The following is a 60,363-nucleotide window of genomic DNA, read 5'->3' as shown; positions in this document are numbered from 1 at the left end:
CATATCCAAACAATAGTTCTCATTTCAAACTGCAAAATAGGTCCTTTGAAGATCAGCTGCTCCCAAGCTGTGTGAGCAGGGTGGGGTACAGCTGCCTGGCACAACTGTCGAGGTCAGACCTCGTTTCTTTGGTAAGATACATGCCGGGAACAACGCGAATGCAGAGCTGTACCAAAAGAGTCCGCTTAGAAGACTAATTATTACTCCACATCCCTTATTAGAGATTTGCATTTTAAAACAGTCATATACATTAAATAGCTCTCCGACTTCTAAATAGCCAGCATTTGAAGTAGCACATATTCCGCTACCCCCACCATTTTAAGAACAAGCAACACGTGGGAGAGAAGGGAAACATTAAAAACAGACTGTCTGTCTCACACAGTTTATTTAACAATAGGTAATAAGAAATCAATTTTTAACAGTCTATACAGTGATCGAAAGTTCTTATTTATAAGTAACCAACTTTAATTGCATGATTTACAACATTTGAGGGTTTTTTTGCTTTCTATTTTCAAGTTTTACAGAAAGTGGAAGAGGGTGGGAAAGGGGCATGGGAGAGAGAAAGCAAGCATAAAGAAGAAACCCCAGGGACTTTTTCTCAGGTTGAAATAATCCCGTTGGAATTGTTTCTTACCCTCTTTTTTATGTTTTTTTTTCCTTTGTTAGATGTAAAAATAACGAAAAAAATTCTTTCAAGAAAACAGAAACCACAATATATATACTACATCCATTTGGCAGCTGCCCCTGTGTATTTGCAAAAATGTTGTCTTCTCTCTACATGTACAAATTACTTTAATACTTGAAGTTTTTTTTAAGCTCAGACTCTTGTATAGAAAATTCTTGGAGGACAAAAGTAGACTTCAGGAGGGGACTGAGTTATTTAATATTTTTACATTTTTTCAAAGAATTGACATATTTCCAACCAAAGAGGAAAAGACTGGTATTTATTTTTATATATATATATTTATATATGTAATGTTTTTTTAAAGCAACATTAACCCCTTTTGTCCTCCGGTTTTAGGAAAAGGTTCTCCTGTGTTTTTTCTGTTGTTCTGTTTTTGTGGTGGTTTTTTTGCAGTGACATGAAGAAAAACCAGAATTGGGAAAATGTTTACCATCTGCCTCAGTAAATAATAACTATCAATATTACATATTTTCATTAATTTAAAAAAAAATAAAACCTATTGGAGGTATGAGCAGGGCATCCTTTGGTGAACAACCAAAAGATCATCCTCCTCCCCCAACCTCCCCAACGCACACGAGGAAAAAAAAAAACCAAGAAAAAGGACTGGTTATGATTCCAGCCATAACAAAAATATATTCTTTGTACTCTACTGTCCCTCAGGTTCGTTGTAGGTTTGCTTTTAAAACCACAAACTACTGCTGCAGAGTTCAGATGTGTTCCAGGGAAAAATGTTGTTTTAGCTAAGAAAGATTCAAAAAAATTTGTCTTCAGTACAAAAAGTCTTGAGAAAATAAGTTTTTTATTTTCTTTTTTTTAAATTTTTTTTTTTTGCTCCCAAAATGCTACAATGTGTCTAGTGTATGTCTAGTGTACTCTGTGAAAGGTTTGAATTCAAGTCTGAGTTCTCGGAGCTGAGCCCCAGTTCCGTGGCGCTTGTACCATGGAGGCCCGCCATGCCAGGATTGCTAGCAAGCTGGGAAAGCATTGCACTCTGGTCCGGGCTGGCAAAGTGCCCTTGATCCATGGGGTTAGCCTGGGCAGCTACCAGTCCTGGATGTGGGGAGCTGGTCTGCGGGGAGACGTGGTGTGGAGAAGGCTGAGGCTGCATCCGAGGGGATGGACTGGAATGGGGGGGCTGGGACTGGGGCCGTGGTGAGGGAACAGGCTGCGGAGAACGCACTTGATTGGTGAGCGATGAAGGGAGCTGCTGGCCCTGGAGGTGCGGGGACTGGGCCTGGTTGGGGAGCATGTGCTGTTGGGGGCTCATCGGATTGGGCTGAGCTGGGGACCCCATCTGCTGCTGAAGTAGCCTCTGCTGGAAAGCCTGCTGCAAACTGGCTCCTGTCTCTGCACTCATGGACTGTGGAAGTTGGCTTATTTGTCCCATGTTTCCTTGCTGCATCTGCTGCATGTGATGCTGCATTCGCTGCTGCTGCTGTTGGGGATACCCGACGCCCTGGGGCTGCTGAAACTGGCTGTGGTTGGCCATCCCTGGCCCCAGCCCTGGTCCTGCTCCCTGTTGCTGCTGCTGCTGCTGCTGGTGGCGCTGCTGCTCCATCATCTGGTGCCGTCTCATCAGGAGGTCTCGGAACTGGGGAGCCATTCCCGAGTGATTCATATTCATCTGCTGCGCCTGAGGATTCATCCCAGCCATGGCCTGCTGCGGCTGCTGCTGTGGCTGCTGCTGGGGCATGCTGGGCCTCTGCACTCCTGCTTGCATGGGGTTCATGTTCTGCATGGCTGGGTTGGGGTGCACCCCTCCCTGCTGCCCTTGCATGGCCTGCTGTGGCTGCAGGCCTGGCTGCCCCTGTGGGATGCCAGGCTGACCTGCCATGCCCTGCGGGTTCTGGGACCCCGCATACTTGGCAGCCCGCTGCTTGATGAAAGCAGCCAGCAGCTGAGGGTTGGAGTGAAGGATGTTAAGCACCTGCTGCTGCTGCATGGGTGAACTGGGAGACCTGAGAGTCCGCAGTAGGTTTTGTAAGGCCGCCTGGGGCAGAGGTGGTTGTTTGGGTTGAGCAGTGCCAGGTACTTGACCCATCCCTGGCTGAGGGGCCATATTCATTGGCTGACCCGGCTGGGCTACTGACATCATGGATGGCCTCTGCATTCCTGGCTGCAGCTGAGCTTGGGGCAAGGCCCCCTGCACCCATGGCGGCTGCTGCTGAATTCCCGCTGGCCCCATTCCTTGATCTATATGACCACTAGGACCTCTGCCTATCTGTGGAGGGTTCATTCCCATAGGTGGCATCTGGGGCATCTGGTGCTGAATTGGCCTTTGGAAGATCTGAACCTGTGCCATCTGGCGCTGGGTCTCTGCTGCCCGCTGGATCTGCATGGCCATTTCCACTGCTGCCGGAGGAGGACCCTGAACTGGTGGTTGCGGTGGCTGGGGTGGAGTTGGAGGCGTCACCTGGCCACCTGCCTTGCCCTGGGACACAGCGCTGGGGGGCTGAGTTCTTGGCATGGTGTAGGGTGGCATGCTGTTGGGAGGAGCAGGCTGAGGCTGCGACACAGGCTGAGGCGGAGGCTGGGGCTGTGGGGTTTGTGGCGTTGGGGGCTGCTGGCCCGTTGGAGTCGTTGGGGTGGCTGGTGTGGGCGAGGGCAATCCCTGCTGCTGGCCTGCCACACCGGTGCGCTGCATACTCGCCATCCTCCTTCGCAGCATCTGCGCCTGTTGCAGGCGGTGCTGAAGCTGTTGCTGACGGAGCTTGTGTTTGATGTTGAGGCAGAAGGGCACGGGGCACTTGTTCTCCTGGCAGTGCTTTGCGTGGTAGCAGCAGAGAGCAATGAGTTGCTTGCAGATGGGGCACCCTCCGTTGGTCTTGCGTTTGCAGCCTTTGGTGTGTTGGACGACCCGTTTCATCTTCTGACAGGATGGCAGTGAGCAGTTGGCATTCCGACACTGGCAGGCATGGACCAGAGACTGGATACAGCGCTGAATGCTCAGGCGGCGGGAATCACCAGGGCTCTGGGTGGTGGCAGTCTGCTGGTTGTTGCTCTCATCATCTAGACCAAGGCCTAATTTCTCCATCTTGTGGTCATGGTTTTTAGTGTTATAGCAGGTGATGCACAGGTCATAATCCTGGAAAGACAACAAAGGAAGAGTTATCAGTGTTCCTGAGACTCCATACAATAAAGGAATAAATGATGTCATGCTGCCTTAACAAATTACTCCCAGTCTGTTCCAGGCAAATTGTTGCTCTAGGGAAAAATTCAATCTTTTATGCCACACTGAGGTACTAGAGAAGGAATAAATCCAAATTATAGCCAGGGAAAGTGTGTGGGTGTACAGGCATCTGAAAGTTACACAAATACATATACCTTGAAAAACAAGTTTGCTCTGAGATAATAAGCCACACATTATTCAGTTGGGCCACAAAAACCCCTTTCTTTCCCAATAAGAAAGGAGAAGAAGGAGGCAAGGAACAAATAGCTGCTCATCTGCTCCTGCTTCAAAAGAAGAGGGCAAGAGTGGCAGAAGAGGTACCAGTTTTCAAAGGAGGAGAATGAAAGCTGCATTTTTAGTTTGCAGATGTGAGTTAAACAACAGTGTGTGCTGAGAGAGGAACGGAACAGCATTTACCTTCTGTGAAAGTGACAGCACATGAGTTTGGGCTCAGGAATTGATCTTTAAGGAAAAGACCCAAGTTCTCAGGAGTCATTAATTTAGAATTTATTTTTTGGTATGTAACAGAAAATAAAACCATATATTATTTTAACCAGAGCAAATGGCATCATCAGCTTTTAATCAGAGCTTTTCAGAACCAAATCTGAGACAGCTATTCCCTTCCAGCAGGCAAAAAAACTAAGTTTCAAGCCAGAGTCAATGACAGTCCAACTCCTAGAAGGCACAGCATTGAAGATTGAGTGCAGTGGTCTGGAGTAGTGGAGGAGTTGCCCAAGTACTGGGATCTGACTTGTAGCATAGCAAAACCCAGAAAACCAGCAGAGCGCCCTATTTACAGAAATAGTGCAGCCCAACACTTCTGACTCTTCATGAAGAAAGTATGCACTGCTCTTCAGAAAAATCAGCTCATCCTACCATTACAGCTCAAGCAACGGCTACAGTTCCCAACTGCTTAAGCAGCAGCACCTCAAATGAACTACAGGAAACACAATTCTACTTCAGCTCTCCACAGACTGAAAGTAGAAGACAGGAATCACTCCAAGCAGCAGATTAGTAGAACTGCTTGTTCTGGAAAATGTTTTCTCTCCTTTCTTTCTCTACTGCCAGTGGATGAACTGTACAGATCTTTTTCCATCAGTTAACAATGAGAAATCAGTTCAGGTAAAAAGCACTTTGGGCACAAAGATACAGGGACAGAAGCAGGGAAGACTTCACCAAACATACCTCACAGACAGTGCAGTGCCATCTGGTCTCCACATGATGCTTGCACTCATTGCAGGTGTAAACAAAGCGGTCTTGGCTTTGTGTATGCAGTTCCACCAGCATGCACATGGTTGACCACTGGGCCCTTCGTAGTGAGGAGAACTCCAGGTGCTTGTCTCTAGCAAGGGTTAGGAAAGCATCACGCCCATCCATCAGGTCACATGGGATGAGTGGGTCAGGTTCAATGATGGGGGGCAGGGAGTTGGCTGCAGGGCCAGCAATGAGACGGATGACAAAGAAGACCTAAAAAATAAAAAACCCCTCATTACACAGAGAGTCCAATTCCAAGACCAACTAACACTTGAATGACACATCACCAGGTGATGTGCTTGGTAAGGACCTGGAAATCTCAGACCTCTGGGAGCCCTGCAGGTTCACCTTCCTCTGAAGCATTAGGTAAGGGGGACTGGAATGAACCATAAAACTGTTGTGACAATCTAGACTGTTCGGAAGTTCTGCCCGAGCGCAATTGCATTTATCCCCACTGCCCTCGCAGCAAAGAGCACCCAGACTTACTGTCACTTATCTGTCTGGTGTGCCTCTCAACTCTCCAGCCAAACCTGCATAATTTACAGGGCATGATTGTTTGAAGTATCAAAGCTTTGTACACCTCTTTACTGAAGTAAAATACATATTTCTCATTCAATCAACTCTTACCTCCTTGTGCTTCTCCATAGTGGCGTACAGCTTTTGGGAGAGGTCATTGGACACGTTGGGCATGCCAGGCTTTTTCTTATTGCCACGACTCAAGCTGCTCTTGTTCTTACTTGTCTTCTTATTGTTCTTCTTTTTGGCATTTTTACTGTCTCCCTTGCTCACCTAGTAATTTTAAAGACATTTCATGTCAGGTATCCAAGTAACATTTAGCTTTTTATTACTTTCAAATATTCTGTAACTGCAGGACAAAACACTTCACAATAATTTACTCTGAAGACACTTATCAGGGTCCCCAGAAACATTAAATTAATTCCATTAGAATCACTCCAAAAGATATCAAGATCAGCAAGACACACATCTAAAAATACTGAAAGCATAAATGCTCAAGAGGTGCAAGGGAAACATTATTTAATAAAACTTGTTTGTCTGATACAGCTGCACACTGAAGAAACTCTTGGACAATCACAAAGGGGTTCAGCAGATGAATTCTCAGTGCAATTCAAAAATAAAAATAAATGAAAAGTACAACTGATACCACACTAACCAGAAGTAAGAAAGACTTAAACCACCTAAATTTAGTTTCCTACAGCTTTCCAAGAGATTTATTTTTAATAGACTGCACTAAACTGTTTTGATATGAAGCTGTTGTTCTGAGTCCAAAAGACATTAGCAGTGCTATTTCTAGCATTCACCTTCCTCCTGTCACATCTTGCAACAGTCAACAAAACAGGTCAGCTTAATTTTAACTATATTCAGTTAGCAATGAGCATTTATTCCTCACTGGGCTGGTGAAAGGGCCCCCCAAAACATGACAGCATATGATGACCAAGGATCAAAGCAATTCTTATCCAAATAAGCATTTTTCCTACGCTTAAAATAACTGCCAGAATGGAAATTTCCAGTGACCATGAATGATTATCACTTCATTTGACAGTACAATTTATTATTGCCTCATTTTCAAGAGGTAAAACATAGGGTCAATGAAGAGTTAAAAATATTTTTAATAATAAAGGTTAAATAGTAATGTTCTGCAAGCTTGCTCCACCTCAGGATTTTGGGGCCAAACTGCTGTGAAGGCTCAACTAAATGTTGACCAATCTCACACAGAGTGCTGAGCAATTCCTCGCGAGAGGTTTCTCGTGTATTAGAGAGATGGGAACTTGCAGCTATACCACGTGGAAAACAAACAATACCTTGCTAAGAAAGATGTTAATTAATGCAAATTTGATATCCAGTTGCCTAATTCCCATGTTACTCTTGCACTTAGATTGAACTAAGTCCTTGAAAGAAGGCATTGCAAAGAGCAGCACGGGAGAAGTACAATTTCTAATTGTAATGTTAAACCTAACTTTTTTGATCCAGAGGTCTTTTAGCAAAAAAAATTCTAAACCCCAACAAAAATCTAGTATCTGATAAGGTGACGAAGCAGCAGCATTTAAACAGAATTAACTAACAGGTACTACTGTGTGAGCAAAAGTACTAACCTTATCCTAGATTCACCACCTCTTCCATAAAAGCTTAGAAGATCCAAGGATAGGCAGATGCATAAAATCTGCATCTGTTCACTTTCAAATTTATTGCTGAATTAAGAGGCATGCCTTATTTTTGTGGAATGTGAAAACACAGTTGCACATTCTCAAAAAAACCCCTACACGAGACACCAGCAAGAAGTTTCTCTAGTTTAAAGTAACCCAACAACAGTTTAGCAGTAATTTGTGCTTCAGATCCTCAATACCTCAAAGCTAGTAAACAAACCTATTGAGAGTCAAGTACTAACTGACAGCACTCCGCTACCTTCTCAGACCATCTGCTAAGATTGGTGTTAGAACATGTAAGTTAGAAGAAAAGAGTTAGCCACTATTCAAAAGCTAAAGCTTAAGGAAAAACACTTCCAAGTCAGGCTGAAGTGGCAACATGAACATGGATAACAATTGGATTTCAGCAGAAAAATATTCAACTAGCATCTGTTTCAACCTTATTGCCTTTGGTAATTAGATAGGTTTATAGCCATATGAACAGCTGCTGCTCATCGAAATGTAGTTTAGTGGTATTTTAACAGCTCTAATTTATAAACTGTAAATTTGAAATTTATCTTACAGTGAAAGGTGAAAAGGCCAGTTAACCAAAGTGCCTTGGCCCCCTCCTTTTTTTATAATTAGCCACATATAATCACAACTTTACATTAGATCATGAAATAGCAGAAGCATTCTTACATCCGTGCTTTCATTACTAGTGTTTTCTTCTCTCTTCCGCTCTTCTTCCTCTTGCTCTAGTTCCTTAATGCTCTCCTCTAGAACATTAGGCCAGAAGTCCCCTTCGAAGTAAGGTAACTCCTTTGCACTTGTTAGACGATCTTCTGTTGCCTGCTTAAATATATCCTAAAAGAGAGCAAACCCACTATTGGTTACCACTATTACAAGTCACATAACCATAGGCAAAGTTCCCAATAAATGACAAAAATGGCATCAGCAGACCAAACAGAGGAGAGCTTAATATTTCAATACATTTCATGAGAGCACATTCTAAGTGCAGATTTAACACTGCATCAGTTATAGTTTGTCAAATACATTTCAAATATTCCCATTTGGAAGGAAAAAAATCATTACCATGTGCTAGATTTCAATATGCATACTTACCAAATGGGACAATATAATCACTATAATCTCGACAATAGCTGAAGTACTGATAATTCCAAAGATTTTACATACTTCTAACTGCATGAGCATCCTAACCCTCCATTTTTATCTAACACAAGAAGATTTAAGATCTCATGTATTTTCTTTTGCTCTCTTTTACAGTATTCCTCAAGAATTTAGTTTGTTCTAAGGAATCATTTCAAAAGTCTTGCTAGAACAATTTCAGAAGCTAAATGCTTTGAAGAGGATATGTTTTAACTCCAAACTTTTAGTGCTCAATTCACTTAAAACTAATGTAGTAAATGCCAAGAATCAGGCACAATAAGGCAAGGAAGAAAGGCAAGACAAGATCGGTCAACGTCCCCCAGCATACACTTAACACACCTTGTAATCGTGGACAATGCGCTCCGACACAGACTTGTCCAGCATCTTTTTGTACCACTCTTGCAGTCGTTTGGGTTTGGGTATCTTTTGGTCAGGAGGATGGCAGTGGAAGATGTAGTCATCTCCTTCGCTGGGTGGGCATGCCCAGATGTGTCCAGTAGTATACCTGGCATGGTTAGACAAAACCGGGACATGTGGGCTCTGACGACACTCGCGCGCTCTCCTCTCTGCCGCCAGGTGGCATCACCACCTAGTTGGCCGCAGTTCCCAGATGGACAATAATTACAGGGCTCTGTATTCTAATTCCAGTCTTGGTTCGTTTTAATTCCAGTGTTTAGGCAGTAATCTTTTCGTCTTTTCACACATTTTTTTAAATTCAGAGCTATATATATAGTAGTCTATATCTAAGGTGTGTTCATTTTCCAGCCTAGATAAAAACTGAAGCCTGATCTGGACCTGCAATTGCCATCTCCCAATTAACTAATGGGAGAAAGACAGAGATGAGGTATTTCACTATAAAAGCTTGAGACACTGCAGTAATTCATTATGTAGCAACATTTTAAGAACAGATTTACTTAAACACAGAATTTCCACTTTTCTATTGGAAATCCTCTGGTTTTTAACTTTGAGAATCAGTTTTACCAATTAGTTTCACCCTTTTATCTGGGAATAAACAGTCCCTGTCAACCCATGCTATTGGGTGCACAGTCTAGAATACTATCAAGATAGATGTCAGCCAAATAGTAGCAGCTGCAGAGAATATAACTCCAAAGATCACTTCTTCATCTTCAGTTCTTCTCTATTTTAGAAAAGAACTCCAGTAGGAGGAATAATCAGCTCTCAAGTTAGAGAAAAATAACCATCCTTGCCATGTTGAGAAACAGCTCTGCAGAACCCTACCCAAACCCTGGGAACTGCAGCCAGTTGTCATTCCTTCTGCCTGAGAACGGAGAGATGATACTGCGTGACCAATATTGTTTTCCCAAAATGAGATCCTGATGTTACCCATTAGCACAGAAAACAACATTAAGTAAAACTTGAGGCCTGAGCTCTGTACAGCAGTTGTACAGACTAGCAGGTTAGAAAATACATAACAAAAGAAGCAGAAAGATCCTAATGTATGCTTTTGAAGCACTAAAGAATTCTCACTGAAGACAGTACCACTCACCTCCATTTCAACTCCCCTAACTTTTCTCAAGGACCCGCTTTAAACACAGTCCCTAACAATTTCTTCACAAATAACTTTCTGCCAAGTTACACCAGATACCTTTGACAATAGGTTGATGTTTACTTCAGTGCCCTTTCTACTTCAGTAATCACAGTCATTTGATTTCCACCTTTCTCGTTACTTCAGTTGTTTTTTGTTCTTTTGTGCTGTCCCAAGTATATTCTCTTTCTCTCCTAACTCTTCAGTTTCTTAGAATTTCAACTACTCCTTCTGCAAGAGATTCCTTAGGGACCTTATACAACTATCACAGAGTTAATCAGTACAGACAGAATACACTTAACTTTCTCCTTATAAACATGGGTAAGAACTTACTTGCCAGCCCAAAGGAATGACCTAATTAAAGCAGTAGCATTACACAAGGACTACACTACAAACAACATGGGCAGCAAAATTTTATGGACTAGATAATAGCCCACTTTTTCTACTTAGATTTAAGAAAGTTTATGTGAGTTTGGAAACCTAAAAATATCTGAAGCACAAGCCTTTCCTGAAAAGCCTGCAACCCCTTTTTGTCTCTTCCCTTTTTCAACTATGTACAGTTGTTGCTATGATATGATACCTAGGCACCATATTCTGAACTATACAATGTAGTAATTTAATTTGCACTAAAAACTGCCTATCACAAATGCTGTACAGAAGAAAACGTTAAAAACATACTTACCCTAGTTTCTTAACATATTCTAGATATCCAATTAGTATTTCATGATAGACAGCAGTCCTCAAGCATTTAGGGCGGAAGAAATGAACACTGTCAAGGTAAGATATATACACTCGCCTAAAACAAGAAAAAACAAACCGAAGGTGTGAGGAGGAAGAGAGATTTCAAAGTGGTTCTACAAGTTTATTCATGTTATTTTATACATCTGAAGCATCCATTACAACAGCAGTCTCCAAAGTCTCTGATCCTAATTTACCTCTAGAAACTTGGCCTCCTTTTGATACGCTAGCCTCATCTCCCTAAAATTATACAATCCCTTCCTTGAGAATATCGATAAATGATCCTTAGGGTGACACTGCCAGCCAGCATTCCCAGTAAGAAGCAACTCTCACCTACTCCCTGCAGAAGCTACTTTGTTTCTAGAACTTAACAACACTAAGAGTCTCACAGGAGCCACAGGAAGCTCTATACAGAACTTCACAAAGTTCACCCAACTGAGAGAGTACCAAATTAAATCGACCTTCATGCAGTTCCTCACCTTTGATTGGGTGGAGGGCAGTCTGAGCCATACTCCTGCACATGCATCCCAAAGAAGCACAAGTCTACACCATCAATCTCCTCAAAGGCAAAAAGAGCTTTTGTTCGGTAAGGGAAAGACTCAGCCATCTCTCCACTGTCCACAAACCTGCAGTTTAGAGGGGAAAGAGGAATACCACGTATGTTCGCGTGTTAGAGAACGCATGTTACTAGTGAAGGCAACAGATGAGGACCACGCTACTAATTTTAGTGCAAATTTAAAGTTAAACACTTACAGACTACTCAAATACAGGGCATCCACTTTTTACCATGAAAAAGATGACCCACATCATAACAAATTAATATGCTGCTGGAACATCTGTTTGTCAAGAACTGGCTGGTGATGACGTTTTGAATACAAGAGTCTTTTTTAATTGGATTTTAGAAAAAATTTCTTCACAAAATGGGCTATCAAGCATTGGAACAGGCTGCCCAGAGACGTGGTTGAGTCACCATCCCTGGAGATATTTAGAAGACATGTAGATGTGGCACTTAGGGACATGGTTTAGCAGTGGCCTTGGCAGTGCTAGGGTAACAGTCAGACTCGATCTTAGAGGTATTTTCCAACCTAAACAATTTTATTTAATCAAAAGAGTATCATGTAAGTACAAATAACTTCCACATCCCCCAAAAGAAAGCAAAATTAGAAATGGAAAGAACATACCTTGCTTTCATTCCTGGTTTTACTTCAACAGTTTTGTCAGATGCGTGTACCACTCTAACTGTAACCTCTCCTGCCTCAGGGTGATTCTGTCGTCTTAGGAAATCATTGACTCTGTTCTCCAGGAAGGTACCAAGTCTTGTAGCTGGTAACCCTGCAGGAGAAAAATACAGCTCTGAACTGTTCATATGTGAATTCTCTACTCAGATGTTAAACAAAGAGTGACTGTTAACACGTGCAGTATCTTAATGTAAATTAAAGCTTTACCTTTAAACCCTAACACTTCTAGATGGGGTGAGCTGCTTTTCCCCTGCAGGCACATTTATGGCTTATACATTATTTAAATGAATGAAGAATCTGTATTACAAACCAATTTCTATCCGTCTTAAAAGTCAATCACAATTAAGGTTCCTCCTGAATAGAAGTTATTAGTTACTTAAACTGGATTACAAAACACTGCTCTCAGACATATCTTCAAAGGTAGACACTGCATTTGCAAGTATATTCTGTCTATAAAGCCATACTAGCCAAGTTAGTCTCTCCAATTACCAAAAGAATATATTTCAACAATGGAAGGAAAACTAAAGAAGCACAAAATCAGTTAACAAAAACCTAAAGCTGAAAGGGAACATAAGACTTCTGGTGTAACAGGGCCTGCCTCATGACTAGCCATTACTTCTGGCAGAGTTACACATCTGCCAATCAGCTTTTCATTTTCCCCATTTGACATCTTTTGTTAAAAAGTAGATCACTCTACTACATTAAGTATGCAATACTTTCAGGTTGCTAGACACCAAAACTGATAGAAATGGTAAAAGAACCCTTGTATTCCTCCTGAATCTAGGGAGTTTGATTTTGGAGATTTTGAAAAGACTCAGATGTTAAAACCATTCACTGAATGGTCTGTTGAATTTTGATGCTATTGGTTGGCTAGGGATTTTTTTTATTTCAGGAGAAACATAAATCCTCACTATTTATAAGAAGTACACAAACCTAAGAAGTTTCTGAAAGACTTATTTTGTCTACAGAACAAATGGACAATGACTGCACACATTTCCTCCTACACAGCCATCAAACCAGTTGCCTTGATCAAGAGGAAATGTCTATAGAGAGTTTTGTCACCAGGTGATGCAATCTTGATCTCCATCAAAGCTCTTAAGAGCAGTGGTAGTCACAGTGACTTAAACACGTTATCATAAACTTAAGTTAGACTGCAGTCATACAGCAACTATTTCACAACACTATCAATACTGTAACTGAGATAAAAAAATGTGTATCTTGCAGTAGAAGTGCTCTAAAACAGTGTATTAATCTTTTCTATGACAGAGTATCATTCTGAACATCACAGATCTGATGGTCAAAATTGACCAAAAGTATCCTATAACTCCAAAAAACTGAAATAAATGCAAAACAAGCATAGAAGTCACCTCTTCCCCATTAACATATTACTTAAATTTGTTGGTGCAAGTGTCAGAATCTTACTTTTAGCAGAGAATTTGTTCTCTTTCCTGGTTCTTCCTGTTTTCTTTAGGCATCCATCACAGACGAAGCTGAAGCAAAAAACAGGAGACAGTGAAGTCACCCCAAGTCAGATCATCAAGTCCTCTAGCACCTTACCATAGAAGCAAAATCCTTCACCAGAACTTATCTGATCTGGAAAATACACTAACTGAAATTTTAAATAAAAGACAGCATGAAGAACAGTGCCAGCAGAAACAGCTCAACTGTTTCAGAGCTGGAGAGGAGGATCTAAGCTCCAGGGACTGCATCTCCTGTCAGTCACCCATGTCACCACCTGCAAGCCCAGGAAACAGTCTCCACCGGCAGGTCTAACAATAGCAGCTCAAACTGCTGCCTATGATGAAGATGAGATACCACAACACTAAGCAAAAGGTTGATTTTTTTTAAATGCCCAAATACACCATAGACTGAAATGATTCTGATTATTCCTCAGTTACAGAGTGTCCACGCTCTTCCACAGCAATGTGGATGGGACAACAGAATGCTTTCTCATAGATTTCTTGTCAAGAAATGACATATTTAAGCTCTTCTAGAACTTTACCTACATATAATTTAAAATTTTTTATGAAAAGTTTTTAAATCAATCAGAAGAAAACCCAGTATGTTGATCAAGAACCATGAAGCATCTAAACAAGACTATATTGTTTTTTAAATTAAATATGATCACCGAGGTCAAAAATGTTAATTCACCTGTTAAATTCTTCAGTTGTTACAAAATTTTTTTGAAAATGACAAAGCAGTATAGTTTGTACAGAAAACTGATCACTCAAACTGTTACCAGAACTAAAAACATCTTTTCATGAAGGGCTAGCGTCTTTAAACATAAAAGGCTGAAACGCCCTCTTCCACACAAAGAAATGTTAGAAACATTAAAGATTAAAACCAACTTAACACACAACACAGTCAGATATGATGTCTAAATTTGATGTTATCCTATAGATTGTGTAAAATTTTCAGGGAATGCAACTTCTTCCATCAGACAATCTTTTAAACATAACCTATATAAGTAAGTTTATGCACTAGCTATAGTAAATACTAAATATGTTCTCTACTTAATAAGGAGAAATTTCTCACCCAGAAGGCCAGATTATCTCATTATGAAGAACGCAGATCTGGTGCATTTTTCTTCCACACTCTATACATTCAACAAATCTGCAGAAGGCAAAAAAAAGCACAAAGGGGAGCAAAGGTTAGTAGTATAATGACTTGCTTGTATATTTTGTAATATTTAATTAGAGGACTTCTAGCATTTAGGCTTTAGAGCCTATACAACATAGAAGGTACATCTATGCTGAGAACAGCCTCCAGAATGAATTAAGAACCTGTCAGCTCAAATCAGGCAGACTATGCAAGGACACATTATTATTACCATTGGCTTGTCTTACTGCCATCCACTCATTTCTCTAAAAGTGAAGACCTTCTAAGGATAAAATCTGTAAACTGCAAACCCTGGGGTACATTGCAGATATACTGCAGAAAGGTGGGAAGGAAGAAAACAGAAGCAATATCCAAGTCACTTTCAGAAGACTAGCAGAGATTTAAGGACAACTGAGGTAAGTGATATGGTCTACTTCCCAGATGTTGGTGAATATAATTCCCCAAAATACCTAAGGTTAATTCAGGTATCGGGACAATCTGACTCCTTTTGAACATGCCTGTCTATGAGTTTGAGACTTTGATTGAATAGTTGTAATCTGCATAGAGCATGTAGTATCATACTGTAAATTAGGTTTATATTCTAGTGTTAGACTCTATCTTCACTTTAACAAAGGGAAAGAAAAGTTATGAATCAAGTTACTATTTTCTCCTTCCCACGGTCTTTGTAAAACAGAAGAATTGGCTGACTCTTATGCCCTTAGAAGGATGGTGTGGGAATAATAAATATCCTTTATGCTGATTCATTTGAGAATGAAGATAATGTTCACAGAGTAGTCACATAGGTGTATAATGGAGGGACCACATAAAGTAGCTTCAAAAAACTCTCTCAGGAATATAAAGAAAAGCTGCTGAGTCACCATCATCTTAACATTACTGAATGACTACAGTTCTGATTCCAGAACAGTACAGACGAGAGCTGGCTGATTCAAAACTTAACAACTTTTCCTTCTAGTACAGGCCTGTAACATACAACTGCTAGAAAAAAACAGCACCAACAGCTACTGCCAATGACTCAAATCAGTTCTGAGACTTCAGCATTTACCACAAGGTTTCAAAGCAGAGCTATCTGCATTCATCCTTCTGTCGAATCTACATGCAAGACAACAAAATGGCGTAATTTCAGCACATACATCCAGTGCTATGGATTTCCAAAGTACAGCTGTGCTGTGGTTTGGGTTCTCAGCACACAATGCTGCTTACTGAGCAGCCCCTGCCAGCTAACAGAGATACATGAAATTGGAAAACATTGAAAGACAAAGCTGACTGCGAATGAATAACATATCTCTTACAAAATAATTATAATGAAATAAGCATCATTCAAAGTGCAACAGCAATACTTACAGTTCAGGATCCAGTGTATCATTTTTCCTTTTTGAAAACTGTTCTTTGTTTATCGTGCTATGGAGAAACAGGCAATAAAACTCAGTTTTAACGCAAGACAACAAACATTCATGCCATACCACACCTATCCACAAACCAAGACAAAACTTGCAAGGAGATTTTTTTAAACACTCACTGGCACTACAAGGAAAGGAGTTGTATTTTACACAGTGACAGACAACTAGAGTATATGATACTCAACGCTCTCTGTGGAAAACATTTTCTATGGGACAATGGCTTGTATAGAAAAATATTGCTCCCTTATTCAGTTTTGCTACAGGATGAATGTTAAAGCTTGATGACACTCAAGTTTTGGATGGGTCTGATCAGTATTTAATAGTGAAAAAGACTACTTGATACACTCTCATACTCTGCAGGCAGAGAATTCCAATTATCTTTAATTACTGAGGTAAGTTATCTTATTTCAGATTCCCCTAGCTCTCCTCCAACATTAACTTCAAAGGATGTATTTCAGCTTCCAAACCCTGCAACCCCAGCCCAGCCATTACTATATACACTATCTTTAACTTCCCTACAGCATTTTCCCAAAATTTTGTTTCAAGCTTTTTCTGGGGGGTAGGTGTGAAGAGTGTACAGCAAAATCAAAGACTCTCCCAACAGTTTGCCACCAACATGGTAAAAGGAAACTAAATCTATGCACAGACTTTTACTGTGTTCTCAACAACTGCACAACATTTCTCATAAGCAGATGGTACTGCAACAGTGAAAGATCTGTGGGGCAGAAGTAGGTTGCCTGCTTCTGATTTGGATGAAAAACAACCTGATGTTGAATACAAGTTTAATAGCATAGCCAGTGTATAAAGAAAATGGTACGTTTGACATTTCAAGCTATGTCTGTCACCTACTCGCCTGCAGGCACGGTTATTTTTCTGCAGCACAATACTTTCACTTTTTCTCAGGGAAAAAGCCATTTTCTTCTTTCCTCTCTATTGGCAGAGTTGCAATTTTAAGCACTAAGTGCTTATTTTTCACTAGTTTGGTCAGTCCAGATTTTAAAGACAAGCACGAGCCGAGGCTTTTAGGAAGAATATATTGTCCTCCTTCTAGTAGCCTAAAAACCTAAAGCTAAACTCCTTCCCTTTGAGAAAGCCCTGTAGGCCATGACACAGCTTATGAATGCACAGCCCAAGCAAACACAAATAACTCACGTTTGAGGTTGTGATGGGTCATCTCCCAGAGAAACGCTCTCCCCTTGGATTTCGTTGAAGCACTTCTCACAGAAATGATACCTGTCAGCAAGAAGGCCATATTTGGGTGAACTGCTCCGTCCACACAACACAGCCCAAGTCAAGCAACGGAGCCACCAATCACAGCAGGCCAAGGAAGGGACAGGAGCAGAGAGCAGGTCATCAACGGCGACAAGGATATTCAATGATGCAGATTTATGGGCCCCACATTGAGTTTGGTTGGTTTGGTTTTTTGGTTTGGATTTTTTTTTTGGTTTTTTGCGCAATCAAGCCAAGTGCAGACAATGACAAGCATGAAGGAGAAATTAAAAAAATAACACACACACACAAACAAAGAAATGGGGGTTTGCAGGACAAAAACAAAAACATAGAAGCAGGACAAGACAACACAAAGCAGAAAGCCAAGGCAAAGCACAGATTAGCATTAAATCTCAAATGGGTTCACAAGCAGCAAACAATTAAAACAAATTAAACAAGAGTATTCCATTTTAGCATACCCATACCCTCTTCATTTTAATAATCCATGCCACGTACAGCAAAGAATTAAAATGAGACAGGGGGAAAGAGCAGAAGGAAGGAGGAACTGCTACTCTGACTTGTACATCAGCACAGCAGTTCTGTTGGCAGGAGGATCTGCAGGAGATCAATGGAAGAGGGACAGTCTTCCATCTTAAATGTATAAATGCTGAAAGGTCACATGATTCTCTCCCAGTTGAAAGGGAAAGCTAAACATCAGAAACTTCAAGAACAATAAAGTCTGTCCTCAGAATTCTTACAGACCAATTAATAGAACTGCTAAACTCTATGTTAACATTAACTACACACATAATGCTCTACGTGGATATGATTCAGCCATAGCCCAGTTTGCTAGAACAGTCTAGCCATCACTACAGCAAGCATTAGAGAGAACTATTTCATTTGTACTTGAATAGAGATTAATTCAAGATTCTATCCTAGACCTCAAAAATGTTCTAAAACTGTAGCCTCTCTATCACTAAGGCATGTTAATTGAGTGCATAAGACAGCTAAAAATAAAAAGAAATAAAAGAAAATTCAAACAAGTTCATTATAAAGCCACACAAACCAATAATACAGCAGCTATTAGGCTAGAACAACAGGTCCCAACCCTCTCTCTCGGTTTTCATCTGAGATAACACAGAGAACAGTACTTCTGGAATTATACATTTCAGTCAATAGATATATATGTATGTGTATTTACAATGTAATCTACAAGACACATGTATGCACCTGTTACAGTGCAAACATTCCCTTCTGATGTCTGAAAACACATAAAACATCTCAGATTTCTGAGTAATTTGGTCCATCTAGAACTTGCCCACAGACAAACATAAGCAGAAGATACTGACATGATATGAAAAGCTCTACACAACATATAAGTCTAAAACTACAATAATTATTATGGGATACGATAGGAGTGAAAAAGTAGGAAATAAGCTTAAAAACCCCCAGTCACTGCTATAAACCTTTGTAAAGCCTTTAAAGGTTAAGATATAACTTGTGTAGCTCTTTGGTTGCTTTCATCTGACTGGTTGCTTGAAAAAACCTAAAATTCTTGCAAAATGTTCTTGGCTTTCAGGTAAAATCCTTAGTGTTTTTGTTGTTCTAGTTTGCTTTGGGGTTTTTGTTCATTTGTTTAATGTGTTGAAATGAATAGAGAGCAGGAATTAAATAAATTGATGGAGGTGACACAGTTTGGAGTTAACCAGTCCTCTGCTCTATCAGATGCACTCTCATGACAGGCCAGGAGATGCGGCAGTGCTAAAGCATGACTTTCCCTGCTTCTTCCTGCCTCACTTCCCCAACTGGTAGAGATGCCTAGCAAGAAACTTTCTTTCAGAAGTCAAATAGGTTTAAATCCTTTAATAAACTCAAAGTAAAAAAGATACTCAAAAGAGCGGTAGAAGTGACAGCATTTTACAGAGTTACTGACAGCTACTGCTGAGACAATTCCCGTTAGGAAACTTCGTGAGAAAAAACAAGCATCAATCTGCTGAAGATCTGAATACACGGATCTTCCAATTAAGATGTGCAATTCAAAAGTAAGTTTGCTCTTCAGTGTCAACACCATGAGAAAAACAGACTTGTCAAGAATAATATGTATTATGAGCTTTAATATACTTGCTGCATAGTTTACTCAGTGTTCTGCATGAAAAATACTGCTGCATAGTAGGAAGTAAAGGCAACAGACTTGTATGTATGATTTGTAGGTAACTGAAGATTTAATTAACTGCAGGATAAAAATGTAGTAAAACATCACATTTCTGTAAACAAAAGAAGAAGAGCAAAGGCTGCAGTGAACTTCACAGAAAGAAATCATTATTAACACACAAGGCAAACTATTCAAGAGCACTTCCAGCAGAAGTTTGTATCTTAAAACACAAAGGCATACACGTATAAAGAGGGTGTCTATGTAAATACATGCACACCTGTAACAGATTGATCACAGCATGCACAACACGGCACCAAGTGAGCTCTCCTTACCTGTTCTGGTAGCTGTAGTAAGTGGCATCTCGAGGGATCGTGCACAGCTGTTTGCCATAGCAACACAAAGTCTGTGGCGAGAACTCCAACTGCAAAGAGGAATGTCTTGTCTTAGCACTCATACGTGTTGTCACTTGCTCTCCGTGGGAAGCAAGTGTGACCCAGACAATGCACACTTCCACCTTACTCTGTGCACAGATCTCTCTGTACAGCTACGTCTATGAAATGCTAGCCATAAAAACCAGTCAGTGGGCTGTTACTCTCAAGTTAGCTCTTCTACAAAGAGAGTATCAAAACAAGACAATGGAAATACATAGTCTCAATATACAGTGAAATACAGCACTTCTGCAGTAATAAAAACATATCTGCTTAATTTGCAATAGCAAAAGGGTTCACTCTAATCAAAATAAGGCTTCAGTTACTGACTTTTCCCTCCCAAGGGCTTATATACAAATAGATGATTTAAGCACTAGATAGAAGATCCATTAACCTCCCAAAAGTCAGATAACTCAGGATTGCTAAATCCTGGTAAACTTTCAGAATTTTTGACACACTATAACTGCTAACAAGTGCAACTGCCATATTTTTCCCCTTCAATACAAGGAAGCAAGCAGCTGACTAAAGATATTTATTTTCTTACCTTTCTTCCACAGCAATAGCCCAGGCTCTGCATAACTGGGTCAATTTCTTGCTCAAACACCTCTGCCAGTTTGGAACAGTACTTGTACACCCGGGATGTTTTGCGGTTATACAACCAGGCATTATTGAACATGAGCCAGATGTCATCTACATATTGCCATGGCTCCTGATACTGTCCTGTGTCCAGCTTTCTCTTGATAGTAGAAAGGTCCATGGGGTTCTTCACTATGTCAAAATAATCCTGCAAGAATACGCAGCATATCAAAACACTACTACAGAACTCCATTGTGACATGACAGCATGTGCATTCTCAGCATATAAATCCTTCTCATCACGAAAAACAGGTTCTTCCATGACTTGATTGTCAAACTGCTTGTGACACACACAACACACACAATGCAATCTCTAAGTAATACATATCATTCCCCAGTGCTTTCTTTTCATTATTCCTTTATTTCTCAGCTGCTGTTTCTCATTCACTCCCGATGCAATAAAGCCACTCTAATTTTAATCAGCAAAACAAGTATTACAAAAAGTAGAAAATGGCAATGTTTTTGCAGCCATTGTGATCTGAAGATATACACAAAAGCATTAATGGAAAGCAATTGGTTTTAATAGACCAGATAACCTAACAAAACCAAATAACTTTATTCTGTGATAAAAGATATTATGACTTCTCCATGTCTTTGTCCAATCCACCATCAACTATAAGGCAATTTCTCCTACAAAAGTCTGCAGAATATGACAGATAGCTTGTTAAAACTTTAGCAAATATATAAATGCCTGCAATACAGTAGATCTTGAATTTTTGCAGTGTTTGTGAAAATTCAAACAAAAATAAAAAACCACTAAAATATAAAATATATAAAAAAACCCCACCACAAAACAAACCCCACAAACCAAACAAACAACCCCCCAAACAAAAGAAACAAACCAACCAACCAACCCAAACAAAATATCTTGCAGGCAAAAAATGTTGCCTGAAGCACCTAAGCAGGACTTCTACATATACGTTTGTTTATATATACTGAAGTTGTGTGGTCAATTTGGAGACTTTAAAACACAGATCCCTGAACAATAACTGTCTTCTCAAGACAGTTGTAAAGTAAGCAGAAAATTCAGCCTATAACTTGAAGAGTCTTTTCCCTTCCTATAACAGGTACCCCTGATGGATTTTTTGTTTTAAGTGGTCTTGATCAGCTTAATTTCCCATGTCTTCAGACAAGTTTTATACATGAGAGGCACCTATGAAATTCAGCAATAAAAGCAGTGCAACATGAAGCAACAATCATAAAAAGCCCACACAGCACTGGGGATCTCTTGGTCATCACTTCAATGTATGGCATATCTGCTTATTTATCAAAAGGAACACAAGACCAAACAAACTTTCCTAAGTCAAACATTTTGTGTTCCACTGCCTAAGCCAAAACTCTCCAAAGACATCAGTATAAGTTAACAAGACAGACTTAAGCTCTTCTCAAACAGGTGTGTCAAAATACAGTAGCTTTGAATTAAAGCCAGGAAAGTATCTTGCTAAGGCACTCACAGGAATTCCTAGTAGTTGGGGATCCACAGGTTGTCGAAATGGAAGAGACTCTGGATCCTGCCGGTAAAGTGCCTCCAGTGTTGGCATAAGTGCCTGCCGCAACTCTTCTGGCTTGAAAACTGTGAAAAACAATCAACATTAGAAAGACAGCAGAAACAGCTGTAAGGAAGAAATCTACTAGAAAATGTGAGGTCTGTGGGAAAAAGACTACAGACAAGGGGTTTAAGGTACTTAGCAAGGCTTGTTTATCCTCTGTAACACTGAGTTCTGAGGAGGATATTAAAACAATCACCTGAAGACACAGAGATAAGAGGAAGCCATTGCTAAAATGAGTAGAGATGATTTACATTCCAGATACAGCACCTCTCTGAGGCCCCAAGAAAAAACATGTCTAGAAAATCTGTAACTGAGTATTTCAAATCTCTACTGTATTGACAATTTTACTAAGGCTTACCGTCTAATTCTAAAGCCTTAAAGAACTTGCCCAAAGGCAATTATAAGCACATGTATTATTAGATATTTTTGTCCAAAAGCCACAAAGGACAATCCATATAAGCCTACTAAGTACCAAAAAAGAAAGCCCAGGTTTTCCCCCACCCCACAAGATTTCTCTAGGGAGATGCAGTGAATTTCAGTCAAAACAGTGTTCCTGCTTACTTTTTTTCTTAGACTGCCCAGCTGCCGGAGAAGACTGAGTAGCTGGAGTAGTAGGTCTTTCTTCCCCCTCTGGTACTTCAGTCTTCATTTCAGGTTTCTTCTCTTCTTGCTCCATTGGGTCTGGTTTACATTCCTCTACAACTGGTTCTACTTTAACCTGGAAAGTAGTTTGGAACCTGTCACTTAAGTCTCCTGGGAGGCCACTCATCCACGTTTCTGTCCCTTAAATCTATCTGTCATTCTGCTCATCACTTTTTCCTAAGATTAAAGGTATCTTCTCTGTACTCAAAACTTGCCTAAAACTTGAGCAAATGTGTTAGAAAGCATCTTTAAACACTGTAGTAGTAGCAAGTTTGAGCTCCAAGTAGACACATGGGTAACCTTCCAGCTCTTTAGGCAGTTCTAGCAGTGTTCGTACCAGGGCTGCCAGGATGACACTACTGGTAGCCACAATCCCAGCTGTCCTTCGTGACAAGCTGTCAAAGCCCAGTAAAGCAGCCCATCACGTACATATGGAATCATTTACGTTGGAAAAGACCTTTAAGGTTGAGTCCAATATTAACCTGGCACTGCACATCCACCACTATGCCATATCCCTAAGTGCCACATCTACACATCTTAACATCTCCAGCAGCCTGTTCCAACGCTTGATAACCCTTTCATTGAAGAAATTTTTCTTAATATCAAATCTAAACCTCCTTTGGCACAACTTGAAGCCAATTTCCTCTCATCCTACTATCTGCTATTTTAACAGCTGTAGGACTGACATGAGTGCATTTTCACATCGGCATTTACCGAAGCAAAGCCTCACAGCTGCAATCACATTACCACTGGTCCTTTCCTGTGGCCACTGGCTTCTACCACAATTTCACCAGAAAACACAGACCCTTCTTTAGGAATAAGATGAAGACAATCAAAACTGCAGCTCTCACTGAACTCTGGAAAGAATGACTTGCACGGAGACAAAGCATCTAGCAGCACTAGGAAGATATTCGATCCAACATCTGGTCAATCTCACCTCAGATTTCTCTTCCATTTGCAGCTCTGTTTGCTCTGGTTCCCCTTCATCTGTTTTAATCTCCATTTTCACTTCCTGCAAGGGTGGCTGCTGCTGCTCTGGAACAGTCTGCTGAGAGTTCACCTCCGTGCTGCTGGTAGAAGGGGGGTTGGATACCTGTCCATCAATGCTTACAGCGGGTTGTGAAAGCTGAGGGAACAAAACACACATTACAAATAGGCTTCTAATGAACTTATTTTTCTTCCTCTAATCTACATTTTACCCATATTACACTTCCACCGAGTTTAAATGCACTCTAGTCCTTATATTTGCTTCCCCTCAAGTTCAACTATAGAAAAACGTGCATCAGAAACATGCACTGGAAGGCCTAGTACACAGAAAGTGACATTGTGTCCCTGTTGCATACAAGCACTATGCACATGTAGACATAACAAAAAGCCTCATCCATGTTTACAGTGAAATTCAAAACATGCACTAGAATTCTGAAAAATACTCCCTCTCTGGAAACACCAGATGATCTACAGACTTGTCTTGATGGAAAAATACAAAAACATACCCTATTTTGAGATTAAACATGACAGGAGCACAAAAATGAAAAAAAAAAAAAAAAACAAACCACCCCACAATTGAAGATTAAACATTCCACTTAAACATTTGCAGGGAAAGCAAAACTAAAGTATTTCCTTACAGGTGTTGTGGGGTGCTGAGGCTGCAGTGGTGCTGTTGGTGTGGGAACAGATGCAGTCGTGCTCTGCTGTGACAAGGGTTGCTGCTGTTGCTCTGCAGAAGGGGTAACTGGAACCGGAGGCTGGACTTGTGGAGGCAGCTGTGCCTGTGGAGGAGTTGGAGTCTGTCTTTGAGGGGGGTGCATAGTTTGGGACTGTGGTCCAGGTGGCATTGCCTGAGAAACAGGTGTCGGGGCAGTAGTGGCAGCCACTGCTGCCTGCTGTTGCTGTGATCCCAAGCCTGGGGGGGTGTGGTGAGGTGTTGGGGTTCGGCTAGGTACTGGAGAAGGAGAATTTCGGTGCATGGGAGGCTGTGGAAGAGGTGGGCAGTGAATATGGCTCCCTTGAGAACCTGGAGCCATTGCAGGAGAATTCACAGGACAGGAAGCGCTGGTCATTTGTGCCTATGGAAAAACAGGTAAATATTTGCTATGACAAATGCACATTTGCTACAGAAAAGCAAGAGAAATTACTGTCAAATGGCTGCTTTCTCACAGCATACTTTAAAAAATGTGACTATCAGCTCCATTTTTAAAAACTCTTTCAAAAGCAGAAATGGTCTATTTGATTTATTTTGTCTACACAAACATAAGGCTGTTTTATAATTTAGTCATCTCTTTTAGAGAAGTTTCAATAGAATAACTTATAGTTATTGATATATTTAAAGAATGGCACACCAACATTCTCAGTTCGCAAAGCATTTCTTTCTAAAACTGCAGATTTTTACATCCTGAATATGGGACAATGCACCACAGTGAAAAAACTGCATTCAAGTACACTTAGTGTGCCCATGCCTCCACCCCCAAGACTAGAAACTGAATTTATCATCACAAATAAGTACAGCTGTAACTCTACCATTACAAAATTACAAAAAAAAAAATTGTATTGGTCAAGGAAATAAAACTGTAACTCCACAATAATCTTGCCTGCAAACTAGGAAGAAGCATCAGTGAGAAGCAAACTGACGTTCCCTACTTCTTCCTGGCCTGAAAGGTTCTTGCTGAAAAGGGAGAGGGAAAGGACAGAAAGGAAACTGCTAGACTGTAAGTTCAGATCTTTACTAGTGACAACCCTCCTAATCCCCCAAAGCCAGCAACACATATTGGTCCTGGATAGATGTGCCTTTTTATGACTTATTCTGCCACCTCTTAATTTCTCAGGCTCTGCTGCTTCGCTGTTCAGCAAGAGATTCTTACCTACAGCATGCTGAGTCACAATTTCTTCTTTACTCCATAAAAACAAACCTAGAACAATTCCTCTGTAACACTTAAAGTTAAGCCTGAGAACAAGTTAATGTTTCACCCTTGCCATTCCCAGTGCTACATCAGGAAAAGGTAGTCTCAATAAATGAATTCAGTTGACTATAATTCCAAATGGCTCTTGAGAAAACAAGTTGTTCTCCATTACTACAAACTGAACAAATGTAACCTGTATATGACAAAGCCCACTGACACCACTTCCAGAAATCAGAAACTTACTTGAGAGACTGGTGTCTGATTGCCAGGCTGAGTCATAGGCATGCTTGCTGTGTTCATTCCCGGGGAAGAAGAAGGGAACTGCGTCTGTTGTAGGAACTGATTCTGACCAGAAGGCTGGCCAACTCCTGGTTGCTGCATACGTGAAGAAAATCCCATCTGTTGAAAAAGAAAAGAACTCATTTTGCACAATGTGCATATACTGCCATAACATTTTACAGAAAGAGCCCAAAACAAACATTTATCCTGTTGCAGAAGCTGATGCTTGCCACTTATCTTTAGGATACAATATCCAAAGGTTGCTTACAGCTCCTCTCAAAAGACAGGAATTATGATAATTTATCTTATAAGCTAAGCAAAAGGTTATTGATTTCAAATTGGGACTGTGACTTAAGATTTTTATTCCTTGTTCTAAGGAGGCAGCAAAAAGCCACTTCAACTTAATTTTTAGGCAGTTTTTACTACAAGGATCTAAAGGTTTGCCATAGATCAGACAGATCTTTGAGAGGAGATGCAAAAGGCAGAAATCAAAGGGCCAAGAGAATGAAGTGATCCTTGATTTATTTTTAAATTTCTTTTGTTTTTTTAAGGAAGCCACAGCCTAGAGAAGCAAACCTGCAAGCTCAACACCCTGGAGGGAAGGCACACTGACCTGGTTCATGGCCCCAGCCTGACTTAGCTGTCCAGGGTGCTGAAGAGGAGGGGTTTGCCGGGGTCCCATCGGTGACAGCTGCATGTTCATCTGGCCAAACTGATTCATTCCTGCAAGTTTATGCAAAAAAACCACTTATAAACAAAGGCCTGAATTCTCCTTTGGCCACCATTCAACATTTTGAGAAGAAATGATCTTCATTTCTTCCTAATTCTGCTTTCTAGCAAGCAGTTTTCAAGCATATATTGCCTTCTATCAACTAATTACATGGAATAATTTTAAATATAGTGTCCAAGCTACCAGAACAGTTTTTTCCCCTTGAATGACTTGTTTCCAAAACTTGTAAGTTAGAGAACTACTGGAATACACAACAAATAATGAAAAATGTCACACCTGCTGTTGAAGGTCAACTTTCTACAGAAAGCTGCATTATCTTAAGTAGATATTAGAAATTCACTTATTGAATCTCAAACTGTATCTTCACTTCCTCACGTACTTTGCATGTTGGCTATAACACATCTTGAATGCGTAACAAAGGTTCTGCCCCGTTCTTATGAGCAACAATTCTCACCACATTCTCTTTGCCACCAACATGTCCTCACCTGAGGTGGCTGGGTTCACTGTGTTTGATTGACCCCACCACCCCATGTACACATGATCAGAAGTTCCAAAAGCTCTTTATTTAACAAAGCAAGCAGCTAATGTGCAGCTCAAATTCACAAAATCATGAAATGCTATTAGTGTTTTATATATATTATACAGTTATGTAAACATTATACAATATAGCTATTTTCTTAACCAAATGGAAAAACTGCACATGAAACAAGGTCTATGACACTTCAGCAAGAGCTGCCCAATTCCAAGATTACTTAAAAAATCACAGTTGCCAACTTCCTTCAAATATTTACCTGGCTGTGCCTGCATGCGATTCATCATTTGGTTTGGCACATTGGCACGTATCAGAGTCGGGTCAGGAAGAGGACCATCTGGAAAAAAGATACCAAAATAAGTTAATGTCATTCAAAAGAACACCAGGATTTATCCACCAAACATTTTAGTGAGAATTAAACATTAAAAACCACATGTAAAAAAATATACAAATATAAAAAAATAAATGTATGCAGGCCAGCTACTAAACACTCAAAGTGTTCTCCAAATGTGAGGTAAACTCCAAAACTTCCTTGGAAATGTAATTATGTCCCATTGATAGAAATATCCTCTGACTTAGTCAGTTTTCAGAAACTGAGGACAAATTTGAAGTATGTTTTCAAGGTACAACAATGAACAGTAGTCCACAAACATTCCAGACTGCAAGAACTTCTACAGACCACTGTACAAGCACTAACTAAACTTTCAAAGGCATAAATACGTAAGTACTCCAATCCTCATACTCTGTTTAGCAACAACAATAGTGATGATCATTCTGAACAGCGTACAGCTAAATATTTATGAACATATTTCTCTTATAGCAACTGAAGTTACCTTTAAATCAATTAATTCTAGAGGTGAATCTAATGAGACTGAAGTTCTACAACATTAATCTCCACTCTCTCTATCCTCAAAGTAAGTGTAAGAGTTTACAGTATTTCAATCTGTTTGAAACACTAAATGTTTTTAGATAATTTGTGGCCATTAATTAACACATAAGCAAAGCAAAGACTTTGCAAATACTTCTGAATAAAGAGGAGGAAGTTGTTTAACTTTGAGCAAGTACCCATTAATGGCTAAATGGTCACCAGCCCACCAAAATGACAATACAGGATTTCCCTGCACCAGGTAGTCAGTAAACCAACTCTTCTTACTTGCAGACATTCCTGGCTGTGGCTGTCCCATATTGGGCCCTTGATTCATGGGAGCCTGTGGCATGCCTGGAGCATTTGGGATCATGTTTTGCTTCTGCAACCTGGTTCTTCGTTTCTCCTCCAATTCCTTCTGAATCTTATAGATCTTCTCTGCTAGCAAATGATAGTACTCCGCCTGTTGGGGGGAAATACAAGTCAGGAAAGGAGATGACACATACATTAGGAAAAGGCAACAAACAGGTCCCAGTGATTCTAAACTGCAAAGCAGCCTTACACATGCACACATTTTCGCCTGGGGGAGGTCTCTCCCCTTGCAGGGGCTGTCAGACAGATAGGAGGGCAAAAGAGGCACTGCTCGGAGCACTGCTCTCAACTGTTTAGGCCAACACCAGACATTTCTCTTCTTGTGTCCAACACTTCTCTGGGATAATCACAGTGAAGAGCTAACACTGCCTTCAGGGGACCCTAAGAAGTCTCAGTCACAGCACACCCTAACTCCTGGCACACCCAGGCAGCAGCCTGCCGTTGGTTGGTTCCTAGACCCCATCCAGCAACACCTAAACACATGCTTCCTCAGCCTGGGAGTGTCATCTGTGCTTTCACTCCTCTTCCTCCTCAATCACCATGGGATCAAGGCAGAGATCCACACGACTAGATGACGGGATGGCACCTCACCCTGCTGTTTGCTGATTCATACATATCTCCTTCCACTTTCCGTGCATATGCCACCAGATTCTCCATACGCCGATCCTTCAGTGCTGCAGGGTCAGGAGTAGGAAATATGGCTTGGACTCTGGGGGGGGAAAAGAAAATATTAAAGAAATGCAAGGAAGTGATTAGGACATCCCCACATCAGCACTAACTCCAGTGGTTTGAATACAAAGTAGTAAATCTTCTGACAGACTGCAGCACTGCTACTGCTCCCAGGGCACACTGCCCCCATGTAGATGGCTTGAGTACAGAGTGGGAAACTTCCAATACAACAATTCCAAATCAGCAGATGTAAACTCTATCTTTTGGGCTTCCGCATTCTGTTCTCATACATCCTGACAAAATTCACTCCCTAGTCCTCTAGTTTTGCAATTCAGGTTTCCTTCTGCCCCCCAAATACACCTCAGGGGCAGCAACTCACGTAACAGGAGATTGTTTTCACATTAGCTACTCACAATTTATGAACAAGGTGGTTTCGGAGATCCTGAGTAATGTCTTCGTGCCACTGCTTTCGAATTCCAGTATTGGATGGTTGAGCTGTTGGCATAGCTCCCAAACTGGCAACATTGGCGCTTTCAGTCATCATGGGGCTTCAAAAACAGAGCAAGAATTGAGGGCAAAAGTCTAGCCCAAGCTTAGTCATCTTACAGTCACAGCCTCTTTTAGAATAATGTTAGGACAAAGTGCTAGTTCAGCCATTCCCTAATCAATGGACAAACTCTGCAGAAATAGCTGCACAGACACCAAAACAACGCCACGAAAGGGTACACGCTGTTCTACCCAAGGATTTGGAAAACTGCAACAAAAGCTACAAAATCCAAAGGGAGAGATAGCCATCAATGGCATTTACCCCATTGTTTATGCAAGAAGTGCCATGAGATCAAAATAAAATCACTGGGGTATAAAGAATTCAACTCACTTTTGAGAATTCATGGTTGAATGCAACATTGAGTCAGGCAGCAAATTAGGGGGTTGAACCCCTACTCCTCCATTCACTCCCATTGGATTAGCACCTAGAAAACAAAAAAATACAGAATAAATGAAGCACCCATTTACTGTGCAAAATCAGTAATTGCTCAGCAATAACAAGGGTCTAGACTTTCAAGTACTTGGACTTTTGTGAAGGAATTTACCTGTTGCTCTCTTTAACCTCTTGCTGCAAACATTATATCCCGGAGTCCTTTCTGTGAGTCTCTAACTAAAGATCTAGCATTATCAACCACTTCTGCATTTTTGTTGAGAAGCAGTTGGGGTTTTTTTTTGTCATTCAGGGGTTTAGGATATATATATTCACTAAGGCTTCAAGAATTTAAAACATCAGTTACCACCTACATGTGACAAGGTCCCCCTCTCACCCACTCCATACTTAATGATCCTACAACTAACTCCAATGTTTGTTAAGAACGAAAATCTGACAATCCTTTGCAGGAAAAACCTCTACAAATTTGTTATGTAACAAAATCTGATTTTCTGAATCACACCAGATCTTAATCACCATAAAAAATGCCTGTTTTCTTCACACACTACAGTTAAGTCTCAAACAGTCCAGAAAAACGCAGCATACTTCTCTCTGGAACTTCCTAACAGATCACTTTTTGAAGCTGCAAGTAGCATGAAAGCCATTACCAGGCTTCACATGTATTTAGGACATCTGAATCCTACAGAATCTTTATTTCAAGCCAAATTACACACTGCATATGTGAGAAATCCACTGAAATTAAGCATATCAAGCCTAATACATACCTCTAACATCACAACCAAGTACTTAACAGATTTTTCATATGGTTGCCTCCAAGTCTCCCTTCCCTTAGTCCCTTTCTTCTCCTTCCCAAACTCACTTTGCCATCTGAGAGCATGTTGGTATGCAAGACAACTGTCAACCCTTACCTTAAATCTCCCTTTTCAACTGCCAGCACCCACCATTTGTTTGAGCCACTTAAAACTGCATCTTTTCATACTGCAGTCCTCACCAAATCCTGTTGTTTCTCCTGAACTAGCCCTGTTGTTCTGTAGGCCGTGACCTGGTAATTCCTGTCTCACCTGTTGTAATTCCCTTTCCTGCTCCTTATAAGGAAATAACAGTCAAAGTCCTACACTCTCCATGTTTGTCCTTTCTACATTAAGCTGTAGTTCTTCCCTTTCCGAGAGCTTTTTTCAATCCCATTTCATTGGATTTTCTAAACAGTTCTACATGGAATACCTGCTAAGATTGCACAGAACTGTCTATAAATAATTACATGCATAAAAAAATTTGAACCATTTTGCTTCAGAAAAATGAATGACATTCCTTGCAACCTTTGAAGACCCTCACCATAACATTTTGGAGCTTCTAGAAATTCATCTATTTGTAAAACACTCTTAATGCACAGTAGAAAACTGTATTATTTTAATCCAACTCTTTTCAGACTAAGGTCTCAGGACCATTTCCCTCCCCTTCTTTTTTAAAAAAGGTTTTTACACATTGGAAGCCAAAGTTTTAGCAGTACACAAGTCACACACAACCTATGAGGGCAAGTTATCTCATTAACAAGTCTACTCTACCCGACAGCCTTTTCCTGAGTAACTCAGGAGTAGCATTCCCTTTGGTGCAGAAACACACATCAAAATGCAGCCTGCAACCAACTGCTTCTTTCCTCTGCAATCTCTCATTCCATACACAAGCTTGTCATGGGACACATAGGCAGGATCACTGCAAAGCTATAAAAGTTTGTGATAAATCACTGTGAGCTCATCTTTCATCTTTTCTGTTAAAAAAGTCACATCTACTTATGCAATTCAAGCAAATAGCGAGCAGTGAGGAAAAAATCCTGTGATGTAACCTCAAACTATCAAACTTAGATTTGACAGTTAAAGATGACTTTATTTGACACCAGTGATAGCCAGGTTCCAATTAAATGCACTTCGAATTAAAATTCTTATCCAGATTTTTATGATGCTGCAATAAGCTATCCAGACAATTTACAGTTACATGAAACCACATGACAGGATTCAGGGAGAGTGCCAGTTATCTCCTATTTTTCATTTTTAAAACAAATATTACATGTCTGAGATACAAATGTAAAAGCTGCATTCTGAGTGACAAGGAAGTACACTTGAATACTGGCATTCCAATGCATGCATATCCAATTAAAAACTCCCCAATAGCCCGAAACTTGCATTACTGCGCAATTATAAAGCTACACAAAATACAAAAAAAAAGTGCCTTGGAAAATTGATTCTGAAAAAAAATAGAATTTTTCCAAAGAAACTACTTTTCCCAGAGAGCTTGTTTTCCAGGTGAAGGCACCTGGCCCTCTGAATGTTCCTGTTCCACTGAGTAGCTTACTATCCCAAGTGTACAACATCGCAAAAGCCATACCTTTGGCAAATGAGCTAGCAGTACTAAGCTAGTAGGTTAAGGAAATTTGCATTAGATGTAGCATGGGAAAGTTGCCGGTAGTTTGCATTTTAACACTAACAGATAAACTTACTCATAGGATTCATAGGGCGCAGACCCTGGGGTGACTGTCCCTGTTGCTGATTCTTCACTTGAGCCTGGGGCTGTGTCTGCATCTGGTTCCCTTGATAGGTCAGTCCAAGGGCTGCGTAGGCTCTCTCGATGGAGCTGGGGTCTATCTGACTGGTAGTGTTTATGCTGGGCGTTGTCTGCTGCCCCACGCCCACAGAGCCTGTATTTGCAAGTCCGACTGCAGCTCCGCCCAGCAGCGCTGGAAGAGACACACCAAGTCAATAAGGACAGCAGAAGTCAGTCAAAGAGGTCTACGAGTACAGGGAAACACAGAGCACACTGGCTGTTCAAAACCAAAACATCTGCTTCTAGAAGCATGCAGTGAATGGTCTAGGTCTGGAAAACCTGGCCCATGAAACAGAGAGACAAGTTTTAACACAACCAGCCAATCCAACAACATGCTGTTTTCCCTTTGTGCTGCTCAGAGAAAATCCATCTCTTAAGTATTTAGGACACATCTCTTTGCTTCAAACTGAAAATGGAGGCACACCATGTCAGAGAGACATGGCAGAAGGGTACATACAGCTCCCCAGCAGTCACTGTAATGCCTCTTTTTTTTTTATTATTTTCTTTAACCAAGAAATATCTTGGTTCACATATAGTCATGAGAAGACCCCATAGGAACATTAAAGAAATGAGAAAGAAAAACCACACAGGTAACACTACGGCAAAAATCTTGCCAAACTTTTTGGCAGGGAACCCAAGGGGACATAAAGAGAAGGGGTAAGTTACATCTGATACAAAAAAAGAATGAAGACAGAACCAAATATCAGGGCTGAAATGACACAAAACGTGCATGTGCATGCACGTCTGTGTCCAGAAACCGTCCAGCTGGAAGAAGTGCTAGTGAAGAGCCAATCATTTGGTTGAGAGAGTTATGACTTGTTCCCCTTACCACTCTCCTGCTAGAATAATCCAATAAAGTTGGAAAACTTTCACAAACACTAGCTATCAGAGCCAGAAAAATACTCTGGGACTAAAACAAGAGGAAAATTTCATATTACCTGTTCCCAGGTTTGAGAGTATCACCACTACCACATGGGTGCAAGGAAGTTTAACTCCCAACATGCATTTTATGGTTTATTCAATACACAGAATTCCTCAGTAGACTTACATTGCTGATTTCTTTTGTCCCCAGCATTTTTGAGAGGCAAACATACAGGACAGTCATGTCTTGTACAATTCTTCCAGTGCGAGATGATTTGTCGGGAAGACGCGCAATGTGCCACTGAGAAAGAGAGGGAATGAAAAACTTTTAGAAACTACTGCCAGTATCTCCTCACGGTCAACACAAACTGGGTAGGGAGCAACATTTTCTCTCAGAGCACACATCTGTATCAACACAGGTCAGTTAAGTATTACTTGAAATAGTTCAGCACTACTAGCTCTGAAAATGTAGTTAGATTTTTTCAAGTACTATTGGCTCAACTAAAGCTTACTTAAAAGCCCAGTGTGATACACCCAAGATTATGCCCCCTTGGCTTAAAGGGTAATGCCATATAGCTCAGGCATCAGACAGACTGTACCACACAACTGAAATGTCAGCAGTTGGCACAATCCGGATGAGCCTAGGCTACCAAAAAGGTAGCCTACATTTTAGTTAACTACTAGAACAGAGAGGTTGCCAGTGCCAGAAACAGCCAAATTCATGGCTAGTTATTGTTCAAGATTCATCTCTTCAGCTGAAGGGAGGCAGGTAGATTCCTACTTGCAGATCCTGCCTTCAAAAGGGGACAGGTAAGTCAACAAAATTCTACTTCCCAAGCCACCCATTAGTTCATCTCTTTCTAGGAGCCCTTTTCCTTCTTCAAATGTTGAACCCATCCATATAACCACTCCTCCACTTACCCTGGCAAGATTTGCCAGCCTGACAGTGTGTCATGTGGTTCAAGACATTCTTCATGGTTCGGCAGTGAGGGAGGTTGCACTGTCGCACCTCCCCGTTGGCCTGTTCTCGACGCTGACACTTGTGAGCGTGTAAGAGGAGAACTAGTTGCTGCTGAATGAGCTTGCGTTTTTCTGGATCTGCTGTTGGCGCTCCAGACCCCATTCCTTGAGAAGCTGCTGGCCCCATCCCAGCTTGCTGAACCTGGGGAGCCTGCTGCTGGCCCTGGAGAAGGTGAAGAAGAAATTCCCACAAGTAAATTTATTTTTGAAAATAATTTAGTAAGCAAACAGCAAAGCAAGAAAGAGTCCGAGAAGCAACAACTACATTCTATGATTAAGGAAATAGCCCACCTATCTGTAGTTCTGGAAGACTCATTAAATATATGCCTTAGCAACAGTGCTGGCAATTCTCTTGCCAGCCACAATTTCCTTCCCATATCGCTCTATTAGTCCTAGCCCTGGCCTTATCAACAGTCAGCAGAACTTTGCATGTGCTCACAGGTTAATTTGCAGTGCTAGAATAACCAGAAAATATTAACAGTACTATGATCTCAAATCTCCTCCTCATTTTGGAGGTTAAAAAGTTGCACCCACAATTATTACATTAATAGAAGAAAGCACATTTTAGAGTGAATTGTTTTCTCTATTGCAGTACAAGGTGTCTTGATTTGACTCTTCCTAGAAAAGGAGAATGAAAGGGAAGTCCTGGGAACCTTTTAACCTTTTTTCATTGTCAAACTCACACATAGGCATTCAAAACAAGCATCTCCTAGCCTCTGCTAGAGGTGAAGCACAACCTCATGATAATACACACCACAGAACTAACATCAGCTATGGCAACATCTGGTATGCCTTCTCTGCTTCTGTTTATTTCTTTAGTACTCTTTGTATTTCTTCTAGGTGACATTTGAGGAGTATTTAGCAAAGAAGAACAGCTCAGGGACTCTATGTTGCTTGTACCATTTCAGTTCAACAGACTTCAACTTCCAACATTCTTCCTAGAGGTTTTAGAGGATGTTTCGGGAGATGTCCAGATTTTTAGATGTCATCTACCTGTACTCCTAAACCCCAGTTCTCCTGTAGCTCTTAAGTACTAGTATTAACCTTTCATTCTACAGGGAGACTTCACCAAGTAGTCAGGTCCTCAGGGTTTGTATATGTTCCAATATGACCATGACTGTCTTGTTTGCAGCCTGTTGTTCTAGATAACAGCTGAGATAGCAGCAACTTTTCATTCCTAGATTCAGCTGGGTACCAGTTCAGCTTCAAGTTATATGCTCTGCACTGAACACAAACCTGACAGCTGGGGTTCTGAACAGGTTTTGGCTGCTTTTTTATTGGTTCATACAGCCAAGTGGTTTGCTAGACTTCCAATGTTTCATGCTCAACTTAAAGAAACACTAAATAAACCTCATAGGATTGAGCTCTTTTTAGTTTAAAGGTACTAAAGTTAACTGGAAATGGTTTTTCAGCAACAGTTACTAAGATAAAGAGACTGACCCTCCCAGGGGGTGTGTGGGAATGAAATCTGAAGCAAGGAGAAACACAAGCTATATTCAGAAATATGAATTTTTTCCTAAATTAAAAAAAAAAAAACATAGGGGTGGGAAAACCCACAGGACATGTTGCATGTCATACCCCTAACCAATTTAAGCTCTGAAAATAATGAGGCATCAGTGTTAAGCTCAAGCTAGGGAATCCAGTGTTAAGGCATGTGGTGAGGCACTGGCATTTATAAGCTTGGGCCATCCACTTTTCCCACCACTCTTACTTCCCCCTTTCTTTAAGTCCTGATGCAATAAGAGTGTGGAGGGAAAAGGGGAAGGCATCAGGGCTACTACAGTTGCCAGGAAACCTCCAGGACTGTTGTGTGTGTTCATGTAATTCACAACAAGAAAAAACACGAGTGGGGTCTCCAAGCCCTATCATAGGGAATACCTGTCTGAGAAGAGACACTCCTCTCTCCCAAAAGTATCAGTGAGTACAACCAGGAAAAAATCCTGCAGACAGAGCTACTCTGAGGAGAAGGGTTACAATAGAGCAACCACAAAAGGGATGGGAGAGGAGAGCAGAGGTGTCCAAACAGGTAGCAAAGTTCACTTCAGTTAAGGAGCTCCATTTCATTTTCCCTGTTAGCAGGGTTTGAAGGGCCAAGAGTGGAGATGTAGCTTATCAACACAGAAAGCATAACTCAGTCCTCTCCTTCATATCAGTCTTCTTATGAGTTGAAGCAAGTGCACCCTGTGGGGATTCAGAGCACATACTCACACTGGGTATGGCAGCTGCAAAAAACACAACATGGCAAGGCCAGAGCGTGTTGCTCCCCTTTGATCTACTGCAATGTTTTCTGGAGACACTTTTCATTCTACTTACCAAGTTAGGCATTCCTGCCCCAGGAACTTGCTTCTTGTCCATTGGAAACTGTGGTAAGCTATTCTGCAGTCCAGCTTTATTCTGCATCTGAGGCCCAAGTCCACTGGCTCCAATCTGCTGCCCAGTATTTTGACTATATGGCTGGCCATATGGACTGGGATTGCTCATCATTCCCATCTAGAAATTAAAATGGTAAGACAGCTTAAGTTCACAATGTAAAAGGCAAATTAATACTTCAGAGCAAGAGTGATCATAACCAGGAATGAGCTGCAAAGCAATATAGATCCACATGCTTCCCTTGCTTCTTCATGTTCATGTATTTACTCATCACATAACATTAACAGAAAGTTCCTATAAATACGACAAAGCCAACTTACCAACCTTTGAGGTCAGACTGGACAAAATTGGCCTGATTATTTCTTTAGAAAATATTTGGTTCAACAGATTTCTTATTTCAGCTTTCTGAAACACAAATTTGTACCATGGACTACATGACCCAAGTCTGGAAGCTTTCTCCTCTCTACACTTGTGCAGACTCCAAATGGAGACAAATACCATATTCGTTCATATCAGCAGAGTTTATCCCAAAAACATCCTACCCAGCTGCTAGCACTCCCACAGCTCCTCTCCAGATAGCCATAACAATGCATGCCTGCATTATCGGTACACAAACATTTTCAATTTAAGAATACACCATAGTCACAGGTTAGCACCTCACACAGCCACAGTAGCTAGTTTGCAGTGAGTAGTACTAGAGGTCAAAGGAGATGGTAGGCAGGAACTCTGCAAACAAAACAAATCTACTGAGCCATTCATTCACAGAGGAAACAGATTCATGTTTCATACAAGCCATATGCATATTCAACAGTTTTAGCAAACTAGAATATACTATTTGTTGCCTTGGAATGCCATAGAACCTGAAGGAAAATGAGCAATCTTACCAATTAAGTTGTTTGTCCTCTGACATTTTTTTCCATTCCTTGCATTCTTATGTATTTTTTATGGGAAATCTGGCTTTCTAGGACCAAAACAACTAGCCATAGAGGACCAGAAAAACTGGAGATTTTTGCTCAGATTACCAAGATCTTACCACTACTCAGGCAGGATCTTCAAGGAGACACAACTTCTAATAACAGAGGCACAAAAGTACTTTAAAGAGCTGTACTGTTTCAACTCACATTAGCATTTGACTAGACAATGTCCAGTCTCCTTAATATCTTTTGGTTCAAAGCATTTTCCTGCATCCAAAAAAGTGCATAGTAGCTCCTATGGTAGGTTTGTTTCCAATTACTGCTACACTTATTCTCAAAGCATCCTCCCTTGCTTCTGCTCCTTACCACGCTTCTCCAACCCACATAGAGAAGTAACCAACATGCCCTGAGATTACCTGTGATTAGTTACACTTTCCTTTTTCAGGCTGTAACAACCTCCAATCTATCATAATAGCCTTCAGGTTGCAGTTACAAAATAAAGCAGGATCAAACTCAAGCTACAGGAGAAGGAATACAAAATTCACTATAGAACCTGCCACTTAGACATCTGATATGCACAAGTGAATTCACTTGAGGACAGCCCCCCTCCTCCACACATAAGCAATAACCATAATCACACAGCAGTAATTCATTAGAGAGCAATGAAAAGAATCTCTACACATGGCAGAAAAACAAACTAGGCAATGATCAGGCAGAATTAAAAAGCCTTCCTTTACTCTGTCTTTTTCCTCTGCTGTGTCTCAACTGCAATGAACACACATATGATGACCAATGAAGCAGCTGCTGCCAAAAACAGAACAGGTAAGACTCAAACCCTCCCTTCCTCTCCCTCAGAAGATAAGATCTTATGTGCAAACTGAGCAGAAGGGAAAAAAGAAAAGTATAAGGAGTCAGCAAACACACTTTCAGAAATACTTCCCATCATCACTGTTGTCTCAAATTGAGCAACATGTTCAAGGCTTAGTGAGAATTATTTCCTTAAGAAAACAAGTCACGTTTTCCTGTAAGATAGCCTGATCCCTTTGGTTCCAGAGAGGGTTTTGAAAACAGGTACATCTCCAAACCTATAAATTTCTAAGCAAAGTTTTCAAGTTCATTAACAATGATAACTACCAAAGTCACCTGACAGCTGAGAGTATACTAAAGCATAGACTACACTGGCCATCACTATCACCAACCCCAATTTGACTTTTGTAACTTATGCTGCTATTTGTCTTTAAAAAAAAATCAAACCAAACCAAACAAAAAAAAACCCAAAAAACCCAAAACCCAAACCAAACAACTCAGAATTAAAGGCTGAAGGCACATTTTCACACCTTGATGTCACAGAGAGAAATCAAGATGCCTAACTCAGACAACTTTAGATATCACACATTGATACCAAAGGATTCAGAATAACTGTGGCCTAATGAGCCAACTCTGTCCTGACTGCAGGGGAAGGAACCAAACCTCAGCTTAGAAAAAGCTACATCACTTTTGCTATCTCACCTAAAACAGTTTCCTAATGAAACTCAGGGACGAGGCTGCACCATGCCAATCAACATTTGTATTTGCAACAAAGCTGGACACAAATTTTATGTGAAGCACCTGACTTTTTCAAATGTACTAATCAAGTTGCTGCAGCACAAAGATCTCTGATGCTTTCTCAAGCATTAGCCACTGGTACTGTCTGGGGTGCAAGACCAGCCCCCTCAAACAGGGCTGCCTCCATGGCAGAAGCACAGGGTTCCACTCTCCCTCCACCTTGCTGTACACCAAGGCACCTGGCAGTAGAACACTACATGCCCAGCTCAGCCCAGCTGCTTCTGACAGCGGTAATTTCAGCTTACAGGAGAGGCAAACACCAGAGAAGTCTAGGCCAGGTTGGAAGTCAAGCATGCCAAGCTGACTCCAAAAGCCAAACATTCAAGCAACACCTAAAGAAGGATGCTAAAAAACAAATGCCTCAATGTCTCCTGGAACAAATCAGCTGCCATTATTTGGTCCAGGTGAGACTGACACCTGCCATATCCACAGAGGAACCTCAAAGCAATGGCCCCCAGTCCTGCCACCACAGACCCATTAACCTGAAACCAACCAACTGCACGCAACTCTAGACTGAGTCAAGAGAAGGGTCATTTGGGAGATTCTTCACCTGGCACAAGGTGACCTTGTGACCCTCCAGAAGAAGCAGGAACATGCTCATGTCATTTGCTGTGACATGTTGAGAAACATGAATAAAAGAAAACAAAGGGGAAGAAATGCATGGCCTCGTGACTACAGAAGGAAGATCAGTAGGAAACAACCAGAAAGACTAATATACAGTTTCTCATCACATTAATGATCTGTTGGGAAGGGTAAATAAACAATCCAGTGCAGAAGAACCAGCCAAAGAAAGGTGGTGTTAGCGCCACTGTATCAGACAAGTACAAGGCTTCATCTGCAATACCATGCAAAAACAGAGATGGTTGAAATACAGTTACAAGTCAGAGAGTCCAACCTCTACTCACTCTTCCTGGCCACCATTTCCTTTCACTGCTTTTCCTATTACTCTTCATATCCATCTGAAGTTTTTCTTCCTCTCCTCACAGCTTCAACTTACTTTCATCACATATGCAAGAACTTGCACAAAAGGAAGAACAGACAGAAATCCAATTCACAGTAAAGAGGAAGAAAACAAGAAAGATCATAAAATATGATAATATGTGGCTAATAGAAGGCAAAGGTAATTTCAGATGGTTTTACCTCCTACATACACAATGGAAACAACTTGACTTTCCTGCCTCTCATGGAAGGAGGTCTCTCACCATGGATAACGTGAGTTCAGGAAACGTTCCCAAGCTCATGCAGTATCGGATAGACTGGGGGAGTATCTGAGCAGCCTTAAGAAGAATAACTACAAAAGTGGAGGAAATTCCCCAAGGTTTTGTTCTAATGCCATGGAACACCTGTATCTTCAGTTCAGAAGATGGTCAAGTAACTCTGCTTCTAGTTTAACTGTTGATACTATGGAGTACAAATTTAGGAGGAACACGTGCTACAACTATGCACATAGACATTACAAATATTCTACCTCTGACTTTGTAAAATATTGCCATTGAATCTTCTTAACAGAGGTTAAACTGATAAAGTCAAACGTATTCATTAGAATAGCAGAGAACTCTGTACATACTCAAACAGTGAGCCAAATGGCAAAGAATTACTACTGAAACTCCAAACATTTCAAGTGAAATACTCACACAGCAGAGGTAGCAGTAATGCCCTCACTAATCTGAATTTCCACTTCATTACTAGAGTAAAGGAAACATTTCTTGAATCAGTGGGAGGTGAGATCTAAGTGACCTGAGGGTCAGGTGAACTTTGTCACTTTGTGCTATGACATAAATGCATACATCAACTTATACACAAAATAACCTCCTCCCCTAATAAGAGGCTGGACAGTAAGATCCTAACTTGGCACTCTCAATAGAACCCAGTGGAACAATAAAATGAAGGTTTTGACTAGATATGATTCCAAATGAAGAATGGTTCAAAACAGGAAACATGATTTTTTTTTTTTTAGCAAATTCAAGCTCTATAATAAGTTATCTGCTTATATTTGAGTCAATCAAATCTGTAAATCTATCTAGTGAAACAAAAAGCCTGAAAAATGAATAGACACTGAAAGAATCCAAGCCTTACAAACAAATTCCAAAACACTATTTTAAGAGTAATAGGCATGTCTGTTGTCCTCTTAACTTGCTCAAAACCAGAGAAAACATATAAAACCACACAGAAAACAAAAAACTATTCAAGCAAAACTTGTTACAATTCCTTTCCTCTCCAAACTTGTAACACTTCCTTTCAGGGTAGACTTTCACAGGCATTTTTAAACTGGTACTGTCACCAAAGCAGGATTCACACCCTTCTCTGACTGGCAAGATCCTTTAAAAAATCCTCTCCCTAATTCAGAGATACTAGTTTTTCAATGGATAAATGTAAACTGGACACAAAAACCAATTCAAAGTAAAACAACTTCTTTTAAAATGACCACATGAGTTTCAATTCAAGTCTGGATTAGTTCTTCAACACAGCCTATCTTCCAACTGGCACAGCGATGGCATCCAAAGGGACTGCTTACATCAGACATAAAACTACAGCATTAAACCACAGGATGTAAGGCATCAGATCATGACAGGACAAGTTTATATGTACAAATCAATCGTTTACATTGACATTTGGGATTTCAAGTCCTAAAAAGTAATGTGCACAACTAGTTGGGAAGCTGGGAAGCGCATGACTAAAACGCAAAGCAAGTGTTCCACTCTATTGCTAGTCAATGTTTTGGGAAGAGAGGAAGAAAACTGTTCAGTAACTCCCCAGGATAACAGAACAAAGTTGAAATGTAACCAATTTTGCTTTCCAAATTAACTTGCCACTTGCAGCTCATCTTTACTGTTAGAAGAGCATAACATTCTCCCTTACAATTAGTTCACATGACAGAAACCTAAGCTATTCCTCCATCCAAACCACTGCACAAAACACACCACTGTTTCGCTGAGAGAGAAGTCAGAGGCAACTCTCCCATCACCTGAAAGGGCTGACTTTGGCAAGCTAACATGGTGAAGTTGACAATCATAACCAAAGCATCTGGTCTGTTTTTTTCCCCTCCTACTGAAGGAGAGCTTCTGGATAATGCACATTTTTTGCAGCAATGAAGCAAACCTACAGAAGTTATCACGCAAACCCCCACATTAACAGCAACACAGTACTAAATTTACCAATTAGAAAAACTGGCTTTTAAAAACAACTTAAGGTCCTCTGTTTTCATCTACTTTTTGAAGATTTGTAGGTGGGAAAAACCAAAAAGCAGATGGGTGGAGAAATAAAATAAATGGTCAGACATTGCTGTTGTCAGACTTTGCTAACTCCACTGTATGAAGTGAAACACAGGCTCCCTGCCAACAACCAAACTGATTGAAGACATTCTGGAATTTCAGCCTCCATTTCAGACTGTTCTTTCTCATCTGGCAGTTTCAACTCCTTTATGAAGGCTGTACCCACCATACTTACACAAAAAGTCTCAGGACTTTTTTATCAGCAATTAAAGAGTTCTTCAGTATTTTTAATCAGTCTGGGACTATGAACTAAAAAACAGAAGTTATCACGTATTTGGTTTGAATATTCCCCAAAGCATAAAGTGTTCTTACTTTAGATGTACAGCACATTTTGGAATTTAAGTAAGGGAGGAAGACAATTTTAGACTACATCAGCCAAAAGCTTGGTTTTATGTCCTTTCCTTACTTCTAGATAAATAAGTTTATTATACTGCATAACCCTACTTTAGCTCTGATAACTAAGGATTAAGAAGTTGCATTTCATCCAAACACCCACTATATCAATTTTTGACTTCTGAATACAGCTTTCTGAAGATCAAATTTATTTTTTTTTTTTTTACAGCCAAGGAATAATGAATATTATATAATTCCAATACAAGAATACTTCTAAGTAGCTACACATTTCTTACCACCGTAAGCTGCATATAAATTTTCTACTATAGTAATCAAGCTTTGCAACAACTTTCCTATCAGGCAAAAATATCTGAAACGACGAGACCACAAAATCAACTCCTTACTGAACATATATGTAGAGATGCACACCAGAACTGTAGTTAGCAGCACATTGAGCTTAAGCAAACAGTTAAGATCAAAGAACTTCATAATTAACAAGACACCAAAGTTATTAACACACAGCGTAACTTATGTCTCAAATACATTTATAGACTATGTTATTATCATGCCTAGCCCTCTAAGTGGACTGATTTTAGGCATTCTAAGACAGATTTAGGTATTGCAGAGCACCTTAAAAAAAAACTCTCCCCTCTTTAGCCAAGAAACATAAAACACCCATCTAAAGTGAACTGAAACATTTAATATTTTCTAGGCTTTTGATCAAAACACTAAAAACTGGAGAATCAATACTCAAGTGGCTACTACTCTAAGACAGCTAATTGTGCATGACAAAAATTAAATTTAGGCACCTTTTTGTCATTTAAACCACTAGGGTCTTCTCTTGTCTTTTCAGTGACTCATGACAACTTTCTTCCGATCTCCTGAATTACAAAAGCACATTTATTTCCCTCTCCAGTATAAAAAGATTTTTTTTTCAGCTTTCTGGTTTGCTCTCCTATAGACAAAGCCATTGTGAATATTAAAACTAGAACTGAGTTGGATCAACAGTCTTAAGAACCTAACATTTGTCTTCAGGTGTTTACACAAGCATTCATTCTCCACCATTAACTCAAATACCTATTCCTTAACAAGGCCAATGTAAGTCTTGGCACATACAGTGAGTGCATCAGTCTATTCAAACCTGTATGTGCCTCTCAGCATATGCCACAGCATAAACACTCAGCTGATCTTGGACAACAGATACTTCCATTGACTGTCACACAGAAAAAAAAGCACCACAACATCCTGATAGATTCCCACGACACTCACAATACCAGCATCACATCAGATGGGAAAATACAGTTGTGGACAAAGCATAGAACAGAATAAAATACAATCAAGTTACTTTTCAATGTTGTTGATAATCTATACTGCCACAATAGGCTTTTTAATCTAGCCATAGTCTTGCTTGTTGTGCAAGATTCAATTCTCACTTCGTATGACTGTCACAAATTCCACTTTAGCAGCATATAAACTATTTACCCCATGATACAGGATTCTTAAAGAAAAAAAACAACCTATAGAACCCATACTGCAGAGGAATAAATTTTACAAAATAAAGTCAACAGTGATAAGGAAGGTAATAAAATTTAGCTCATCTTACCTTGTTCATGGCCCCAGGCTGTGGCCCTCTCAGTCCAGCCTGCCCTCCCATCTGTGGAGAGCCTTGTTGCAGTGTCTCAGCCAGCAAGTTACCGGCAGTCCCCATTCCCGGGTTTGGGTACGGCATATTGGGCCGCCCTCTGCCCGCTCCAATTGAACCGTTCATGACTTGCCCCTGCATCATCCCCTGTCCGTTGCCTGCTGCCAACATCCCAGGATTCATGCCAGCATTCATCCCTGTGTTCATTCCCATGCCAGGCTGGTTAACTGGACTGTTTACTGTTGGCATCATTCCTGCTGTGGATTGGGCAGAAGGACCCTGGTTTGGTCCGCTTGCACTCATCGCCATATTGGGAGAAGTCAACCCAGCCTGTGCCATGGGGCTTTTCACCATGCTGTTTAACATTCCCATTCCAGGACTATTTTGTTGGGTTTGACTGGCCATGCCCTGGCCAGGGCCACCAACCCCCATGTTCAGATTTGGGGAGCTACCAGCCCGTAGAAGTTCAGACAGCTGCTTGTGTTTAGAGGCAGCATCTTGTGCCAAGCCAAGGCTGGTCTGCAGCTGATTAATGTCACCACCATTGGTGAGTCCCAGTTCTGTGGAGCTGATCAGTTCATCTGGCAAGTCATGTTCCAGATCAAAGAGCGATCCAAAATCTGAAAAACAAAACCAATTGTATATGAGGTCAGAGCAAGTAATAGTGTCTTGAAGGAATATCTGTTCATTGGTTTCTATTTTTTAATTTCAAGTAACTAGCAAAACTCAACTTTTTATGTTTGAGTAAAATTCCCCTATCAGTCGTTATCGAAAACTATCCAGTTTGTCTGGATAAAAGTAATTTCTAAACTTTACAGAGTCTAAACTAGAGAAGACCATTCCACGTCACTCTCCTACAATTTGTGCCAAAGATCACTGGATATCAGACTATGCTCTCTCACCTTGGGAAATTTGTGAAGAGAGGAGTGAAAAAATTACATTAAAATCTCCATGCCTAAGTGGAGACTAGTGACAAGTGGTGTTCCTCAGGGATCAGTATCAGGGCTGGCACTATTTAAAGTCTTTGATGGCAACACAAACAGTGGGATCAGGTGCGCCCTCAGCAAACTGGCTGACAATACCAAGCTGTGTGGTGCAGTTGACACGCTGGAGGGAAGGGATGCCATCCAGAGGGACCTTGAGAAATCTGAGAAGTAGGTCCATGGGAGCCTCATGAAGTTCAACAAGGCCATGAGCAAGTGCTGGACATGGGTCACGGCAATCCAAAGCACAAATACAGCCTGTGTGGAGAATGCATTGAGAGCAGCCCTGAGGAGAAAGACTTGGGGTGTTGGTCTACTTTGCTCTCATGCAAGTCCATCTGGAGTACTACATCCAGGTCTGAGGCTCCCGATATAAGGAGGACGTGGATCCAGAGGAGGACCACGAAGATGATCAGAGAGCTGGAGCACCTCTCCTATGAAGACAGAGTTGGAGTTGTTCAGTCTGGAGAAAAGAAGGCTCCAGAAAGACCTTACAGCACCTTTCACTACCTAAAGGGGCTACACAAGAGCTGGAGAGGGACTTTTTACAAGGGCATGTAGTGATAGGACAAGGGGGAATGGCTTCAAACTGAGAGAGATTAGATGGAGGTTAGATATAGCAAGAAGTTCTTCACTGAGAGGGTGGGGAGGCACAGGAACAGGTTGCTCAGAAAAGCTGTGGATGCCCCACACCCCTGGAACTGTTCAAGGCCAGGTTGGATGGGGTTTTGAGCAATATGGTCTAGTGGAAGGTGTCCCTGCCCACGGCAGGAGGGTTGGAACAAGATGATCTTTAAGGCTGCTTCCAACCCAAACCATTCTGTCATTCTGTGAAAAGCTGAGGCACGACTAGGCTGTAAAACAATGTTTGGAATTTGAGAACACCTAAAAAGAGTAATTTTTTTGATCTTAACTATTGAAATATTTCAGCACCACTTTGCCAGAAAGGTCATTTCATGGATGCTCTGTCGGAGGTGTAGCACTGCATTTTCAAAAACTTCAATCTAAGCAATAACCTAAAATACTACTCATCTCAGCAACTGCATTTAAAAGGCCATGTCAATTGCAGTGAATTTCTGAGGGGCTGGCAAGATGGTTTGGTCCAAATATTAGCAGAAAAAGACTACAGCTGAACAGTAGTAAGTCAGAAAAGCTCATGAGCGTTACAAATTTGTTTAAAATGTTTCACACAATACCATACCCAAACTGCCAAACTCCTGTAGTAAGAGTCTCTACAACTTTCCAACTGTTATCACAGATAAGATCATGACGTTCAGAATTCTGAAAATATCATATAAGGTTGGCAAGAATGCAGGCATACCACAACTGAGATTTTATAACTCCATTTATATACTACATTGCTACAAAGCACCAGAGACAGAATGAAAGTTTCTACTAAAGAACTGTTTTAAACTATTAAAATCAGTTAGCCCATTCTTTATTAACATAAATCTTGTGCTAGAAGTTATGCTTTGCAAGGCACACTAAGGACTGATCTTTCATTTGCATGACTGGTATTTTTGAAGATTCAGAAGTGAAAGAACAATGAGGAGAATAAATATTTGTTCAAGTTCTTCCATTTAAAATTACTAATTTAGAGTTGTGTGTCAGTAGACTTATCTCAAAACACACTATACACACACACCACCCTGCTTCCCCCCCCCCAAAAAAAAACAAACAAAATCAAAGACAACATACAATGTTCAGTGTTAGGTTAAAAAGTAAATATTGATGAGTATGGGAAGAGTTACAGTGGAAAAGACCCTCAAATTAGAGATCAAGGAAATAGAGAAACCAATCAGAAAAAATGGTGATATCTTAACACAGCTTAAACAGGCATCTTAGGAAGTCTGTTAGGACACCATGAACAGGCAAATGTTGAAGCACTATATCCAGAAAACACTCTGGCTAATAACCTGACAAATAGCCCACGAGTGAGGAAAGAGCAGAAGATACAATCACGAGTCCACAAGTTAGTCTGTTGTCCTTAATGATGAACAAACAAAGCTGAAAACAAAAGTTGAGTGTCTGGAAAGAACAAGAGCCAGTACAAACCCTGTACCTACAATACAACCATCATGGCAGCAGACAGCCACCTCCCATCAGCACCCACACAGCTCAAAGGCCAGGTTTGTCACTGCTTGTAGCAGGGGAAAGAACTTCTGCTCTTGAAAAGACACAACTTCCAGGACAGGATGAGTCACCAAACCAAAAATCTTCACTTCACCTTTCCTGAGATCAGACCATTGTATATTAAATCCTTCACAAAACCACCTGGATAGTAATCAGTAAGTGTCTAAATATGAAGAACTAATTCATTTTTCAAACCACTGCATAGTATTTTCTCAGAAAGATCCATTTAGATTATTTCAGATATAACACTGCAAAGGGGCAGGGCAATTCTTGTTCTGAGAGACAAAGATTCGCTCATCTTTATTCACAAAAAATAATAATCTGCTTCTCTGAAGACCTCACTTTTCTTGAAATTCTCCCTCTTCATAAATGAGAAGATAATTCCAGCTTTAAGGCTTACGAGCCATTACCAACTGGAGCATCCAGGTACAAGCTACCTGAGCTCCTTGGTAAGCTCCTGGTAAGCCTGTGACAGTCAGGGAACAGGAAGAAAAATGTCAAAAACACAAAATGGTTTTCTTTTTATTAATGTCTCAACATATCACCAGTTACACTAAAAAAACCCCCTCACCCTCAACCTGAATGGTTGTGAAATAATCCAAATTGGATTAGTTCTTTACAACAAAAAATTTAATATGTTCTTTCCCTGTAAGACTAACTTGTTAGGACTTTTAATCTTAGAGAATATATGACAGAAGATTCATCATAAAAGAACAGTATCAGCTACAAGCCAAAACTATAAGTAGTTAAGTACCAAGAATGCAACATTTTGGTGTGTGTTTGCCCTTTTTAGAAGTCTTTTCCAAAAACAAAACTTCGAAGTCTTCTTTAGCCAGTAGATAAACAACAAAACTAGAATAAACTTTCAGTTGTCTGGTCAGCTATGAAAATTACATTTTTTAGTCAACTGCTGAGAGGCAGAAATTTTCAGATACAGGACTGAAACACAAACAGTCTCAAAAGACCATAAAGATCAATAAGACCTTGTGTACATCTAACAACAGTTGCGACCTATTTCAGTCTTTGAGGTTGAAGGGGTACCCTAAAGGCCATTGTAGAGAGTTCTACCTACGACCAATCCAAAACCAACAAGGCTGGGCCAGACAGGTCACAGCCTATGTGAAAATAACAGCACATACACACACACACACACACACACACACACACACACACACACACACACACACACACACACACGAGCCAAAGGCATAGCTTAACCCAGTGGTGATAAATATCCAGAGAACTGATTGACTTTCCAGTACACTGAGCCCACTGCTAGCCTTGCAATATTTCATTAAGGATACACATAAAGATTTCTCACTAACAAAATAAAGCCTGTGGGAAGGCAAAGGAGGAAGATCAGTTAGTCCTGCAAAGGTTTGTCTACCTGACTCAGCCTCTAGAGATCTTGGGGTATAATCAGACACCAAAAAATTGGGATGTAACAAAACAGACAGTATCTGGCCTAAGAGCTCAAAAACATCCAGTCACACACTGGCAGTAAGTGGTAGAGCTAGATCTTGATCTCAGTAGAGTAACATAGTGATTCCCCATTATGCTATTTATGGTTTTATTAGTGTATTTCTTCCCACAAGTAACAAGAACATATAGAACAGATTGCTACTGCCACCTAAGAGTCAAAGGAAAGAAAACAAAAGCACCTCCAAAAACCAACATCTAAGTAGTAGATCAAAAAGTCTTAACCTGAGGTAGTCTCAACAAGCAAGGGCATATCATAATTCCTTTTAGGAACTGTACCACTACCGAACACTTAAGCAGGTCTTTCTATTTTTTGTAATGTCAAGAAACTGGCCTGACTTGCCCTGACTACATTAGATCTCTAGTGAGAAAGTGGGTCAGAAACGACAGTAGAAGGAGCAGGTCCACTTCTTTCAATGGCGGTCCAGTTAGACTGGATTAAGTAATATGAACTGTGAGAAAGCAACTTCAAAAATCAGTGTATTGACTTCCATTGTATACTACGGATTGTTTTCTTCATTTTGGGTCCTACATCTAAGAAGTCTGCCTTGGACAATGTCTAAGGTGCAACATGCAAGGAAACTGCCAGCCTGGGTTGAAAACCCACCTGGCACCAAAATGGACTTTAAACTAGTACATATGCAGAGTGTGCAACCAAAGTCTTTAAGTCAATAAGGCTTCAGTGCCTTATCAAGTGATCAATTTTCAAATTAGTTATTTCAGGTTAATTTTACTGCAAGAGCACATGGCAGCACCAGTGATGTAACTGCTCTCCAAGCATGCAAGGTAAAGTAGAGATTTCTGACAAGGCTTATAAAGCAAGGAAAATATATCAATACTAACTACTTAGCAAAGAAATAAACACAAAGGTTCAGGTGGCACATACTAGTTTCTTTTGCATGATTTCTAGCCTACAGTCGGGATTCAGTAATTTTCTCATGTCTGGATTAAGAGAGACCTTTATTCACCTTTCAGAATAAAATGGGAATTTCTATTAATATGGAGACTATCTGGTTCTAGCAAATAGGTTGTAGTGAACAAAACTAGTTTCCTAAGAACTTGCCCACATGCAACAAAATAGCAACACTTTACTCTTATGACTCCACATTCGAGCATTCAGTCTGGAGAAGAGTTGGTATAATCTGAAGAAACAGTATCACGTGTGAACAGTGACACCTCCAGAACCCTGCATGGCAGATATGTCAGACAACTACTGACTCCAGAGCTTACCTAGTTTCTGACCTTACAGAAGTAGGAAATTTTACAGTTCCTGTCCCTGTATCCCACTTATTATATTATATTCTGAACAGAGACAGGTCAAATTAGAAAGCTGTTGAACAGTCACCTTTTTGCACCTTTTTTTCTGGAGCCCAGAAACCTGTCATCAGTGGATCAAACTATATCACAGTCATTGTGTTCACAATGAAAAAAGTGAACAAGGCTTAATACAGGACACTGAATACAAAGCATGCATGTGACAGGACTGACAGGAGCCACAGACATGTTGGACCACACAGAAAACATGATACCTTTGCTGTGCTTTCAGACAAAGAATAACAATAAGGTGCTGAGGTCAGTATCTTCTCTGCAGGGTGATACAAACGCTATCAAGAACTCAACAGGGCCTAGATGTAACAGAGAAAGCACCCAGAGGATACAACCAGTATTCCAGAGAAATCAACCACTCAACCTTGCAGTCAAGCACCAGCATTACAGCCCTAAAATGTACTGTCTGACATGCCCACAAAAAAAATCCAGAACTCAAAACATAAAACAAAAAAAGGCAGAACAAGATAAGAGACACAATCTCAAAGGATAATCCTCAGGTACCCATGAAAATGCAGACGCAAAGGTGAAGCACAGACTTGAAACAAAGTGCTAATAAAGTCATCAATTCCCAAGGCCTCTGCAATGGCAGAAAATTAAGCTTGATATGTTCAGGCAGTTTTATAAGGGAAGTTAAAACAAAAACCAAAAGAACCCCCAACCAAACAAAAACCCTTATGTCTAAGAAAGAGGTTAAAACTCTAAGTCTCTCACACCAATCTGGGTAGGAACTTTGCTATACAATGTTTTGGAGGTCAGATTTATTCTTACCATTAAAGAGGTGGCTTTTCATGTAGATCCCCTATGAAACCACAATTATCCAATGGCAACACAAGCTCTGCCAAAATGCTTTCCCTAACTTAAAATGTAGAATTAATTTAAATTAATCTATTAAATTGATTAAAAATGAAGGGGCATCAATATCTTCATGAGGGGAAACAGAGGGGCAGGTATCAATCTCTTCACTCTCATGACCAGTGTAAGGACTCAAGGAAACAGCATGAAGCTGAGTCAGGGGAAGCTTAGGTTAGACATCAGGAAAAGCTTTTTCACCCAGAGGGTGGCAGAGCACTGGAACAGGCTCCTCAGTGAAGTGGTCACAGCACCGAGCCTGACAGAGTTCAAGAAGCTTTTGGACAGCGGTCTCAGGCACATGGTGTGACTCTTGGGATGACCTGCACAGGGCCAGGAGCGTGACTCGATGATCCTGGTGGGTCCCTTCCAGCTCAGCATATTCTATGATTCTATGAAATAAGATGAAATTTTGACACTTGAATTCCAAAGTGCTGAAGTCACACAGTTACTTTCCTTGTGAACATGTTGTTATTTGCATAAATTTCATTGGGTTACCTTTAGTCAAAAGTCTCTAAGTATTCTTATTCCAAACACTATCCTGTCTATGTCATTGAAATTCCCATGAGACCACCCTAAGTTACCTATCACTGGTCTGTGGCACTGTTTAATAGTAAGAATGGCATTTCAGCTGTGGGGCTGATAAATTGTGGGCGACCATGCCCACAAGTCTGGAAAGCTAGAGAAGCCCTGCTGGTCTGCTGTGCTCGTGGACAAAAAAATGGGTACATGCAGATAGGAAGGGAACACCCTTACGGGCATGAACACAATGAATCAGTTCCATTTCTGAAGCCATTACATACCAGTTTCAAGAAAAGAGTAAAGTTCATTCCATTGTCAAATTAACGACGACTTTGAAATGACCCAACATGCACGTACAATTACCAAAAAGTCAGTTTTCTGAGTACTACTGACTTGAGTTCATTCAACATTACTCCGGAGTAAAAGCAAAGCACAATGCTGAATTTAAGTACAACAAAATATACAATAAACAAAAAAAAAATTAAGTCAGCAGATCAGATTTCATTATCTTAAACCAGTAATTCCTGAGATTTCCTCAAATTATATCCAGGAATACATAAAAGGCAGTTTAGCTTCAGCAAAATTTCTACCGAGCAAGCCATACACCACCATTTTGCCAGAATTTTACTTTTTATTATAATTCTGAAAAAAAAGAAAAGAAACTCTGAAAATTAAATTTTAGTTCATTAACAGTGAGAGTTTGTTACAATCTCACTTAAAAAGAGAGAAACTACCTACTTACTGGTATTTGGGAGTTCTACAAAACAAGAAATAGCAAATCATGATTCTGCAAACAAACAGATAGGGTTGAAAACTCCAGTGAAATGCAACAAAAGGTGCAGTACAGAGGTGTTTCACACCACCAAATGGAAAAAAGCAAAATCTTTATCTGCCCCATCTCGCAACGACAAATAACTGAAAATAACCTGCACTGGTTTTGAAGGTCCTGTACCCAACTTGCACTTTCTAATGAAAATCCTAGATTGAACCATGATTTTATGTCCTTGCTGTTCCTGTAAACACACCTGACATCATCAACTGAACCACAAGTTACTATGATTTGAGTTCACCAGAATTCAACGCTCCTACTCATCTTCTTCAAAAAGTGCTTGAATGAGCACAAAGTTTTTAACTCAACTTTAAATATATTTATACACCAATCCATTTTAAGAAAACTTGTTGCTACTTAGGAGGAGGACACTGTTGCCAGATGTCACTTACTCTTCAGGGAGAGGATATCTGCCCAAGTTCAACTTCTGCTTGAAGTTCTACAAATTCAGTGCACCCACTGAAGTTTTTTGTCAGGCATGCCACCATATGCAGAGACAGATGTATTTTACTTCAGCCTGCTGCTACAGTTTAAGTAAAGACAGAAAAGCCAAATCCTGGGAGACAGGTGTGCATTGTTTATTTGTCAATGAAATCTACACAGCAAAATTACTCCACTCGTCAAATAATAAATCCAAACGATTTAGGGGCAAACCCTCTCAGAAGGAACACTAGTTCAGGTGATAAGAAAGACTGAAGCAGTATCATTGCATTGTTGGAACAAGCACTGAAAGGCTGCTCCTGCTAAGGCAGCTAAGCAAGACACTAAGATGGCACAGTGGAGATGATCAAGTAGTCTACAGAGGAAACACACACTAAATCATACAAAACTGAAATTTAATGATGAAGTAATTTTCTCCAAGTTGTAAAGATAGAAGAAACCAGAATTCCTACAGTAGAAGTTCAACATTTACCCTCAGTACCTTCTGAAACCCACATCCCCTAAAAACATATACTAAACCCTAGAGTCTGACAGACCCTTCCCAGATAAAATTTAGTTTTCTGCAAATGTACAACTGACCAATAACCTGAACTAGGGGCCCTTTACACTCAATCCAAGACCTGCTCTAGGACTGAGAGGAACAAGATGCAAAAATTAGATTTTTTTTTTTTAATCTAGGATTTAAATTCACGAGTTCAACACTACAAGGTTTTTCCTGCAATATGAAACTCGTGAATATATTTTTAAATTGCAATTGTAAACTGGTTTTCTAGTCTCTTAGGTCTTTTACTTGTAAGTGCTCAAGATTCACTTTTACATCGCAGTATGGACGGTCCTCTTGTTGTAGTGAATATTTCTTTTTTAAAAAAATTAAGCACCTTTAACCCTGCTCAGAAAAAGTACCTACCTATGTCAGAGACACACACACAATCCACTTGGGGAAAGACACAGAAGAATAGATAAAGCAGTTTGGAAATCTACAGGGTTCAAAAGTCTGAAAGGTTTTTTTAAAAACTCACTAAGCATCCTATAAATGATTGGTTTACTTTTTTAAGAAAATTTCACAGGCTTAAGTGCTTACATTTATTCCTAATGCAGTTACTTCAAGAGTCTGCTTAGCAAAGACACCCATTTTTGCCACGCAAGCATCCAGCACTGCAATACTTGATTTACAGTATACGCCATCCATCAAACCATATTTTAGGGTAAAAATACCAAAAAAAAAATGTAGCTTTTAACAACAAGGGATGAAAACATTTAATTGATGGCTGTAAGTTAAATGCAGCTAATGACTTGGTCCTAAACGATAGCCAGAAATTTCATTTGTGAAAAGTAATTAATTTTAATTGTAGTATATACAAACACTAGGAAAAAACACATAGCTGTCTGGAAACATAATTGAAAAGGGCAGCGAGACAAGATTAATACAACTCATTTTGAGAAATGAAACATCCTGATCCATTTGGAACAAATGAAAGCTGACTATCAGTCAAAATTGCAGTAGTCCAGAAGAGGTTTTGTTACAAATCTTAGATCTTTGATGTGAGGGAAAGTAAAACTTTAAAGGTCAGAAACAGTTCCTGAAAAAAAGGAACATACAGACTTGACAAAAGATGGGTACTGCAGAGGAGATTGAAGATGTGCTATTACGCAGAAAAACATGACTTCTGGATGTAGTAAACCGAAGGATGCTAAGGCACATACCACAAATCCATTCTCTGATCTCTGATATAACACACGTGCCAAGTAATTGAAGAAAACTGACTTCCAATGGCACAGCAAGCCCAAAACACTAAGCACTTAAAATCCTGTTTTCTGATCTACCAACCTAAACACATGATACCATACAAACACGCTGCAGCAGGGGGGATACTCCATCTTTACTCTGAGGAAACACAGCGGTTCTGAACCCAGAGCCCAAAACACTTTCCCAGTTCACAGAAAACAGGTTATTTCTAAGCGGGAGGGGCAGTGTGTGTGGGGGTGCATGCTGTAAAAGGTGATTAAACTCCACCATCCTGAATATACCACATAAAATCTGTACATAGCAATTTCAGCACTCCCACACTACTGCAGGAAAAGTTGAGGGGTTCACAAATAAAAAGTCCCGCTCTCCCCCCACCACCACAAGAAACCAACAACAGTGGTTTAACACATGCAATCAAAAATGTATCTTTATGAATGACTTTCACTCATTTTACTCCAGGAGATAACTCCTCAGGACCCAATCAAATTATTCTATGATAGTGGGGGGGAGTAGTATACACCAGTTTGCTAATACAATATTTAGGGAAGTCTGTCAGCATAGGTGCAACATATCATACCGTGTTGCTACCGGTAAGGAAAGGCAAAATGAGCTACACCGGCCAAGGACTTACATCAATGTAACCATGCTGAAGAGCTGTGCTAGCACCCACAAAGTCACATCCCAAACTAGGATACTGTTGCCACCAAAAGATGGTACTACAGTGCAGTTGTAATAGCCCTGGGAAAACTTAACGGCTGGACAAGATATATAGATAATTACCATTCTTCTTTGCAACAAATGTAACACTTAAATAGGAAAAAAAAAAAAGATGTTGAAAAACCTCTGGCAGTTTAATGAAATCCTGCACAGTCCTGCCCCTGAAATTATTCTAGAGCTACACAACATGAAAGCAAAAAAGAGACCATTCAAAAATTCTAATATACTACAGGACACTGCCTATACCAAGACTTTCTAAATTACTTCGAAATGTTTATTACAAGATTTGCTACAAACATTTCACTTTCCCTGTAAGTTTATGTTACTCTTACTTCCTAAAGAAGGAATTGGCATTAACAAAGCAACTCAAAACTACACTAATACAGTATGTTCTACAGCAAAGAAAATTCTGTGCAGGGAACACATGAACCATTTAAGGCTTCCAAGACAGAAGAAGGTGCAGCACAGTAACGACAGTGGGAAATACAGAAATATTTGACTGCTGCCAATAAATCAAGTACATTAGGACAATCTTTGCTGACTTCTTTTTAGAAAAATGCCACCAAACAATGAAGTTGTACATTCCAGGCCCAGAATTAGAGTATCATCCAGGTCTACAGTGAAAACATGAGTGAATTAGAGACTCCTCTTAGTCTTCAATATAAATACACTTAACATCTGTGAGTTTGGGAATAAATTAACAGGAGTCAGACATCCTTTTTAGGTATCTAACAAGCTAAAACAGCATTTCAGAGTAAGAAATGAGTCAAAAAGCTAACAGCAAAAAACACACTCAAAGGTCCACCACGCACATGTGCTGGAAAAAGTTCCATTAACAGTGCAAGTTTCCTGCCTTTCTCCTTCCCTCTAATGATGCTGAGAATCTAACAGTTTTAAAAAGAGTGCTTGAGTAAGTACATAAGCACCATGTTATTTATTTTCTATAATTAACTGAGGAGTGGGGACAATAAAACAGATTCTATAAGTGGAATTTACTTAATGACAGCTGCTTGCACTATTTCAAAGCAAATTTAACCAACAGATAGGTTAAAAAAAAGTAATCTTCAAAGCAGCTTCCTACAACAGCAGAAGTATGACAAAACAAACTGCAGTCTCTCAAGCAGCAAATGAAAAAATATAACCCTCAAAACACATTCATTAGCTCATAGGTTGGATTTTATTTAGAGAAACAGATATGATGTCATGTTAAAAAAAAAAACCAGAAAGTGGAACTGTCACATATCCAGCTAATTAGTTGGCAACAACAATGAAAAAAAGCCAGAATAGTCAGAATACTTTAATAGTTTTTATGTAGCATACATAAAGTGTTTGCACCACTATAAACCTCTGCATAGCTATCAAGTGATGACAGTCCCAGTCACTTTGGGGAAAAAATATCACATTTGTGCACTAGTGAAACTGTCCAATCCCTAGTGCTTCACCAAAACTCTAAGAAGTTCATTTATTAAGCTGCCCAAGAAGTTAACAATTAAAAGACTAAGTATTCTGTGAAAGTCTGCACCTGTTAAACTGAAATACATACACAAATTATCCAGTCCCTACTTGATCACAAACAACTTAGATATGGATGTTCATCTGAATCAAAAGAGGTCTTTAACTTTCATATATTTCAAGTATCAGAATTTCTCTCACAAAACATTTATATATCACCTCTCTAAAAGGAGCAAAATAACCACTGTCAAGACAAATTAAAAATGGTTACTAATGACTTAATTACTGGTTTCCAAGTCTAGCATGAAAAAAACCAATAAGTAGCTCTAGCTAAAGAGTAGCTTTTCCAATGCTCTTCTACTCTCTTACTAGAGACCTGTTGATAGTAGGAATAGTCATGTCCTCCAATTACAACATAATATTGTCTGTATCTAATAGGCACTACAAGTTACAAACTTTTCAAAACTAATATGTCATTCACCAAGAATAAGAAAGGCAAAATCAAAGTTTTGGACATGATTCCAAGTAGAATCAGGTCCACCGTTCAACCAGAAACTGGCTACTAAAACCTGCTGTTTACTGTCAAAAGAGGAGCTTTTTACAAAAAAAACCCACAAACCCAACCAAACAAAAAAAAAAAAACAACCAACTCTTCCTTTTTCTTGCCAGTTTTTAACTGCATAGAACAAGAGCACTGGGGGCTTCAGAAATGCCACCACTCACCAGTCTGGCAGGAGGAGGCCTCCTCCATATCCCATAGGCTAAGAAGATCTAATGTGAGTTCAAAGAAACTCCTGTGGGACAGGTAACAGAGTATTCTCATAGCAAAATGTCACCAAATACTCACTTGCTTCACAGGAAGAATTAAAAAGCTGAACAGCCCTTTGTTACTCCCCCCCTCCCAGTACAACCAGTTTATATTTGCAAGGGATTAGGACACCTAAAATTTCCAGCCTCTAGTTTGCTTTCACAGCATCACCAAAGACCTGTGCAGGACTGCAGAGATGCCCCTTTATCTTCGCAGCTCTTAAGTCTACAGGGGAATTTCAGACATTTTGGTCTCGCAGTAAAGAAACGGGAGATGCAAGACGAACTACACTCCATATTGATTCTTAATGCAAATAAGGTGAAATAACATTTCATCTCTAAGAAGATAAGAATCTCAATAAACCTTATGCCACAAGTATGGCATCTGGATTTTGGTTTTAACTGGTTTTTTTCCTAAACTGGATGGTCTATTTGAATCAGAAAAGCAGTATTTAGATACCCTTTTGCAAGGAAGAATAATGAAGAATTGCAAAAAGTAAACCAAATAAGCAGACTGCACATAAGAAGAAAAAAGAAAAACAGCAGACAAATAAATCTCGTTTCTAAACAAGATGTAAAAAATCCCCTGTAAACACAAAATAAAATAAGAAACAAGACACATTTGCCTGTACACATGTAGTTCAACAAAAAAAGTGTACAGAAGCATCGTCTTTAGCACCATTTCGTATTTCTGCAACTGACATTAAATAAACTGGCATTATGCTTAGCAAGGAGCTCGGTAATAACTACTATTGTGAAAGACACGAAAATGACGAACTGGTAAGTCTTATCTGCAGCTGATCAAAAGCACAATAAACTGAACAGCTTTGCTTTCAATCACTTCCAAAAAACCAGAAGGGCAGAAACATCCGAACACCCTCCCTATGCCATTAACGCCAATAGGTTCAAACGGAGCGAAAACAGGAGACAGACGGGAAGGAGGAAGGCAGGCTCGAGTGAACAGTAGCAAAAGGGAGGAGGAGATTTAGGCAGAAGAGGGGAGAAAAGGACAGTAATTGCGGCACCGAGAGCTGGGGAGGGCCCGGGCCCCCGAGACTGACCTGTGCCGTCGCTGGCGGACACGGAGAGCGCCGGTGAGGAGAGTTTAGGCCGCTTGGCTGAAGGCGGGCCCGGCTCCACCACATTCTCGGCCATTTTTAATTTTTTAGACAATCACTCAGAGCAGAGAGACTGTGGGGGGTGAACCCCGAAACCTTCACGTTCTTCTGGGGCCCCGAGTCAGCTGAAGAACAACAATAACGCCGAGAGCGATCAAGGAGGATCTGGCGGAGGAGGGGGGCCAAGTTCCCCTTTTTTCTGCTCCTCGGGCTCTGGGAGGGCGGCAGCGGAGAAGCAGGGAGAGGTGGGAGCCGGGGCGGGGGTTGAGGCCTCTTCCCCCAGGCGAAAGGGCTGAGTGAAGATGGGAAGAGCAGGCAAAGCCCCCGCAAAAAAAAAAAATTAAAAAAGAAAAAAAAAAAAAGACAGAAAAGAAAAGTTCAGAGTTTAGTTAGGGATGAATGTGTGCAGACTGAAGAACTGGGGCAATACCTGAGCTGCTCTGTGGGACCTGAATCCAGCCGGTTCCTTCAGCTCCAGCACTCCCACGTTGACTTCAGATAGATACATATCCCTTTCCTGTAGCTGCTTTTCCTTCTCATGGCTGCAGAGAAGCTTCCACAGTGCAAAGCCTTTGCATCTTCAAACCATCAGCTTCGTTTTTTTCAAGGCATAGATGGCAACAGTTAGTGCTGGAAGCTGAGAGAGAGCTCACACACGAGACGTGCAAGGTTATCTGGCAATTACCAAGAAAACAATTCAGAAACATCTGTCTGTTGTGTGATAAAAGCAACATTTCTTAGAGCCATCCGTCTGCTTTCAGATTAGCTTTAGATTGTGGAAATAACCTGCCTTTGATTAAGGTGATGGGGTTATTTTTCCTCATTACACCTCTGACTAAAATTATACATGGATTTAATATAACACAGAATGATTGTGAAAATATTTTTGCCTAAGACTAGAAATAATGGAGTATATTCAAGAAGCATATCCGTGGTGACTCTTCTAGTGTTTTGGTTGTGGGTTTCTTTTCTTTGTTATTTTGGAACATTTTTACTGCCAAGCAAATAATCTTTCATCAAAATATGTTTGCTTAGCAGAAGTTAAAAGTTATCTGCCAGATATTTCTTCTCTGCAGTGATTTTTTTTTTTTTTGCTAGTGTTGTTTTGGGTGTTTTGTCCCTATTCTAGTACTGGTTAATAGGCCTTTTATTTTTGAAACATTACTTTGTCCTGAAGATGTCAAAATTCTTGCACATGTTAGACAAGCACCTCATTTTATTTATCTCGCTGTTTGGAGTGGAAGCTGTGCTGGTCTGTCGAGGGGGTGAGGAGAAGACATTTTTAGCAGAAGCAGCCAACAAGAATGAGAAGTGACAGCAAGCTGGGACTGATCTCTCCCTGATGCAATGGGAGGCAGAAGGTATGTTTTGTTTCAATTCTAAAAGAATAATGACCCCACTGGGAAGAGTCACCTCTGCTTGAGAGAAGCCCATAATGTACAAAAATGCTCTCAGCCCCATCAAGGAGTGGTTCTTATACCTACAGGTGAGAGA

General features: G+C 40.3%; 1 protein-coding gene across 1 annotated transcript; it reads right to left on the bottom strand.

The window, feature by feature from the left end:
- Window positions 1–350: 350 nt before the first annotated feature.
- Window positions 351–59,225, bottom strand: EP300 (E1A binding protein p300). The gene is made up of 31 exons (XM_018080532.3): window positions 58,813–59,225; window positions 44,425–45,083; window positions 36,641–36,817; window positions 34,229–34,490; window positions 33,495–33,608; window positions 32,343–32,579; window positions 29,792–29,885; window positions 29,328–29,462; window positions 28,837–28,954; window positions 28,162–28,336; window positions 27,268–27,345; window positions 26,360–26,469; window positions 25,711–25,866; window positions 24,196–24,636; window positions 23,508–23,696; window positions 22,490–22,646; window positions 21,833–21,951; window positions 20,288–20,527; window positions 19,648–19,736; window positions 17,107–17,187; window positions 15,899–15,955; window positions 14,474–14,551; window positions 13,361–13,428; window positions 11,882–12,032; window positions 11,180–11,326; window positions 10,645–10,758; window positions 8,756–8,921; window positions 7,949–8,113; window positions 5,736–5,897; window positions 5,040–5,321; window positions 351–3,770 (listed from the first exon to the last, which is right to left on the bottom strand). Exons 1-31 carry the CDS (start codon window positions 58,904–58,906, stop codon window positions 1,539–1,541), a joined length of 7,347 nt encoding a protein of 2,448 aa, XP_017936021.2. The 5' UTR covers window positions 58,907–59,225; the 3' UTR covers window positions 351–1,538.
- Between the last annotated feature and the right edge of the window lie 1,138 nt (window positions 59,226–60,363).

Source organism: Manacus vitellinus, unplaced genomic scaffold (assembly GCF_001715985.3).
Source record: "Manacus vitellinus isolate BGI_N305 unplaced genomic scaffold, ASM171598v3 scaffold_5_pilon, whole genome shotgun sequence".
NCBI classification, from domain to species: domain Eukaryota; kingdom Metazoa; phylum Chordata; class Aves; order Passeriformes; family Pipridae; genus Manacus; species Manacus vitellinus.
Note: the sequence above shows the minus strand (reverse complement) of the source record. Positions and strands in the feature narration are given on the sequence as shown.

Coding starts and splice junctions, on each gene's coding strand:
- EP300 (XM_018080532.3), bottom strand. CDS start 58,906: ATGGCCGAGAATGTGGTGGAGCCGGGCCCGCCTTCAGCCAAGCGGCCT. Junction 26,470..27,267: donor TCGCATGCAGGCACAGCCAG/GTAAATATTTGA, acceptor ATAAACTTGCAG/GAATGAATCAGTTTGGCCAG. Junction 25,867..26,359: donor AGGCTGGGGCCATGAACCAG/GTCAGTGTGCCT, acceptor CTTTTTCAACAG/ATGGGATTTTCTTCACGTAT.